This window comes from Tetrao urogallus (assembly GCF_951394365.1).
Source record: "Tetrao urogallus genome assembly, chromosome: Z".
NCBI lineage: Eukaryota > Metazoa > Chordata > Aves > Galliformes > Phasianidae > Tetrao > Tetrao urogallus.
The window spans coordinates 49,857,241-49,929,329 of NC_136816.1; the positions used below are offsets into that span (position 1 = coordinate 49,857,241).

Sequence of the window (72,089 nt, forward strand, 5' to 3'; positions counted from 1 at the left end):
TAGTTAGATCTTGTTCCTGTTTACTCATAACATGACTGTGCTTCATGTTCAGTGAAGTGTTTTAAGCACAGGTTGAGAGCCCCTTTGAATGAGGGCCTGTACCACTAACTAGCTTTTTTTACTTTCTTCCAAAGCAGTGAAGCATAGAAATGTCCTCTGGCCTCCAGAGAATGAGACAAAGAAATGTTCCTCCATTGGCAGATTATGTAAAATATATCTGCCGTAGCATTGCTTTATTCTGCCCAGCTCATTTCTCACCTACTGGCTAAGTATCACCAGTCACCCTCTAACAGTGGATCTTTCCTACCTGTTAACATTCAATCTGAAGTCCCATTTACTTCACTAACATTCTGTTTATATTTACAGTGTTCTTTTAAATACTTTTTCCTTACGGTTGTACAACTTCCTGAACTAAATCAGCACTTCCCGGTCACTTGTTTAATGGAGCACCTATATAGTTACCTTCAGAATGAAGTACAGGTACCTAAATATTTCTTGCCAAATCCTGCTGACAAAATAAGAAATGTCAATTTCCATGAAATGAAAACATTGAACGGGTTTGCACAGTGCCAAAGCAGCAGCAATAATAACCTGTGTCCCAGCGTGACTGATTATTCCTGAATAAAGTGTATGTTGAGTATAAGGCCAATGGGTGATAGGGCTTGCTGTTCTATCTGTTCTCCCTTACTCAGTTCTGGATGTCTCACCCAAAGAGCAAGCTGTTTTCTTCCAAAAGTGATTTTGAGAGGTGAGAAGTTTTTCATGGTGCTGACATGGCATGGTTCCATATATTTCTTCTCCTTTGCTGTGCAGCCATTCAGAGCCAGATGTAGTGGTGGCATCTTTTCCATTGTGTTCTGCTGCTTCTGTTCCTTCCTTGTCATTCAGTGAGAACTGTAACATCTTGTGCTCAATTTGCCGATGAGAATATCATACACGTTCTTAGGTCATTTTGCTTGCATAAATGCACAGTCTTCCTGTTAGCTGAAGGGAATAATTTGCACATATGGTTTTTGTCTTATAAATATTCAAGGTCAGGATTATAAATAGTGAGTGAGGCCATCAGTGTGTGTTTTGAACAAGTCTGCTCATCTAAGTAGTCTGGGTTTTTATGCAGACACCCTGAAAGCTACGAGTTACTGCAGTGTTGTACTAGTGTTCTGTACTGCTTCTTGGTACTTCTTTCCTTAAACTTCCACACTCAGAAAAGAGACACATGAAAATGGAGTGATGGAGAAGAGGAAGTGAGAACTGCCTCCCACTGTGCTAGAAAAAAAATGACATCAGCAGGTGTTCACTTCATCAGAGCTGTTCTATCCTGCACGTGGTCATGATTCTCGATGTGAATTAGGGCAAATCAGAGAAAGGAGTGTATGTATAAGGAAACTACATAGTTGGCAGGTAGGAAAACTGTTACCCAACTATTTCAATACCTGTGATGATGTATTAAATAGCTCAATATGCTTGTGATTAATATATTCTTACAGGAAAACTCACAGAAAACTAGTGTTGCATCACTGAATTGGTTTCATTATGCACTGTGGTAACTTAGGACATTTCTTGGTATGAGGGAGTGGCACCTTTCTCCAGTTCTGGGTACAATAAAGATGTATCATTTGTATGTAACACCATAGTAATACCCATTAACCATTGTGAGGACTGAAATCTAGCCCTTCTGGAGTCTATAAAGTAGGTTGATGTTTTTCATGACTTGCTGGCCATTTTCTTCATAGAGAATTATTCCATTTGCTTTATAGACAAATTTGTATTTATAATCAACTTTTGATCCTGCCTCAGACTTGGAGAGATCATGTCTTTGTAAAAGAAGGGACAGACCTTTCAGATGCTGATCCACCTGGATTTTCTGTGCTATTTGTCAGCTCTGAAAATCAGGTACAAGGTAATGGGAGCCTCCTGGCTGCCAACTGCCCACTGGAAGTGTTTTTTACCAGATGGTTTACTTTCAAAGCCCTTCCTCATGCCAGGAATAGAAGTGCATGAAGACATTGGGAATGGACATGGCCATGTAATTTTCTTACACACCATGAAACTTAAAATCTTGAAATATTTACAGTTCTTAAATTCCAGCTAGTTAACCTGCAGACTTCATAAAACACAGAGTATTGGATTTTGATTGTCTTTCAGTATAAGTACTTTCATATTACAGCATCTCGTTAGGCTTCATTGAGATATGTGAAACTCCTAGGCTTCTTTAGAAACTCAAGAAGATATAGAAGCGAGAATTCTGCTAATATTAATTATTGTATCTCACTTTGTTTTGGTTGAGCTCTTTGTATTTCTGCTACTAGAGAATTTTCTTCTAGGTTCCAACACCAGATATCCAGTCTGTAGACTTCATAAATGTGGTTAAAAGGGCAGCTCAGAGAATGCTGTTTAAACAATGAGTAGAAACATAATGAGAGTGCTTCCTGTTTCTGTAAATGACCTCAAGGGAAAAAATGAAGGTATACATCTGAAAATGTCAGGCATTTCAAGAAAGTACTGGTTGTAGTAATGAAACAATTTTCAATCCAGAAACACAGAAAAAATCATGGTACATTTGAAATCTATTGCACAAATCCAAATTTGACCTTGTCCATTGAAATGTTTTTTTTTTTTTCATTCATTTTTTTTCATTCCTTTTCATTTTTATCTGGGGACTAAACCCCAGATTTTTTGTATGACGGATATCTCATTATTGGCAAGGTTATTTCAATTTTCCCTGATCTGCAAGCAAGCTATTTTCCTTTATTGACGTTTATCCATGTAAGTTGTTTTCTCTTCCTATGATGGGACAGTGTTGGAGCTGGGCAGTGTAGCACGTATCTTGCCTTCAGGCAGGCAGAAGCCCTGTTATATCTTTGTTATAAACAGATCATTCTTTGTATGCCTCATCACTGCTGCTGCCTATATCTGCAGCCCTTCTTTACGACAGCTGTTCAAGCTCTAAAATCATAATTTATCAGCAAAATGGTTGCAAAAATGTTTTGCTGAATCTGGATCCACCTATGCTGTGTTTGTGAAGCTTGAATGGAATTGTGAATTTCTATTGATGGATTCAAATACTCAAAAACTATCAACTTGTAAGTAGGGCCAAAGGGCTTTGTAAGGAAAGAAAATGTTCCTTTCATACCCCATTGAAAGCCAGCTGGTGTTTTGTGTACTTCCTCCTGCTAATGATAAATGTGATACTGCACTTCTGGCATAGAAAAACTACTTGTGTGCGTAAGCTGTATATTGTAGTTGTATGCTGTACATTTTAGCAGCATGCACAGAAATAATGGGCAAATACCCAGAACAGTGTTTTGCTGTTTCATGGGACCAGATATTCACATGTGCACTTTGAAGCATGAGAGATGAAATAATAAGAGATTGGCTCACAATATTACAAAGCATTTACTGCTGGAATCAGACCTGGTTTAAGATATCATCACGCTGAAACAGCTACAGCCAGCAGCAAAGGAATGCAAGATAATGTGAGAAGTGTTGAAGCATAGAAAAAACAGTATCTCTAGTTTCCATGTGTCAAATATAGAGCCAAAAGTTCAAGCAAACTCTAGGTGTACAGAAGAGATGTGCACCTGGGGATCTAGAGAGCAAGTGTGAGTTTTTCTGGTTATTCTAAAAAAAATATATCAAAAGAATAATTCTATATATTGCTAGAATACTGTATTCTACTTAGCAAGGTACTTTAATACTCGCTGATTTTACAGTAATAATGTATGACACGTAAACAAAGAAAAAATTCCTTCCATGATGAACATGTGAAGAAGTATATAGTTAATGCTTCTGATGCATTGGGAATATAGCTGCAGTTTCTTCAATGACTTTGTAAGAACTACTTGCCCATATTTTCAACATAGTTCTGTTTTGTGTTTGATATATATATGATACAAGTTTTCACAGAGATTCCTTGCAAGCACATATGATTTTTTATTCATATTTCATTCTTTCTGAATTCTGCACTATGCTTAGTGGTATTTTTTATATAGAGCAAGCATTTACTGGCTACATTGACCTTCCAAGTAATTAGATGATGCACTGCTTTTTACACTACAATGTTTGCAATTTTAGTTGATTATACCCTTATTTTCAGCTATCAAAAGAGATAACATTCAGGAAACACCTGGTTGTGTAAAAGGTTTTCTTCACAGAATTAAAATTTTTCTTATCATGACAGTGGTACAATAAAAAATATGTCCTCTATCATTTTCTGTATGAGATACTAACTCTCAAGAGCTTCACAAACTATACTTCTGTGAAAGTGATTGCATCTTTGGAACAGTTTCAAAGAGTAATAGAAATAAAGAATAACGCTGAAGTTATTTATGTATGGTTTTAAAGAAGCCCTAGAGACTTTGATGACCTTCATCCATCCACATCTGCACATAAAAGAACAATGAGAAGAACACTGTGGTCAAAGACATTTTCTGCTCTTGACTTACAGATTGTGTATCACCAAATCACTAAATCAAAACTAAACATCCCATCACGCTCATGATGGACTTCTCTATTCTAAATATGTTTTTTATTGCACTACACAGACACCCAGTACTTTTCCAAGATTCATATCACTTACTCTGAGTCGCTAGAAGTGTAGTAATATCTAAACATTACTATATTTAGAGAAAACTCCTGAAATGTATGAAAAATGCCCACATACTGCTTCAGAGCATATTAGTGGAATGCAGCTGATATTTAACTTTTAAACGCTAAACCAGAAATTCAGTTATCTGTTTTTGCATCTTGTATCTGCATCATCTAAACATGGACTTTCATATGTCATTATAATTATGAAAGTTCAATCAGTCTTTTCTTTGAGATCTAATATTGTGGTCAGAAAAGCTTTTTCCATTATATTCCAGATGCTCAACCATGAAGGGTGGTAGCTGCATAGCAACTTTACCATTCCATCCACTTTCTACTCACACTTTTCCTGTATATTGTGAGCAAGATGAATAAATCTTGTCTTAAGCTGTCTGTGAGCTACAAAACACTTCAAAACTTTTCCAGGGCCAATAATGCTTACCCTAGATCCACTGTTCATCCACATGTACTCTATTTCAATCATATAATTGCTAAGCACTAAAATGACAACAAGGTGGGATGGAATTCAGGGACATACAGATCTAATGATTCTTTCTTTAAGAACTGAGTTATGTGGTACAGTGTAGTGGTGCTAAGCAGGAAGGGATAACATTCAAGTGAGGCAAGGTGAAAAGTAAGACCGCTGTTTTTGACTAAGTCTGACCCTTCTTTGTGCATATGCTTGACACCCTGGAATTGTGTGCTATAAACACAATAAATTTTTATTGATCACGAGACAAACCAGAGGATGTGAGCACAGTCATGTGGTAGGTGTTGTGTTTCAGCAGTGATGACAGCAATGTGAAAGACAAGCCATGTTCTGGACAGCCATGCAGATCTTCATGTGCACAGCATGCAGACTGTTGCTCATGGCTGGCAGAAATGCATAGCTAATTATGGTGACTGTTGAAAAACAGCATCTTGTAGCTGAAAATTTGCTCTATCAATAGTGTTATTGTACTCTTTATAGCTGTTGTAGTTTCCATGGAATAAATAGAAGGCATTACTTTCTGAGCAACCTATGTATAGTTCATTTGCCAAGAAAATAAATAACCCCATTGCTATTAGGCTACTGAGTTAAATGGGATCTGCATGTACACTATAGGTGCAAAAAGAAAAAAAGAAAAAAAAAAAAAAAAAGAGGAGTAGATACCTGTAAATTAGGGGGGAGGGAGAAAATACTTTTGATGGGATGGATTGATGGGATTGATTTTCTCCATTGCAAACTCAACTCAACCCAGGCACTCGCTAGCTCATTATTTATGTATGTGCCTTTATAATATATAATAATATATTAATGTATATTAATATAATATAATAATATATAATATAATAATATATAATAATATATAATATAATATATTAATGTATATTAATGTAATTAATAATAATATATTAATGTAACTTCCTTTAAAGTCCACTTCACACTCTGGAGCTCCTTTACTTTTCCTATATGGGAGAACAATAGCAGGAAGGAGAAATATGTGTGGATTGTTTAAACTGAGGAAGGGACAGGTGCAAAATTAGGTGAGTTCTAGTTTAATAGCACAAAATATTTACACAAATTCAATTGGAAACCACTAACGTATCTGCTAGAAAGATATCTGCAAGAACTGATGTCATGCAAGGATAATGATACATGAGCTACTATTCTAACACTTTTACTGCAAGGTACAAGGAAGTAGTTGCAATATCCTGAGAAAAAAAGTAATGGAGATTTGTTAAAGCATGTTAAGTATTTATGAGGTCACATGGATGCTGAGGACAGGGAAAACAGAATTGAGGTCTGAAGAATAGGAGATATCGGGCAACTCTTTTATTTTGCTCCCCTAACACCATATGATTATTTTAACATTTGTAAATGAGTGTGGTTATCCTTAATTATAGAAATATTTTAAGGAAAAAAAAAAAAACAGACAATCCACACTATCCTACATCTAATAAACTGTGCTACCAAGATGGAGGTGTTGCGTGTGTAGCTTGGGTATTCAATACCCAAATACATATTTGAAATATTCATTTGAATAATTTCAACATATGTTTGAATAGAGGCTTACAGGCAAGCTTTTTATTATTAGAGTGACTTTGGGGATTTTACAAAGTGAATATAATTGTGCCATTAAGTCCTGTCTTTACTTTTGAATGACAGGACTTAATTTTCAGCTAAGTTCCAGTGACAAACCACACCTTGCTTGATTAGACATATTTTCTAAACTGCTCTTCAGGAGAAAACTAAGGTTTTGGTATTTTTTTTCCTGACAGATTTTTAGTTTATCATGAAGGAAAAAAAAAAGAATTCCTCAAAATCAGTAAAGGTTTTCTTTGTGGCTGAAGTTTATCACATTTCAATTAATATTTTTTTTTTCTGAATGGTACCTCTGCAAAGATGACTGAACTACATCTTCTATCATACATTTTGGCTATACAAGCACAGTATATAACCATGAGAATATATGCTACCTTCCCAGAATCTTCATCAAGGTAGGAATCCTGGTCAGTAGAAGGAAACAGCATTCTGTGTAAAAAAATCTGTGTCAAACAGAAATTTGATGTAGTGCGTACCGAGAGCCATAAAATCATGTTGTTTTTTCTACGTGGGCTCCTATTCCTTCCTTCACTCCTTTGACATGACCTTCAGGTCATCAAACAGTACCAGACCAAATGGCAACAGAAAATCATTAACATATTATTAATTATTAATGATATTAACATATCATTATAACAGCAGGGTCAAAATTACTGCATGAAAAGATACAGGCAAAAATCAGTGGATCTGTGTAAGTGCTTAGGAGCTAAGAGGCCACTGTCTCTAACCAGGTGTTGTGTGGTCAAAGGTATACAGCCCAGCTGTTGGCTGGTTATTTGTATCCCTTGTGGGCAGATACTAAAACCCACACTGCTAAACATCTTTGTCAATGACCTGGATGAAAGGAAGTTCAGCCTCAGCAAGCCCAAAGATATCAGGCTGACATAGTGGCTGATAGAGCACATGCTGACACGTGCCAGAAATTGTCAAATTGTTGGAGAAATGAGATGACTGGAATCTCATGAAGAATAAAAAGTTCAAAGTCTTGGCGTGGAATAAACTAATGCAGTGTTATGGAGTGACTGGAAATTATCTTTGCAGTGAATATCTTTGTACTACTAAGACTGTATCATTGGGAATATGTAGAGAAGACAGAGCTAGACTCTTCTTGGATGTGCGCTGCGGTTGTACAAGAGGCAGCAGGCACAAACTGGAACATAGGAATAAGAAACAATTTTCACCTGGTGGTCAAACTCTGGAATAGGTTGCTCAGAGAGATATTGGAGTCTCCATCCTTGGGAAATACTCAGAATTCAATTGGTAAATGCTCTGAGCAATTTGACCCATTTTGAAATGCAGTTTAGATAGCCCTTCCAACTTCAGTCATTCAGTGATTCTCTATAAACATCATGCCCTCTTCAGCTGCTAAAATTATTAATGCAATAAATCTATTTTCTTTTGTCAGTGTGCCAAGTTGCAATTTCCATAGTAACATGGAATTCTTCTTTGTCAAGTTTTCCTACCTCTTAGAACAATTAGTATATTTTAAGAAAGAAGACTTAACTAAAGATAGAGAAACTACTGAGAACTACAGGGCTTTTTTTTACTTACCATACTACTCAATCAGATTATCAGGTGGACATTCTGGAAGACTGTGTTCAGCAAGTTGTCTGCACAGTGACTGTAGCTGCCGGTAAAATATATGAAGAGACATTTCATCTTCTGTATGGTGCCTACAGCAGAGAAGTAGCCAAAGAAAAGAAAAATGTTCTTACCTGCTTTGCCAGGATAGAAGACATTAGAACAACCTGACTTCAAATGAGTTATTTCCCATTTTCTATGTAAGAAGGCTGTTAGGTTACATTCATGTGTTTAAAGCCACTAAAAAGAGTGAATAAATAGTTAATTAAGACATCTTTCTGTGAAAAGGAGCAGTTAGGTTTTAAATACCTACTGAAGTCTCTCAACCTGTTGCTCTGACTTTGCCTTGCATTCTGGCTGACTTAGAGAGGTACCCATTTTCAATAAAGCGTCTGCTGTGCTGTAAAACGAAGGCTTCACTATCTGCTATTTGCCTTAATATGTTTTCAGATTGCATCCTACATAGCTACAAAAAGGGAAACATCAGCTATATTTACAGTAATGTCAAGAAAGACATTTTTTTCATTAAGCTTTCATCTTGTTTGCTCCCTGAAAACACTAAAAATGAATAGAAAAGAATTTCCTGGGGAAAACTCTGAAACACTTAGATAAAATAGAAGGAAATGACAGTGAAAGAGAATGACAGTCCTGTGTGTCATGCATGGGGGTGGGAGACTTCAAATTATGAAGCAGGGGGTAAGAAGCAAAGCGTTACTTACTAGTCAGTGGCTAAAAAGTCGTGACATTATTAATCATCTGTATAGAACAAGAAATGTGCACAGCTCTGTGCTGTAAAAGATAAACAAATAAAGAGATCTGTCATGGGTTTACATTTTAAAGGAAGGGGAAAAGTCAAAGGAACACAGCACAACACATAGAACAACCATTTGAGTTTTCAAGCTTTAGAGAACAGCTGAAGTTTTTGTAAGGCCAGGAGTGACTATGGCTGAGAAACTTCCTAAGTAATGTGTCAGAGAAAGAAGTTTCACATCAACTTATTTCTCTCCCACCAAGCCATATTGATTTCAACTACAATTTTTGTCCTCAGAAAGGGTTTTACTTCAGAAAATATTCAGAGATTCTTTTGTAATCTATTCTGAAAAAAAAAAAGTAGATTATTTTATGTTTTCAGATGATATTATATAAATAACATAGATTGTTTTTATTATTTATTCCCAGCATGAGTTACCTTGCATTTCTAGCTCCCTCCAGCTCTCCTTTTTTTTCTAGAGTAAAATATGAATTAGATTTTTCTTTATATTCAAACATTTTGGGGAGATAAACGTGTGTTTCTGCTATTTACCTTTATCCAGGTAAGATGACTGCTCATTAGGAAGCCATTCAATTTGCACAGCTGGCAGAGGGAGATGTAAGTGTATTTGTTTGTTGTGAGGTCTATGAATGGTAATACAGAAGGACAGGAAGAGTACATTTAGAGGCTGAGACAATTACTGTCATAAAGGGGAATCCCACAATCTTGAGTGCAGAAAGAATTTTTCTAAGGCAATTTTCAGTAAATCAAACAGAACTTGTTACTTTACTGCTACCAATCCTTCATTTTTAGAGTGAAAACAGAATTTGGCACTCTTGGATTAAAAATAATACGAAAATATGGCAGTGGAACCATCCATGACGCAAATAAGTGTAAAAACCTCTTGTCATTATTGATGTCATTTCAGAAAATTCAGAAGTTTATAAATTTGGATTTATTTTTTTTTTTCTGGGATCAGGATTCCCAAAATTTGTATTTCCACAAATATTCATTTTCCTTCAAATCAAACTGCCATTCCCATTAGGCTGGATTTCTAAAATTCATGGACGAGGCTTGCTTACATCATTTTTCCATTGATGAATTAAATGAACCAGCCAGGGACATGTCGCCCTCCCAGACAACAAAGCATTTACTAAATTGCAGTGTTAATAAGTCATCTCCATCAACTCTGCTGCTGGGAGCAAATTTGGCGGAGAAATTGCGTTGTTATACTTCTCTGTTCTGTGTATCATCAAGAAGAGTCATTTTTCAGAACAGTGCTGAGTGCATGTTACATATTGCTTCAAGCATGTCAGCATATATTAATATTACACTGACCAGACATATTTCATTTTCATGGGTGTCATGAAAGGAGCCAGGGAGGTAACGGTTGTGCTTTTTGACGCACAAGGTGACCCTCAAGGTTTTGAAATGAAACTAATTTTAAAATGGATTAGAGAACCTGCATTTAATTCCTGTTTTGTATACTGTTTTTCAGAGTAAAGCCTCATGTAGCTTAACTCAAATTCAAAGGGAATTTTATTAAGTCAGAATCAAGATACCTTACTACATAACAATCTGAAGCTGCATGAATATTTCTCTAAATGCACATCTTCAGTTAATTCAGACCCATCCTCCCAGTGTCGATCATGCAACCTGCTGGCTGAATTCCTTTGTGCACTAACTTGTTTTCTTACAATAAGCACAACTATTTGTTAGGCTGGAGGATGCTGCCAGGGCTCATAGCTGATGTATCGGTGGTCTCAGCTGTCAGTATGGCGGACTGACTGGCTGCTAGTATCACAGAAGGTCACTTATAAAATAATTCAGTATCCTTTCATTTCTCAACAAATGAAACAGTAGATACTCCTACCCAAATACAGACCAGGAAGGTTCTAAGGAAAACCTGGGCAGTGCCACTCAAAAAGCTTTCTCTGTGACATTCTGCAAATACTGATGATGGATTCTGATTCAGTTGCAAAGGTGCATATGTGCAAGTGAGAAGCGAACCTAACAAAACTGCAATCAAAACCAGCCATGGCCAGCCAAGGAAGAGCTAGTAGAATAAGCCTGGAAGAAATCCAAAGAGGGAGAGAAAGGACTAATTTTGGACAGAATGCTGGCATAAAACTGGCTTGATTTACAGAACAAAGAAACTGCCTCCTGTTGTTTGTCTCTACTGTATTCAAGGAGACAGAATTCTGCGTACGTTCTTTGTAAATAGAAAGCAACACACCCGCAGACCCTCAGCACTCCAGAAGTAATTTGTTTTACATCAGAAGCCCTGCCTGAATGCAGAATTATATGCTAGGGTACTTGTTATTCCAACCATAGCCACAGTTTTTCTAAAATCTGCTGCCTTCATTAACTTTACTCCTCAGCTTTTGCACAGGTTTAAGCGACTATAGATCTTTGTCAGAAAAAAAAAGATCAGGAATCTAAATGCTACTAGCTTTTTCTCCTTGCATACTACACACTGCTGAAATTAGCAGAAGTCACTGCGTTGTTCTCTCCCTGTCCACTCAGTGTGACGTGGACCACCCCTACTGTAAGATGTGGTTAGCACAAAGACTTCACTTCTAGGGGAAGTTCCCTGGGTGCTGGCCTCTGTGACCTGGGCTGTTTTCAATCAATGTGAAACAGCATATTCCTCTGAGACATGGAGCTTTGGGAGAGAGTGGGTTGTCCAAGCTTACCTCTCAGCCTTTGGGAAATTAATGGAGATCTGCCAGAGGTGAAAGAAGCTCACAGGAACCTGACATAAAAATACCACAGTCACAGTTATGAAAAAAGCTGGGGGATAAGTTATTGTCTAAGGGCTAGTGCTCTTGAATTATTCCTGCTGTAAATTTCTTATCTGTCTCACTTATCGAAGAACTCTATACTCCACGAATTACAACCTAGTTTCAGGGCTTTTGGTTTCCTTGAGCTACTAAGTCTTATCGCAGACTTTGATTTCCAGTTACTCATCTGAACTGTAAGGCAGATCCCTACTACCTGCCACCCTTCTTCCAGGACTGGAAAGTAAACCAGTCCCACAGATACACTCATGATACAACGGCATGACAAGCAAGGAGGGAGAGTAAAATTAATGGAAGTGTGTGATAGTGTGAGCCATCACAGAGCATTCCTGTTTGAATTAGGAACTAAAATAAAGACTTTCCATTTCTTTCCTTGTTATACACCAACCCTCTCCTTTCCCCTTCACATAAGTAAAATCTAAGAGCCTGATGTAGCCCTTGTGAAATGTGTGATTTATATTGGTGCCTTGTTTTTAGATAGCACGACTAATTCTTCTATCTTCCTGTTCTCCAGACACTGTGTTGCTCAGCAGTTCAGGTGATGAGATTAGTGAAGTCTATTGCAGACTGGTGCAGCCATATTTTTTTCTTTTGTAGGATGAAGAATTTCCAAGGGGAGGGAAAGCAAGAGAAAGAAGTGACCTCACATAACCAGTTTGATGCTCTGATTGTGAAGCCCGTTGTAATAGGTTATTGAAGCAAGGTGAATCTAAACAAATTTGGCACTGGCATCCTGAATTCTAATTGAGATTGGATTGCCCGATCTATTTATCAGAGATTTCCAAATCTCTTTCACGTGAATGTAAAATGAGTGCTGTTATAGGATCTGTAACGGAAATTCTCTATTTGCAAGTATAACTGCTTTGTCTTCCCAGGATCTGCCGTGGGTGCTGGTGGTTTTTGCTACTGGGTAGCACAATGAAGTTGAAGTGGGCCGTGAGTCAAGACTTGTATCTTTGCAGTCAAACTGCTCTTTATCTAACTCAGCATCTTTGACTGCCTGCACTGCTGCTCAGGCAGGAGAAGAAGGAAGTTTGCATGTCAGAAAGATTGCTTCCTATTGCAGCATGAATAATCCAACTGGTAGCAACTTGGCTGTGTGCCATTCAAAATTGAACATTGAGTCAAACTGGGTCAGGTTTGTGCTTCACAGGGGTAATGCTGTCTGGTCACTGGCGCAGGAGCATTTTCAGATCAGAGCCTGCTCAGCTGTGGGAGGAGGAAGAGAGAGCAGAGGAAGTTTGGCTGTCAGAAACCTTGTTTTATCTCTTATTGTAAATAGCCAACTGGCAGCTGATCAGCCATTCAAAGTTGAAAGGTCTGGTGACACCTGTTTTAGGTGCATCCCTTCCTCAGTTAATGGGCTGAAACCATAGGCAAAAGGCAGCAGCCTGATCTGATAGCTAAAGCCATTTTCCATTTCAGCTGTGTAGTGGACTATATCGATCTGTAGGATCTGCATCTATTCCTTGCCTATGGGAGGAACAGCTCAGGCTGATATTGTCATCTCCAGTATTCCAGCTGTCAGGCCCAATCCACTGTTCATTCAAGACAGGGAACAGATCTGGACTCCTGTTTGTTCATGCTGAACTGGCTTTATGAAGTCTTCTTTACTCTCATATGTGTTAGAATTTGTTTGTAAACTGAAATTCTGTTCTGAAAAACATTTCCATGGACCCTGGTTTTAAAACACACCCTTTTGAAAACAGCATGGCTAAAGAACAAAACATCTAAACATTTCATTCAGAGGTGGAAAATACAATCACACCCACACTGTGAGTCTTAACACGTGCTTCAGCTGCACAGTTAGGGCAGCATGCAGTTTTGTTCTGTATTTTCATTTGTCTTCATAGTCTGACTTATAACCACCTACTGCTGCTTGCCTGAAGAGAGGGTGTTGGCAGTTGCCTCTGCCTGGAGGAAAGATAAATAAATAAATGAAGGGGAGAAAGGAAAGAGTGCTAAAAGAGACATGGAGCAGATTATGATGGCAGATGAGGTGAGTGATACTATTAGGGAGGGCACTCTTGTAACAAGAAGTATACCCTGACAGATCATTATTTAGATTGCAAACACTCGAAGATATGCACTCTGGATACAAAAAGCAAAATAAAGAAGGTGTGATCAGATGGGTTCTGGCCAAGTGAGGAACATATGCAAACTCCTCCATCAGCATGGAAATGATGGGCATTCATAAGCTCAGTGACCCAAGAGATTTTGGTCAGTGGGAGCTGTGAGATGAACAAAGATAGTCAAAGGCTTGGAGGAAAGAAGTTCTGTTTCTTGGTGCTTGGAGGAAAAATATGAGGTTTTGATATGTAGCTTTAGTTTAATGGTATTGGTAACCTGTACAGAAAAATGAGAAGAGTATAAGGATCAGCTATCCCTGTCAGAGTGATTTGTGAAGGTATTATGAGAAGGGCTTGTACCCTGCAGTAATGGAGGACCTCAAGAAGAAGCAATAGAAGAAGCGGAGGACCAAGAAGAAGTAAATGACCTAAGAGCATCTCAGTTGTGATTGGTTTTTAGTCCCTTGATCAGCTCAAGATGATATTATTCAGTATAGCTGCAAATCCTGAGAGTGTTTTTGCTCTTGGGAAAAGAGTGGTTCCTAAAATAATTCCTGTTATCATGCTATATTATCATGATAATAACATTAATAATATTATCACAATTATAACATGTTATCATGTTATATTCCTGCTGTCATGCAGCAAGCTGAAATGAGACCCGATCTCTTGCATCCATCCAGACTGAGATGTATGTAAGAACAAAAGTTCAAGTTACTGATGGTAATGGTGAGGCACACTACTGGCATGATATAGACTTTTTTTTTCTTTTTTTTTACAGTTTTGCATCCCTTCATCTTGCCAGTGATAACTCACTGTTCCAGCTCTAGGGCCTTCTTGACAAGAGATTCCCACAACTTCCAAGACCTTTTTGCCCTCACTGTAAACTATGTAGAGAAAGCTGTGCTGAAGGGGGAATATAAATCAATGCTTTTTGCTGTATTCCAGTCTTTTAAAAAGATGAGGGCTTACTGCATACATAATACATAGTGACATCTCCTGGGGAGCCTCTACATCAGGCTAAGGAAACTAATGTAAGGAAACAAACGCATAGATCACTCACAGGATCATCTCTCCAGCCTTCCCTTTCCCAACTTCCCTAGGAAAGTAAGACATCTCCTACGTCTGGCCCACAGCCAATCTGAAAATCATAAGCTTGCATATGCCCCTCCCTAAGTGTGATATTACATACAGTGAGCTCTCTACATATTTTTCCACAGGAGGGGCTGGAAGGTGTAATGCTTGAAAAGCTACATATTTGATAAAGTATTTTTGAAGAGTCTACAAGTTTGAACAGGGTAGGATAACTTTCTAACGACTAGGCCTTAGTCTCCATTTAAGCACCATAAAGAAGCTTTGAAACAGAACAAACTTTAACGATTTTTAATAAACAGGCTGGAAGATGTTTACTGTTGGCAAGATGGTCTTTTTTTTATCTCTGTATATTGCCAAAATGCTTATGCTCTCTTCAATAACTTTTTGTATGACTAACGGTAATTCAGATTGAGTTTTGTAGATTGAAAGTTTTAGAAAGATGAAAAAAATAAAATGGGGAAAATATCCTGACATACAAGCAAACACTTCTCTGCCTTTGGCACCATTGCTCTTAACACCTTTGAGCCGCAGAAAAGATAAGGAGCAGATTATTTTTTACAAAGGGAAGTACCTGTGGACTCACAAAACTGCATGCACATTTGCACAATCCAGACTTGCTGAATCTGCCTTATGAAGCTGTTGTTTTATGATGATATGAACTGGAAGAGATCACCTTTCATAATCCTGATTGGCAGGGTTTTATGGTTTCTGTCAATCAAAGGGGATTTTTTTATGCTGGTGCCTTTCAAAAAGTGATATATGGAAACAACTGCATTATAAATGTACTCTGGCCGACACAACTGTTAATTCATGGAATATAAACATGTAAAGATAAAAGAGATGATAACCAGTTCTGTCCACTATGAGTATAATGATATGTTCCTACTGCCTCACACATTCTGTGAGAAAATACCATTTGCTGGATGCCACCATCTGTCAAAAATGCATATAGGTCATACTTTTTCAGGATACTTTGTAACATCTATGCAAAATTAGTTATACTTAGAAACCTGAAAATGCAAAACTTGGAAAAATTAACTTGGAAGTATATAAGTAACTGAGAAAACAAGTCAATTAATCTGCATAACTATTAAACTTCCATGATGACACTACTGGATTAATACAAATGAATAAGTGCTACAGGTATGAGTAGCTGGGTGGCTTCCTGCTACAGAGGGTCTGGATGTGTTAATAAAATATGAGTAGAGGAACCACAGACCCTACTGCTGATGAGCAGATGTCTTCATTAGATGATCATCAGTAAAATGCGTGCATGTATTTACAGTTCTATGCCTTGCAGCTGCTGGTTACAGAAAACTGGGTGGAAAAAGCTGCTTCAGAACTGTTCATCCCCTCCAGAGTGAAATTAAGCACTCTGCTTAACCAGAGAATGATGTAATTAAAATGGACCAACTGCACTTGGTGTGGGTGACACTTGTACAACTTGTACAATTTGAGTTATCAGCAATGCTGGTTGTCCGCAGGATAGTTGCCTCCCACAGTGGTGGTAACAAGCATGTACAACTTTCTCTTACTGTAAGCCAATTCCACAGGAAATATTTCAGAGTAGTACTAGTTTTGCCAGTGTCTGCTCCCAGCTGCTTGCTCATGTGAACTGCTTGTTCTTGACTCTTGCAATCCTTGTAAGACTTGCAATGTAATCCCTGTTTAATAACATTTTGCATTTAAGGGGTAGGTTGTTTTGGTGTTTGTTTTTTTTTCATTTGAGTAAGACCACATTATTTCCCAAGTTTCCAGGCAGTGTCTACATGTAGACTTCCCAAACCTAAATTATCTATGACCTTGCACTTCTTGGTGCTACTCTCACAGGCTTCCAGGTACCATGCACAATCCCGTTTCAATTTTAGTGCAACTTTTTTTCACAACAGACTTCAGCATTTTTACCAGTTTTCATTACAGTATGTGGCTGGCAGGAAAGCTGATTCTTGTATAAATATTTTATATATTTATTAAAAAAAAAAAAAAGCCAACATATTGGTCTATAAACAAATAAAAAAGATTAATAGTTACATATTTCTAGGAAATTTCTATAACTTGCATAAAATGGCAGTGTGTGTGAAAAATTAATTAGCTTGCAGATTTACACTCTGTACTGATATGTGGGGAGGGAGAAAGGGGGAACATTTGTGCTACTTATGTTAAATTCTCTCTATTTGTTCTAGAATAATTTCTGTGATACTTTGTCTATCCTTTTTACACTGTTTTATATAATATGTAATTTATATAGTAGAAACTAATTTATATAGGGTAGAAAAATTTATTAATTTCATACATCATTCTCATTTAGCACACCTTGTCTTTTAATAAGTCAATTAGTGACTCAATCATAAATTATTCTTTAACCATTTTCCACTGAGAAAGATGAGTACTTACGTACTGGAATAAGTACAGCATAAGCAGACAATCTCATGTCCAAAAATATAGGTCTCTTGTACAAAATTGCACACACTACAAGAGATTTTTCCATCCAGGAAGAAATTAACTGAGTGGGAATGGTGCCTGACTCCACTGAAAGTAAATTATTTATTGGAATGGATTGGATATACAGTATTTTTTTCAGATAAAGGGAGCAGAATGGTAAGAAATCACAAAGTTAATTCACAAAGACCATATTCTGTTTTTTTTTTTTTTTTTTTTTCTATGCAAGCTGATCACTAGGTAATTTATGGAAGATGATCAGCTCTCCACCATACCCAGGAATAGCATTGGCGAGGATCTGTATTTGGTGTTTCATGTGTTTCATGATTACAAATGCTGAAATGACTGACAGTCATATGTTTTTGTCTGACCTTTGCATTTTGAACCAGCATGCAAACCCATTTGGCTGTAATAATCTGAAGTAGATCTGCCACACTGCGCCTTCACAGTTACTGCAGAGTTGTAGAGGTTGAAGGGATCTCTGGAAATCACCTACTCCAACCCCTGCTAAAACAGGTTCCCCACAACAGGTCACACAGGAGAGCATCGAGGCGTGTTTTGAATACTCCCAGAGAAGAAGACCCACAATTTCTTTCAGCAGCCCGTTCCAGTGCTCTGTCATGCTCACAGTAAATAAGTACCTCTTCATGTATATATGGAATGTGTTCTCCTGTGTTCCTCTTTGTTGCTACTGCCCCTTGTCCTGCCTCTGGGCGCTACTGAAGAGAGCGAGGCCTCATCTTCTTGACACCTGCCCTTAAAGCATTTGTAAGTATTGATAAGATCCCCTCTCAGCCTTCCTTTCTCCAGGCTGAACACTCCCATGTCTCACAGCCTTTCCTTATAAGGGAGATGTTGAAGGCCCCTAATAATCTTTGCAACCCTCAGCTGGACTCTCTCCAGTAGTTTCCTGCCTTTCTTGAACTGGGGAGCCCAGACCTTAACACAGTACTCCAGATGTGGCCCCACCAGGGCAGCGTAGAGAGGGAGCAGAACCTTAACTTGCTGGCCACACTCTTTTTAATGCATCCCAGTTATGCTATTCAGATATCCGATCTCATTTGCAGCAGTATTGGTTTTTTTCCTTTCCATAGTCCCAACACTTCTGTTGCAACACAGCAATAGTTTGGATATAGTCAGCCCTTCTCTGCACTTCACTACAGTTACAGAAATGCCCCATTAGAAACATCTGAGAGGCTATCATTCTCTTATTTCTGTTTATTTGAATATGTAAATGATCACAATACAGATTTCAACAAAAATGAAGATTGTGAAAAGGACCAAATGAATGCTTTTTCTAAACTTCATTGTTGCAGCTGGCAAAGGGAAACAGTGAGAATCAATTATATTTGTATGGAAATGGAGAAGGTAATTCCCCAGCTAATTAAACATATTTAACATTTAATGGGATGAGTTTCAACAAGGCCAAATGCCGGGTCCTGCACTTCGGCCACAACAACCCCAGGCGACGCTACAGGCTTGGGGCGGTGCGGCTGGAGGACTGCGTAGAGGAAATGGACCTGGGGGTATTGATTGATGCTCGGCTGAACATGAGCCGACAGTGTGCCCAGGTGGCCAAGAAGGCCAATGGCATCCTGGCTTGCATCAGAAACAGTGTTGCAAGCAGGAGCAGAGAGGTGATTGTTCCCCTATATTCAGCACTCGTCAGGCCGCACCTCGAGTACTGTGTCCAGTTTTGGGCCCCTCACTGCAAGAAAGATATTGAGGCCCTGGAGCGTGTTCAAAGAAGGGCAACGAAGCTGGTGAGGGGTCTGGAGCACAGGCCATATGAGGAGAGGCTGAAGGAGCTGGGAATGTTCAGCCTGGAGAAGAGGAGGCTCAGGGGAGACCTCATTGCTCTCTATAACTTCCTGAAGGGAGGTTGTAGTGAGCTGGGGGTCGGCCTCTTCTCTCGTGTCATTAGTGATAGGACCAGGGGGAATGGTTTCAAGCTACGCCAGGGGAAATTCAGGCTGGACATGAGGAAGTATTACTTTTCAGAAAGGGTGGTCAGGCACTGGAATGGACTGCCCAGGGAGGTGGTGGAATCACCGACCCTGGGGGTGTTCAAGGAAAGACTGGATGTTGCGTTGAGGGACATGGTTTAGTAGGAGCTATTGGGAATAGGTGAACGGTTGGACTGGGTGATCTTCTAGGTCTTTTCCAACCTTAGTGATTCTATGATTCTATGATTCTATGATATCTTCCTCCTCAAAGAATCATAGAGTAGCTTGGGTTGGAAGGAACCTTAAAGAACAGCTAGTTCCAACTCCCCTGCCATGAGCCACTAGGTCAGGCTGCCCAGGATCCTATACAACCTAGCCTTGAGTGTTTCCAGAGACCTTAAAAAGCCATCTAGTCCAACTCTTCCACAATAAGGAGGGATATATACAGCTAGATCAGGTTGCCCAGATCCTGATTCATCCTCACCTTGAAAAGTCTCCAGGAACAGGGCACCTGCAACCTCTCTGGGCAACCTGTTCCACTGCCTCACCATCCTTTAAGTAAAAAATGTATTCCTAACATCTAACCAAAATCTCTACATTCACCTTCTGGGCTGTAAGTGCATGCTGCTGTCTCACATCAAGCTTTTCATCCATCAGGACCCCCAGTTCTGCAGTTCTGCAGAGTTCTCTGCAGGACTGCTTTTAATGAGATCTCCCAGTCTGTTCTCATATCTGTCATTACCTCAAGCGAAATGCAACATCTTGCACTTGAACTTGTTGAACCTGGTTAGATTCTTGTCTGCCCAAGTTTCAAGGAACAGAATGTGAGTTTCCCCTAACGAATAGTCATGAGCAAGTCAAAAGCCTATGGGAGATGGAGACTGAGGCAACAAAGGGAGCATTGTGATCAGTGTCTACTACATTTGATCAAGAGGATCCTCTTGATAAGGCCTTTTACCCCCAGCTACCAGAGGTATAATGATAGCAAGCTAGGTGAATTCAACCACTCAAACATCTGCTGGAAAAGTAGCAAGATGAGGCTCCTGGAATGCAATGAGGATAACTGAGTCAAGTAATAGAAAGCACCACCAGGAGAGATGCAATACTGGACCTGTTACCCACCAACACAAATGAACTGATTAGTGACATCAGGATTAAAGGATGCCTGGACTGTAGTGACCATGCTGTGCTTGAGTTAACGCTCCAGAGGGATATGAGGCCAGCAAAGAATGAAATCAGAATGCTATGTTGTAGGAAAGAAAAATTCCAGATCTTCAGGGAGTTAATTAACAAAATACTCTGGAAACGGTCCTCATGGGCAAGAGTGCAGAGCAGAGCTGACAGATCTTTAAAGAGGCTTTCCTCAGGAAGAATTCTCCATCCCCAGGTGTAGCAAGTCAGGAAAGGAAGGCAAGAGAACAGCGTGGCTAAACTGGGACATGTGGGTCAAACTGAAAAACAAGAAAATGCACAGGCAGTGGAAACAGGGCAGGTACCATGGGAAGAATATAAGGAATCTGCTAGGCTGTGTGAGGATGGGATCAAGAAAGCTAAGGCTCAGCATGAACTAAACATGACAAGGGGTGCCAAGAAGAACAAGAAAGGCAGCTACCTCAACCAGAAAAGGAAATACCAGCAGAGTGTACCCCCCTACTGAGTGATACAAGCAGACAGAGTACAAGAAGGTTGAAGAAAACTCAACAACTTTTTCTGCCTTGTTTTTCTCCGATAACTGTTAGCCACACAGCCCTCATATGTTTGGTTTGGTAGGAGGGGATTCAGAAAGCAATGTCCATCCCAGTGAAGATCAGGTTTGTGACCACATGAGGAACCTGAACATCCATAAGTCTATGGGTCCCAATTAGATGCATCCCAGAGTCCTAGGGAAATTGGCTGATGTAGTCTCCAAGCCCCTCTCAATCATATTTGAAAAGTCACAGCAATCAGGTGAACAGCAATCCCTGGTGACTGAAAAAAAGGCAACATACTCATTTTTAAGAAGAGTATAAAGGATGATCCTGACGCCTGACCTGTTAGTCTCACCTCTGTGCCAGGAAAGATAATGGAACAGGTCCTCCTGGAAGCCATTCTAAGGCACATGGAAGACAAGAAAGTGATATAGAAGAACAGCATGGCTTCACCAAGGGCAAATCCTGCTTGACCCACCTAGTGGCCTTTTATGATGATGTAACAGCAATAGTGGGCAATGGAAGAGCCTCCAATGTCATTTATCTGGACTTATGTAAGGCCTTTGACACAGTACCCCACAATATCCTTCTCTCCAAATTGGAGAGATGTGGATTTGATGGGTGGGCTGTTCAATGAATAACTGGTTGCAGGACCGAATCCAGAGAGTGGTGGTCAATGTCTCAATGGCTGGATGTCCTTCAGTAGTCAGTGCTGAACTGATACTCATTAATATCTTCATCAATTACATTGAGTGTGGGGTTGAGTGTGCCCTCAGCAATTTTTCAGCTGACAGCAAGCTGTGCGGTCCAGTCAACACACCAGATGGATAGGATATCATCCAGAGTGACTTAGACAAGGCTTGAGCAGTGGGTCCAGGAGAATCTCATGAGGTTCAACAAAGCCAGGTGCAAGATCTTGCATTTTAGTTGTGGCAACCCCAGATATCAATACAAGCTAGGAAATCTAAGGATAGAGTACAGCCTTGCTGAAGAGGACTTGGGATACTGGTGGATTGCAAACTTGGGGTACTAGTGGATTGCAAACTAGAGCCTCCATTGCGGTCTTGTAGCCCAGAAAGCCAACAGTATCCTAGGCTGAGTCAAAGGAAGTGTGGCCAGCAGGGTGAAGGAAGTGATCCTGTACCTCTACTCTGTTAGTGAGACCTCACTTAGAATACTGCATCCAGATATGGAGTCCTCAGTATAGGAGAGACATGGACCTGTTGGAGTGTGTTCCAGAGAAGGGCCACAAAAATGACTCAAGGGATGAAACACCTCTCCTACGAGGACAGTCTGAAATAGCTGCTGTTCAGCTGGACAATAGAAAGATCCAGGGGACCTGAGAGACACCTTTCAGTATCTAAAGGAACGCTACAGGAAAGAAGGGGACAGACCATTTAGCAGGGCCTATTGTGATAGAACAAGGGGAAATGTTTCAAGCTTAAAGAGGGTAGATTTAAGTTAGATATATGGAAAAAGTATTTTACAGTGAGGGCGCAGGAGAAATGGAACAGGTTGCTGAGAGATGCGGCCAATGCACTTTCCTTGGAGACTTTCATGGCAAGGCTGGATCAAGCTCTGGGCAGCCTGATCTAACTGTGCACATCTGTATTCATTGCATAGGAGTTGTACTAGATGAACTTTGAGGGTCTCCCCAACTCTAAGGAGTCTGTGATTCTCTGATTCCATGATAAGCTCGTTAAGTCTCTCTGGATGGTGTCCCTCCCTTCTATTGTGTCAACAATACCACTCAGCTTGGTGTCATCAGCAGACATGTTGAGGGTACACTCAATTCCACTGTCTAAATCATTGATAAAGAGCACCAGTCCCAGGACAGACATGTGAACATCCTCCACCTGGACAAAGAGCCGTTGAGAACAACAACTTTACCCACCTAATAATCCACCCTTCAAATCCTTTTCTCTCCAATTTAGAGATAAAGATGTGATGTGTGACCAAAAGCCTTGCATGTCTTCAGGTAGATATCAGTTGCCCTTCCTTTGTTGAATTGTGCCATCCCTCCATCATAGAAGACCACCAGATTGATGAGGCACAATCTGCCCTTGGTGAAGCCATGCTGACTGTCTCAAATCTCTTCCTCATCTCACATGTCACCTCCTCATCTATGCCTTAACATCTCTTCCAGGAGGATCCATTCCATGATCTTCCCAAGCATGAGGATGAGGCTTACCAGCCTGTAGTCCCTCAGGTCTTTCTTTCACCCTTTCTTGAATATGGGAATGATGTTTCCCTTTTTCCAGTCACTGGGGACTTTACCTGACAGCCACAATTTTTTAGACATGATGGAGAGCAGCTTGGGAAACACACCAGCCAGTTCCACATCGTGGATACATGTCATCTGGCCCCAAATACTTGTACACATTCAACCTCATGAGGTGGTGTCAGTCTTGCTCTGCTTTTGTACTGCAAGGGATTTTGCTCCTCCCACCCCCTCTCATAAGTTTAGGAACATGAAAGGTTCCTGAAATTCAGGGTCTTTGCCAGGCCCACATTCCTCAGGATCACAAACTTGACCAGGATATGGTTGCTGCAGTCCAGGCTTCCTTTGATCTTAACCTTCTGTATTGTGAGCCCCAGGTCCAGCAACACTTCACCTCTGATGGGTCTGTTCATTATCTGAACCAGAAAGTTGTCATGAATGGACTCCAGGAGTCCCCTGGATTGCTTGTAGCTTGCTGTGTTGCTTTCCCAGCAGATATCTGGGTGGCTGAAATCCCCCATCAGGACGAGAGCCTATGAGCATGAGACTTCTTGCAGCTGAAGCAAGAAGACCTCATCAATAGGCTCCCCTTGATCAGGCAGTCTGTCTTAGACTCTGACCACCAGCTCTCCTTTATTGGTCTGGTCTCTAATTCTAACCTACAGGCTCTCAGCCTGTCCCTGACTGTTTCTCAGAGGGAGCTCCATGCAGGCTATCCACCTCTTAACAGAGGACAGCCTCCCCCCCCCCGCCGTCTCCTGCCTTGCCTATCCTTTCTGAAAAGGTCATAGCCCTCAGTGTTAGTATTCCAGTAATGTGAGTCACCATGTTTCTGTGATAGAAATGAGACCATAGTTTTCCAATTGCATCATGGTTTCTCGCTTTTTTTCTATGCTGATAGAATATAAAATTGGAATAGAGGCACTTCTGCTGAACTTTTAATTACATTACCTTTTTGAAAGAACCTTCCCACAAACCTCCAGAATAATCTGAGGTTTTCCCCAACTGCTTCTTGAAGTGACAGTGTTCCCTGACTCTCCTCTGTTCCCTGACTCTCCTCTGTTCCCTGACTCTCCTCTGCTCCCTAACAGTACATCTCCTTCCCCCATCAATTGTAATTTAAAGCCCTGGTGATGAGCTGTGTCCCATTCCAAATGATTCATGTACACTACTCTACTCATATACAACTAATTTATAAACTACACTGTGGCTGCTACCTGGAATAAAAAAGAAGGCGGGAAGAGGGGTGGCAAAAGAAGAAGAAAACAAAAAATGAAAAAGGGTTTAGTTCTGTTTCACTTAGCCTCAATATATTTCTGGTGTTTGGATGAGTGTTTTGGGCTTTTTTAAAAGGTGTATACTTCAGAGAATTAGAAATCGAACGTTTCTATTTTCTTTATGACTTGAATTATTTTATAGCCAGCAGTCCAATTACTTCCTCTGTGTGTTCAAAAGCAACTTCAAATTATTTCTGTAAAATCTGATCATGCCAATTGCATCAGGATCTTGTTAAAACAAACAAATAAATCCAAGAATTTCCTCATCACTTACAAGTGTTTTCCATTAGAAAAAGAAACTCTGAAACTCTGAGTTCAGATCTTCTGCTTATTTCTGAAATTATGAAGGAATTTCCATTTCCTTAACTTCAATTTTCTAAGATGTGTTTCATTCTAATACAAGATGCAGATTTTTGAAGTATAAATAAGATAAATGCTGATTTTTTTTGCTTGTCTAAGGCTAAATTAACGAATGCCTAAATCGGTTTCAATCATTTTTATGGTCTCCCTGCAGCCTGTAATAATAAAGTTATCTCTCTGTCTTAGGGAACCTGTCAGCTCTTATTTGTCTCCTAATTGCCCCTCTGTCATACATTTAGGTTTCCCTTGAAAATGACCACTCTTCACATGTGACTTTGTCAGATCATCCCCATGTGTTTATTGTGTAAAGTAGCAAAGGTGCCAAGAACTCCAGATCCATTTCAACACAAAGTACAGCAGCATCTCTAATATATTTAAGTTAATACATCGTATATGCTTTTACTACTGAAATTGAATGCCAGAAACTAAGTATTCAGAAAGCTGGTCCATTTTTTGAGTTTGGGTTTCAAATAACAACCCAGAATTTTGTGTGAAATAAATATACACCATACTATACGCAAAATTTGTTAGGAATACAAAATGTTAGCTCTGTTATATCTTGTTCAGCTAAGCAGACACAATTTATTTTCAAAACTGTTAATAATTATTAGAAACTCTTGGTGTAATAAATACAGTACTTATATTACTTCTTAACTGTACACTAATAATAGCAGAGTCCAGCAGCACCATATGAAGAGAGAAATCAGAGAATAGCTATGGGATCAAGGCAGATTTGTAGAGAGGTGAATGCAGTAGAATTAGGCATTTCTTGTAACTTTCCAAGAGTGTGTTTTGTGAGGCACAGCACAGGATAAAATTCTGTTATAGCATTATTATAAAGTGTTTTATCCTTTGATTTACTGAGCACATCGCACCCATCCTTGCTATCACAAATCAGAGGCTGCTTGGCAACCAAGAGAACTCCATGTCACAAGGGGATGGCTGAGTACTGGTGGCCAAACTCAAAACATCACTCATTCCAGATTACTACTTCTCTTTCTTAACAAACATATTATGTTCCTTTATCCTCAGATTTTCTTAATCCAGCTTTTGAATTTCCATCTACTACTCTGTGTCTGACAGTGTCTTCCAGAATTCTCTTTGCTGCTATAAAGAGCAGAAAAATCTCTGACTTAACAAGCCACATGCCTTCATTTGCTCAACCTCATTATGGTGTTGCATTGTTTACTGTTGACTCAGCAAAGTTTCCTGAGCATCTGCTTTTGAAAATATCTCAGCTGTATGAGTTTGTGCTAACTCTCATTTGTTTTGATGCTTTCCAAGAGAATGAACTTAGGCTCTTGTAATAACGCAGGAAAAATTATATGGATGTGATAAGTGTGACGAAGATTGGGCCTCAATTTATTATGGTATCAAAGCTGAAAATTCAAATAGCAGAGAAGAATCAGATATAAGCATTTTTGTCTACAATATTGCAAAAAGAGAGCAGATAGACTCCTTTTAGGAATCAGTAAAGAAAGAAAAAAGATTGTCCCAAGGTCAGGACGCAGAAAATGTCTCTACAGGATTACTAGGTCTCTATTGAAAGCAAAACAAGGAAGCTAATCCCTCAAAATCCAGAGATGGGAAATAGCCTCATTATGAAAGTAAACTTCTATAAAGCATTTTCAAAGCTATTAAAAAGCAAAGGCTGTTACTGTCTGTTCCCAGAATGGTGCCAATGTAAATACTGTGAAAATAACTTATGTTTGACAAGCAAGGTGCTTCACAATGAAGGCTGTTATTTCGCTTATAATTTGTCCCTAGAGGCCTCTTTATAACAAGTGTCTTAAACTCAGCTACACTACGTTCTGCAGCAGGCAGGGCTGCCACCTCCTAATCCCTTTGCATGGCTCACTTGACACTCCTCTCTTGATCTCAGTATTGCTTTTGTTTGCAATTCCTCTGACTGGTGACTTGGGCTTTTAAACAAATTCTTTACTACTCTAACATGGGTTAACCCGAGGCACTTATGAATGAACTTAGGGTGACCATGTGATTGGGCACATTCTCCAAGTCTCACTGTAATGGGAAAAATGCAGGAAAAGTTATGTATATTACAGATTAATCCCAAATAGCATTGCCATTCCGGGTACTCCAATTCCTTTACTTTCTGCATGTATATGGTTAGCACATTATATAAATACGTAACTTAGATAAATTGCATTAAAGAAAAAAAATGTAGGACCTGCAGCCATGTTCCTTATCTCTTGCTTATTCGTGCTATTATAGGAACTGCTATGGCTGCAGAAGTGGAATGGAAGTGTTTCTGCTTGATAGAGATATTTCCAACGGTTTGTGGTACTCAGCTGTTGGCTGTATGCATTCCAAAACAGGAACTTCTGTCTGGTAGAAGCAAGACATTACCAGGAAGGTAAATGTCATTTCTCCCATTTCTAAGAGACAGACTTGTAGATCACACTGCATTTCTTCTACCTGATGACTTTTCCAGTAGTCCAAGAAGGAAAGCAGCTGTACACATTACACTTTAAAAAGGAATTATCTTTCAGTTGAAGCAAGGAACAAGTTGAATGTATATGAAAAAATGTACATGATAAACCATCTGAAAAATACCCTATTTTGAAAGACATCATTCAGTCTAGTCCTGAAATCACCTACATTCCACATCAATTTTATATATCCTCTTTATTTTTAAAAAGTATGTACATCAACTATGGTTAATTATATTTAGAGGAATGAACTGTACTGTAAAACTTCTTACACCAACAGCTTATTCTCCTAGTCATCCAGAATTCTTATTATGTCAGGTTTTAATACTGAAAAATAGAACCACCTCCTACAACCTCAGCCTATATAAACACAGTTTTGTATTCTAAATAAGTACTGTTGCTTTGTTATTGCTGATTAGCTGGTGTGATAATTATTCTTTCTGTAATGTGAGAGGTTTCTTATAATGGCAGAGAGCTGCAGCAACAGGCTTCTTGCGTTAGCAAGCCATGAGTATGTGACTTTGTACTTAATATAACTTACAATGGCTGCTCCAGAAGTAATGCCTCCTATGTTATGTTGGTCCATGACATCAGAGACGTATGTTGGTGGTATGATAATAGAGGTTGAGCCTTCCCACCAACATCCCATTGCATCTTGTTGTCATGTGACAGACGACAGCAGAGAGGCACTCTGAATAGCATCTGACATGGAGGTGTGTATGAACCAAAGGTGTGCCACTGAATTCCTCTATGCAAAAAAAATGGCACCTACATTCACTGATGCTTGCTGAATGTTTGTGGAGAACAAACAGTGGGGGTGAGCACAGAGAGGTGGTGGGTGGTGCACTTCAGCAGTGGTGACAGCAACAGCAGGTCACCTCCACTGGTGCGGATTGTTATGAGCTTGGCATGCAGGCTTTTGTTCATCACTGGTGAAAATGCATAGCCACTGGTGGTGACTATACCAGAAAACAGTGTTTTGTAGCTGAGAATTTTTCTATAGAGCAGTGTTACTGTGCTCTTTGTATCTTTTGGTATTCCCATATAAATAAATAGAAGGCATTACTTTTGGAGTTACCTACATAATAAATATTAAGCATGATAACAAGGTATTCCAAATTAAGATATTGGTAGGGAAATGAAGAAGGTAGCAATATTTGGAAATGAAATACCATATTTAGAGGAGTTTAACCTATTGAGCTATAATTTCCAAAAATGATATAGGAATAATTAAATGACATATTGTATCTTTATTTCCTTATAAGCAACAGAATGGCTTGGGGCCACGTCTTGTATGCTGAAGATGTAGTATTCAAGGTGCTGGCCAAATAATGCTATTGATGGAATGTGCTTAATGGAATGTGCTTCTAGTATATTTGCTATGAAATATAATTATATGAGAATCATAATAAAAAGCTGGGAATGACTCATTAAAACAGCATGAGTGGAATTATTCTGAAAGGGCAGGAGCTTACTGGTCAGCCTGTGTTAATGAGGGAAAAATTCTGACTCAGATAAAAGAAAATAAAAAACCTGTCTTTCTTTGTGAATATTACTTCACCCTTACCAGGCTCTTTTTTGGAATCCCTTCCAAAATAAAATCTGACTGGGCTTTGTATTTTAAAAATCATATCTGCTTGCCAAGGTAAACTGGAAGAGAAATGGCAAAACTACATTATTTTGTCAATGAAATTGCTCTCTTTGTTTTAGGTGTAATTACAGCAATACTTGCAAACACTACGTGCTGCTGCTTATTAAATGTATTGGTGTGAGCAGACATTAGAACAAAATGTCAACACAGTTCATGCCATTTCATTTGAAGAACTGCTGAAAGCTTCCATACTGACTGAAACAGCAAAACACAGGCAATCCTTTTGCCAGAGAAAAAGCTTCTGTGACCATAAAGAATTCCAGCCCTTCCAACGTCTTAGACCTCTACACTTCACTGACTCACAAAATGAAGATGTTAGCATTTCTTCATAACTTTTTTCCCATTCCTCATTGTAAGTCATAGCAGTATATGAAGTGATCTGAGGTGGATGGCATTTTTTGTACACCATAAGCAGTTCTCTTGCTTATGCTGTGAAATACCTAGTATTTTCAAATTTTTTGAGAACTGTGGTTAGAAGTGGTTGAATATATTTAAGAAGATAATAAATGAAACACTACAGTGTTTTCTTTCTGATAAGTAGAAAACTGAGTGTAATATATACCACCCCAGATACCAGATAGAGGGAAATAAACTTCTATACCCATCCTATCGTCTGCTGTATGCCAAATGGATAAGTATAAAAATCTTACAGTTCAAAATCTAATGTGTTTATTGATCTTTGTGGTCTGCTTTGTTCTTTTCATGTATGTTTTTTACTTTAATATATTTTTATTGTTCGGGCTTGTTCATTTGTAAAGATTACTGCAAAATTCCAACCTCTAGTAAATTACAGTTCATGCTCAAAGCTATTTGTGTCTTATTTTCCAGCTGTTTTAAAACAAACACCCATTTAAATGCCTATAAGCATTGTCTGTTTTTCCATTTTTCTTTCCAGTAATTCTTTCAGACTCTTGCTCCTGTGCTTGAAATACAAGTAATCAGAGAGAGAATGCCCCAGACTGGCCTTTTCAAAGGCTCTAAAGCTCAGGTGCTCCTTGTCATTTCCGAGGTCTCTCTCTCCTGGGCTCTCCTGATTGTCAGAATCTCCTACTCTCTTCTCCAGTCCTCCCTCACTTAACATTTCTTCCTTCTCACTGCAGTAGGACTCTCTGAATCCCTTCATCATGCACTGTGGTTTGCCAGACAGATCTTGAGGAACGTACAGCTTGTTGTTGTCATGATGGTACACACCAGGGCTGTACTGCTCTGTCTCATAGCAGTTGTCTTCCTCTTCTTCTTGGCATGAACTTCCCTTGGCACTCTCACCATCCGAATGAAATGAGATCCCCTTCCCTTGGCTTTTCTGGGAAAGATCAAAGGGCTCTTCCTGTTCCAAGCTTCTCAACACATTCGTCTGAGACAGAGCAATTCTCCCTCTTCCAAAACCTTGCAGTGTTTCAAAGGGGGGAGAAAAAGAACAATTTACATACAGCAAATGCTTCTATACAGTTCACGGTTAAAACATAAAGCCTGAGATGGTCTTTGTTTACCTTTGTCTTCCACTCAGTTATCTCCAAGCCCTTTAAAGTTTAAAAAGAAGTATTTACCTCGCAGCCAGGTCAGGGCACACATAACATTTTGCTGTACATGCCAGACACTTGAGAGAGAGCTAGGAATAAAAGTGAAGTGTCTGGCCTCTTGTAAACTATTTTTTGCCAGTGAACCTACCCACTTCCTTCTTCCTATTTTTTTAGCGAAGGCTTTGATCTAAACCATCACATACCATAATCAAAGTTCCAGTTTTTGTGTTTTTTTTTTTTTTCCAGAAGAGTGGAAGAGATTTAAAATGTTTTAATATGGTTGTTCTGCAGACACTTGTGTTCAAAGATATTACTATAAAGAGAAAATACAATCCTGTTCCATCTGCCTAAAACTTCATCTCCCTTTGACTTTTTCACTCTCATCCAAAGTCACTGAAATGTTCTATGTCCTTCAGCTTGAGGAAATCACCATAATCAAATGATGATTTTGAGCTGCACGGTGTAAGTCTGAGTGTGGTCCTTGGTCTGTTCTGTCTTAATATTTGTCAGAGCGTCTCCTCTCTGTTGGAAACCCAGACATTGCCCAGAAGGCAACAGTGGACTCAAAATGTGCTCTGAACATCAGGATTCACAGAGGAAAATTCAGATATTGCAGGCATAGTCCATCTCAATTTAAACAAAGGTGACACTACTGGGATTTCACTCAGCAGCAAAAATCTATGATAAAAGCTATTTTATTTGCTTGCTTTATTTGCTTTTTTTTCCCTCTTAGTAATATGATCCAATGTCTGGGATTTATGCAGCCGTTCAAGATGCAGCTGCTGCTGTGCAACTGTGTTGTGTTCATTAAAATGGCTCATGAGCAGGTGGCAGCCCTTACAAATTGTCTCCTGACTGATAAGCCTCAAGGGCTGAAGAATCTCTGTATGCTGAAAAGCACTTAGGCTGTCTTCAATTACAAGTAATTGTATAACTCGCACAGTGCTATAGGAGACTAAAGGGAAAAAAAAGAGCCATTTATCCCATTACTTGTTACAATCTTTGAACGTTGTATGCCAAATATCATTAGAAGACGTGTTTCCATGTGTGTTAGGCTGCGTTAAAGCCTGACTTTGAGAAATGCTGTGAAATATTACCCATGATAGAATTATTTATCCAGAAACTCTAAACAAACAGAACATCTTTAGTACTGAAATTCTCCAAACAATCCTCCCAAATTCCATCAGTTCTTTAGATAGTCACTTGTGCACATAAGGCTGATTTTAGGAGATGTGCGTGTACGTGGTAGAAAATACTACCAGAGTGGTCAGACTCCATATACTTTGAAATAAGGGAGGATTGTCCTCTCATTCATGTGTCTCTGTAATATGAGTGTGAGCTTATGACTTTTGCTGAGAATCAGATTCATCACTATAGCACAGAACAAATGTATACTGAGTAGAAAGGCTTCTGGATGCAGAGCTACATGGGCTTGCATTCCCATTCTGGCCAGGAATCCAATAAACAGTGAGCAAGACCAGTGAAAATTTCCAAGTTTTTTTGCTTCTGTCATCTTTGAATGGATTTATGGTTCATCTCCATGTTTAAAACCACGTAGATATACCTCAAATATAAAAGAGGACATACAAACTAGATGAGCATGGGGCAAAATGTCTGCTTGCTCATGGCTGCTAAGCCATGGTCTGTCAAATACCCCCAGAACTGTAAAATTTCTTCAGAAATTGTGTAATTGCATCCTCCATTAGGAAGACCAATGCTATTTCATCAATGTTCTGACCAGCTGTGTGTGCTAATGTCTCTTAAAACTGAATGCACACCTGCTCACCATCATTTGTGTGTCAGGGATAGCCGCATACTAGGAACAGCTTTGCGGGGCTGTTGATATTGCATCTCTCCTGCAGTGATGGAGCTTGTGAGCTTAAGTACAAGAACATTTGCTATGACTTGATAAATCTTTTGCTTTAGCACTACTGATTGCATTCTCCATATCGCCTGAAAATGGCAAGTTTAGTGTGCCAAAGTGACTTTCTTATCATTACTGTCTCATTTTCTCTCCAACTACTACTCCATCTCAGTCTGCATCTCTTTGTCATCAGAAATCTTGTTTGAAAGGTTTCAGAGAACAGAGTTGCTGTCTTGGACAGCTCTGATCCGTAGCACAGAAGTAATATAAATAGTTAATAACAAACTCCCAGGCTTACAGGATTCAATCTCTAACAGTTGCATTGGATCTATGATATAAGATTGTAAGTCTGTAGTAAAGACCCATGTAAGATTACTGATATGCATGTCCAAATCTCTCAGAGAATAATTTTGCCCATAAATATTACCTTGAGAATGAAATCCTCTTTCCATGACCCCATGTTTGACTTTCATATGCCTGGTTAGGTTTCCTTTCAAGGTGAATTTGCTGGGACAGTAGAGGCACTTGAAGGGTTTACTGTCTGAGTGCAAGTGCATATGTCCCATTAAATTGTGCATTCGGTTAAACTCCTTTCCACAAAGCTGTCAAACAAACAAACAAACACAAAACAGTAAAGTGAAACTAATTTGTAACTAGATTGTAGGAGACTTTACAAGGTGAATATTTTTAAAAGCAAATAGAGCCTATCTTTCCCAGCATAAGCCTTGGCAACTTCTGGCTGCAGTTTGTTATAGAGTGAAACTCTACAGAGAAGTATATATATGATTGAGAGTGATTTCTCCAGGGCTTCCTGTTTTGCTGCCACTTTTAAAAAGTGGTGACCAAGAGAGATACATGAATACAGATTACTTACAATTGGGGAGTGTTGTAAGAAGTGGGAAGAGTTAAGCATGAAACCCAAAAGGCTCTTGACTTGAACGAAATTATAACTTTCTATCCCAGTGAACTGTTTTGTTTGTAGATTATAAAACTGTCCTTTATTCAAAAATAATGCCAGGCAGAAATGGAGACACATAATTAAATGAGAAGTTTCTGTGAATATCACTTCTCTTTTAGTGTACTGGAAACGACTGCACATTTTGCTTAAAGCCAGGAAAAAAAAGCAATTCCTTCTTTTTTTCTTTGCCTCTTTCTCTCCCTTTTGTCGTTGATTTTCTCATCTTCTGTTTACCAGCTGCTGTATTTTGATGTCTCTGGTGACTAAGCTGGAATTTAAACAGGCATGGGGCCATAAGAATGACTCAGCTTTCCATGAAGCATGTTCCTGTCAACTGAGCCATTGATCCTACAGGTTTCCCTTTGATGAAACAATAAAGAATTTTTTTCATTGTTGTTTTTCTAGATGTGTCCTTTTGTAGTTCCATCCCTTATAAATCAAATGTAGTTTGAAGATATGGGAGTTTGACATCAGTACTATTAGCTTCTTGCCTTACTTGTCTTCTTGTCTTTCCTTGAAAGGATTTATAATTTTATTCACATTCAAGTGGCTATTTCCGTCCTATGTAAAAATCTGTGTTTGCTTCCTACCTCTACCTTTTTTTTTTTTTCGCACTGATTTTAGACAAATAATGTTATTGTCTGAATAATCTTACCACTGTCTTTGTTACTATACGAGACATAGTCACTACAACTGAGTAACAGGAATTTTATCAAGTCATCTGGCAGAAAATGATTAAAAAGCAATTAATGAGGCTCCAACAAACTTTTGGTCCAATTTGACTTTTGATTCCTTGGATGGAATCGAGGTGGTGAAATGATCTTCAATGAAGTAATGGTACAATCTTTGCTCTTGAAACCAAAATGGAAAAGCAGCTTGCTAATATAAAAATTTTGAGAAGTATTGCTTTTTAAAAACAAGCAGAACTGATTGAACGCTTCAAAAAGAAAAATTCTGGAAATACTCCTTTGCTTTTAAAATGATTTTACTTCAAACACATTATTTCTTCCTATGATTTTAATAAAATATTCTGCTAATAAATTTATCAACAAGATGTTCCCGGAGAAAGTGTGGGGAAAAAAAAAAGCTACTGAAAATGAGTTAGGAATTTGTAAAAGATATCTGATGATGGTTGGTCATCCATCCACTCAACTGTCTCTCCTTTGTGTTTGAAGAAAGCTGATGTACCTGATGAATTACATTCAATGAAATGAAAGCACGAAAACACCTGCTGAATGTGCTCTGAGGAAACAGAGGAGAGGCACTGAGCAGCACAGAAAAATGACAAGGAAGAGCAGATATTGACAGCTGCTTCAACAGTCTATGATGTGTCAATATCTCTCTGCCTATAAGAATGTCATCATAATACTCCTCTAACACTTCTTAACAGAAGGCTTCTGGCTGCTCCCATTCTGTCTGACCTATGTTCTCACCAACTTTTGCTTTCTCATAGCTAGGTCTTTTCCATCTGTATCGATATTAGAGGAAGATCTGATTCAACAGGCAATTGGCTAGACTACTTCACGCAAATCTGTGTCTAAATATAGGATACTGAGTATTAAAATTTGTACAGCAGCAGCATTTCTTTCTAGCAAGGCAACTTCCTAAAGGTTATTCCCTTACAGTATTATGTTTTTGGGTCTTTGAATAAAGAAAGTAGGTTTACCATTTCCCAAAGTCCTGCATGATCTTAGGGATGTGTAATTTCTTCCTGTCCTCAGACAAGACCATGAAGAAATGGTATCAGAGCTGAGATTTGTGGCAGGAAAATGAAAGAAGTGCAGATATAAAAATATTTTGGGGGGTGATGGCTCCATGAGGCATGGTATCTGGTAAATTATCCTTTTCAAAAGACACAAGAAAAGTTTCATATAAATGCCCATGATTCAGAGTGTGAAGGGAGCAGTTGAAAGGCTCACATGCTGAAAGACAGCAAGTCAGTGCTAGGTGAGATTTACAGCTAACACACAACAAATGGGTTTGCAGACCAAACTAGGAAGATGCAAATGTTTACTTCCTCTATAGGACAGGGCTGCAAGCACTGATGATCCAAAACCATGGAAAAGAACAAAACGCAGAATCTGAGCATTCAGATGGACGAATATCTCGTGTGAAAGACATTGAGATAACAGGGACAGCATGGTTTCTTGTGGACCTTATTTTAGGCTCTCCAGTTTAGATAAAATAACATTCTCATCCCAAAGAGAAGGAAATCAGCTCTAAGTCTGCTGAACACATTTTGATGCACTGGCTGGGCTTCAGCACAGTGTGTTAGAAATGCTGACTCAGATCAACAATACATTTTTTCTTCCTAAGCCACTGCATGAAATAGCACCTTCTACATTTATCAGTCTGTTCTGTTTTTTCCCAAAGTACTTATATCTCATTTTTTCTTTGGCTTAAACTCCTGGTCTAAAACCACAATTTCATGTGCAATGGGTAAAAGTGGTGTAGACTGACACTTCTGAAAAAGCAGTACCAGATGGACACAGAGACTGTGTCTCATACAAGATTGCTTCCAGTCAGCGGCCCAGTTCATCCAAAATAAATACAGTACTTCATACTTGGAAAGAAGATATTTTGATATACAGTCATAAACCAAAATTGTTTAGGCTTACCTTTAACTGTGTATTTACAGTGGCAATTTCAAAATATCCGCTGCAATGTATATTTGGCTGGCTGCATGTGAGAAAACTTCACCACATTCCTTAATGCTGATAAGGAACATTATTAACTTCTGCACAAGAAGGAACTTCAAATTTCAGAGAATTATCCTTTGACAGACACAGTGAGCCCTGTTACACCATTTGGAGCAAATCCTTCAGAACTCTTCTATGGTTTTGTTTAAAACAAATAAGAAGAAAGCATGGTCTCAGGCCTTCAGAAGCCATGGAGATGCACATTCTTCAGAGAGTAATGAAACACAGATGCAGGCTTCAGCTGGGTGAGAAAACAGAAGGGGCAACTATTTTCTGCTCCCTCTTTTCAGATAGTCTGTGCTTAGCTGTGATTACACGCATAGGAAAGCATCATGTTTTCTTTGCTGTGAGAAAAAGGTAAAGAAAACCACTGCATGTGGTAAAGTAGAAGGGCTACTGCTGTGCTCTCTTTCCCTTGCATTCTTCTTTATTTTTTTTTTCCCTTCATAAGAAGGGTGTTCCTTTCCTCAAAGAGAGAGGGAGAGGGAGAAAGACTGTAAACTGTCCAAAAGGACCGTGAGAAAACAGGAAGCTTTGAAAAGTACAAGAGAAAGCAAGATGAAATCTATTTGCAGGCGGTTCCCTGGGGACATGTGAGCCATTGTTAAGCAGGCTGTTCATACAGCTATATCCTTCCTTCTGCCGAGGAGGAGCTTGGTGCCAAAAGGCTGCTATCTGGTCATTGACTTAACCCTCTGAATACCAGCCAGAAAAACTTGTGAGACCTTCAAAGGCTCTGCCAGTGAGACTAGGAATGTTCCTAGTGCCAAAGAGAAAACATTTGTTCTCACTTTGCTTACTGTTATGATCTCCAGTCCATCTAGGGTCATTGATGTAGATTCATACCCCATTAGCCAAAGTAGATACTGGTTCACTGAGCTTGTAGTTTCTTTTCTCCTAAGAATGTTGGGTGATGATGAAGTAAAAAAAATATATATATTTATTCAACAAACAAATAAATATAAATAAATAAATAAGAAAACCAGTTGTTCCTCAAGAGCTTTTGTTACTGGCTGGAAAGTATACTGCTGGTACTCCAGTTCCTGGCTCACACTGTTGACATTCTAAGTTTTAATAGTCTGTCATTACCAAACCCTATCAGGAACACAAGCTTTCAGCTACTCCGCGCCTGTCTCAGAAGTAGCAAGGATCCACATATTGCATCCAGAACACCTGATCAAACAACCGAGTTTCTCTTCTGAAATTTGAAGAGTAGAAGATGACTTTGTCCAAAAGGCAATGAAGATGCAGGGTTGCAGGTTTGTGTTCAAAGAATAACAGTTTCAAGCGGACTTGACATGGAACTACTCAGGCTTTTCAGCAGCTTGAGTAATTATTTTATCAGTATTTTGATACTGCTATTAATATTGAGAAATTATTTTCTCAATATAGAGTGATAGTATAGAAAATAACATTTTAAAATGTAAATGTTTAAATTACATTTAAAATGTAACAACATGCTGACATTGAAAACCTTTGAAATGAAGTACTTTAGTGTTACCAAAGAAAAAATGAGTTCAAAAATATTAGTTTTGATATTTTCATATTAAAACTATCACTGAAAGCAATAATTTCATATAACTTTTTGAAGTTCTACACTTTTCAAGACAGAATAATTCCATTCATATTTTTTCATTTATATCTGCTTTTGAATGAAAGAGTCCACTGAAGAAAATATTTAATTCCATAAAGTTGTTGGATGAAAGTGTTCTAGAAATTGTTTCCAGATCAATCTTCTGTCACTTAAGTGTAAACTGGATAATATGCTCCTCTCCATATTTACTGCCCCCTTGGAGCAGATCAAGGTGGGAAAAAAAACCCCAACCTTTGCCTTTATAAGATATGATTATAATAATGGACTAGAAAATAAGCAGAAATAGCAGATGTAGAGTCTGATATCAAGTAAAAAGGTAAGCATAAATAACTCATAAGGAAGAAATTATAGGTGGAAACAGTAAAAAAAAAATGAAATCCTCCAAAATTTCTGGGGAAGGGAAGGAAGAGGGAATGGAGAGGGAATGTCAGCCTCCAAAGCGCTGGAGGGAGGCAGTGATCTGCCATTCCCAAATGGTCTCACAGGCCAATTTGCTCAGATACTGATGCCCTGCCTTGAGTTTCAGTCTGGTGACCACATTTGGCCCATTCAAATGCCTTCTGCAATTCTGTATAGCTCTGATTTTCTTTGAGTTCTTCCCTGAACTGTCGCACAGCATAACTGCGTGAAGATCAGGTTGCTGCTTTCCCAAGGTCCTCTGTGGAAGCCCCAAGTTGATCAGTGTGTTTAGCCAGTGCCTGAAGCTGCTAAGAACTGAAGTACTCAGACTTCAGATTGGATGGCTGTTGTGGACAACTGTCAGGTACGTTTGTTGCCCTCAAATTGCGGTGACATTTATATGCTCACTACGTGGGAAACAATATGTCAGGATCAAAGTTACAGATAATGTAGGGGAAGGGAGCAAATCACAGAAATCTAGCTCCATTTTTTTTGTGCTACCTAAGCAGAGCTTTAGATCAAGAATGGAAAGCAGATTGTTTTATGCTAATTTAAATATAACTATAGAATGTGAGCAAGCCATGTTTTTCTAAATTCAGTTGTGTCAGAAGGTGGTAATATCCCAGAAATAGTCAGTGAGATTATGTCTCTGCCACAAAGGAGATACTCACCTTGCACTTAAAGGGTTTGACATCAGAGTGAACAATCATGTGTGCCTTGAGAGTCTGCTTTTGCACAAAGCTCTTGAAGCACAAATGGCACTGATAGGCTCTGATATTGGTATGGATCAGGACGTGTCTCTTCATGTTGGCCAGCAGAGTAAACTCCCGGCCGCAGATTCCACATTTGTGCTCTTTCACACCCTGAAAGAAAAGAAAAAAAAAAAAAAACAACAAAAAAACAGTAGATTGAACAGTTTCTAAATTATTTCATTTTCAGTATGGCAATATATGAATTATTCATTCCACATTAGCAAAGCAGGTAATGCATTATTTTGCCTTTAATATCATTTGTTCAAGGAGTATATACTTATGTTTTATGTTCTTTTTCTTGGCAAATTCTTACAAGAATATGAGAAGCAGAGAAGGAAAACAACATCTAAGTGTAATGAAATAAGGAGTTTTGTCTCCATCTTTAAATTTGCATGTCAGTGAGATGTAGTACCAGGGCTTCTCTGTCCTTCTCTACTGCTTATGTGAAGCACTGGTCAAATTTGCATGTCTATGAACCAAAAGTAAAAGTTAGCCACTTAAGAGATAAAAGAAGTGTTTGGCTATGGTAACTGAACATCATTTGGTACTAACTAAGAACTACTCCTTTTTGCAGAGAGCTATTGAAAGTAAGCTGAAATAAATGAGAAATAATTAAATATCATCAAACAAAGATCTACATATTATATTCAATGAAGAAAAAATATTTTTAACTCTTTATGGAATTTACACTCACCCTAATGGAGCGTCCCTGCTTTAACTTGTGTTTACAGAACATTTCTAACAGCCTCTGAGCCATGCAGTCAATTCATTGAAATGAAATCCAATATTCTTGGTCAGACATACGTGCTCTAACTGCCAGCTCCTGTGATTCATTTAGATATTACAAAGACCAATGAATTTACCATGAAACACCTTAAGAGTTTGAGCATAACTTGTTGCAGGTAGTGAGAATGTATTAGTTCAGTGCCAAGAGCAATTACTCCTCCATAAAACTCATTACAAAAAAGACTTGAAATGTCAGTCACTTTTGTGCCAGTCAGTGGTTTTCACAGAGATAATTGCAAAGCTAAAGCTGTGAATATGCCCAGCAATTCTAAGCATCGAGCTATTTGATTCAAGGATGCGTTTGGGCACTAACTACTGTTAATGATGTTTGCAGCTGAATCCACCTGCAGATGTGGACAATGAAGCAGTAACTCTCTAGAGGATGAAGGGCATTGCATTTCCCATCAGAAAAAAAACAAAAACAAAAACAAAAACAAAAACAGAAACAAAACAAAACAAAACAAAAAAGAGTTTTAAATTAGTAGAATTTTGTATGGTAGATCTGGGGAGCATCCAGAAAGAGTAAAATAGCAACAGCAAATGGAGAAAATAAAAAGCAAATGTGGAAGTAGAGGCTGAGTTTTTTTAAGAGAAAATGTATTTATATGATTAAAACATTTTAGCTTTCTGTATTTTTAATGTTTTTCATAAAAGACCAAAAATTTAAGTGTTAAAGGAAAAGACATTTGGAACTGGGAGTATATTTTTATAAAATACGTGGATTTTTAATTTGTCTTTATTGTATTTTTGTAGAGGTGGGTAACCTAATTTCAGACATTCTTCAATGGAACACTTAAGTATTTCCTATTTTTAAAGGGATTTTTTTGGATGTTTCTCAGAGCTTGCTCCCGATCTGAACTGAGATAGCTGTCATTCCTTACAGCCGTGGTAAGACTCTCACTTGAGACAAATGGGCTGGGATTACGGTCCTCTTTGTCCACTTTCATCAAGTGGCATTCTGGATAATTTATGCACAAATGGGGATTTTTCTTGGGTCTTTTCTTTCCCCCCTTCATGTCTCATTATAATGACTCTTCAAAATTGGATGAGTAATATACTTTCTTCTGCTGCACAAACACATCCTACTGCATATCCTCCTACTTCCCAATTAGGGGAAGCAAAGATACACATATGTTTTTCAGAAGAAAATTTCTGGTGAATTTTTTTGAGGTTAGACAGATCTGCAAAATGCTGTTTTACAGAAGCTCGTTCTGAAGGTAAAACCCAGAAACAGGGAGAGTACAGCTGTGGGAAGTAATGCTGGTGGCTTAATTCAAGTCTTGTCTATAACAGAATGTTTTTGCACATACTTTCTTAAGTCTGACAAAGACATCTATCTTCTACTGATGCCAGTACTACTTGGGACTTTTGTTCTGCATGACATTCTACTGCTGGCAAAGGGCCAGCATGAGGCTTTATAGGATGGAGGTGGGCATATTTTTAGCAGTTTGTAGTCCCTGTGCTTCTGTGTGACACAAGGTGAGAGTTCAACATGTGATGGCTTACCTTGTGAGTTAGAGAGTGTTGTTTGAGATGGTGGGGCTGTACAAACTCCATGCCACACTCAGTGCAGATATATGGACGGATGTCTTTGTGCTTCATCATGTGATTTTGCAACTGACTTGGGTATTGGAAGGTCTTATCACATTCAGTGCAATTGTACTGTATTGGGCCACGGTGGCTTGTTAAGTGTCTCTTCAGCTGGGCCAGCGTGGGGAAGTCCAGACCGCACTCCACGCAAATGTTCTCTCGGCCACTCTCGTGCTTAGCCTCGTGTGCCTTCAGCTCACTGGGATAGGCAAAGCCTCTTCCACAGATCCTGCAGTTGTAAGGCTTGATGTCACTGTGCTGCATCATGTGTCTCTTAAGGTGACTGGTTTGAGTGAAAGACTTGTGGCAGACCTGGCACTTATGTGGTCTCGTGCCCTGGTGTGTTAGCATATGAGTGTGCAAGTGGCTCAGCTGCTTGAAAAGCTTGCCACATCGATTGCAAGCATGAGGCTTAATGCCACTGTGCCCCAAGATGTGGGTGACCAAATTGTACTTGGATGTATAGGACTTCTCACACATCGGGCACTGCCAGCGTTTCTGTTCACCCCCAACATCAACATAGTAGCTGTCATCTATTTGAAGGTTGACATCCACTCTTTCTACTTTCTGTTTATTTTCACCATTTTCTCTTACTTCAGCCCTTCGGAAGGATGGTTCTGGAGGCCTTTTCATTTGAAAAGGGTTCCTGAAATGAAGATTTGGGGGCATGATAAAAGGAAACATTAGGCCAGGATGGACTTTAGGATAATAAGGATAAGGAGTCTGCACAAATGCTGGACTACTGGGCCATGCCAAATTAGGTTTTACTGGTTCTTGCTTAATGGACTTGGTTCCAAAGGGCTCCAGAGATCTGTAGAACTGAAAACCGAAGTTGCAGAGATCAATCATCTGGGAACTGTACTTTGGCTGTGCTGGTTGTTGAAATGCCATAGGAAGACCAGAAGAATCTATGTCATTATGATCTTCAAGTCTGTGCGGTGGGGATGAGGAGCCCTCAAGAGCAATAGAAGGGGGCATCTTTGTTGGCATGCTTTTGCGTTTCCGAGACCCTCCTTCCAGGGACCCCTGGAAACTTTCCATGTCTCCAAGAGGAGGAGGGCCATAGCGGAAATGTGAAAGATGCTGTCTGAACTCTTCACCAAAATGAGTTGTTCTGTGTGGCTTTGTAACAGGACTCAGTGGCTGTAGGCAGTGAGAAAAGGGAGAAGCTTGTGTGTTGTCCACACTACAATTTGCATCTTCGTTCTTCATCATACTTATTTCTTTTTTAATTCCTTAAAACAAATAAACAAACATTTTTATTTCTGTCTTTTCTCCTGGGGTTAACACTTTATTGTCTTATTTATTTGTTTTGAGGTTGTTTTTTTAATTAAACACAATTAAGGATGCCTTGGTAAGGATCATGCAAGTTGAAGAACTTCTAAAGCAGAATTAAATTTGCTAGAGGAGAAAAAAGAATCTTTGGTCTTCTTGTGGTAGGAATTGTGGTTTAAATCAGGTTTGACTCATACAATATCTTTGCAACATAAACATGTTGTACTGTGATTCTCTATTTAGCAGCTGAATCTGCATGGCAGTGCTCATACTTAATTGAATTCAGCCAGGCTATCTGTGGGCAAAGTCCTGTCCTTGGCTGTGCAAGAACAGGCACTAGAAATTGGCGGTGCATCTGAAGGATATGGCAATACAAACAATAATGTGCACATTTATTATGGTTGTGACATGAAAAGTCAAAGCCAAAAACTTAAACTTCTTTGTATCATTAGCATGTGCTGCTGTGAGAGAAAACAATGGCCAAGTGATCTAAGGACACCGTGTACCATCAGGTTTTGCGCTGTATTTCCTGGCTTCCCTCACTCTGTATTGTAACAAGAAGGTGGAGATTGATTCATTTTCTTTGTTTTAATCCTAGTGATATTTACCTGGCAAATTCAGGAGAGGAAAAGCCTCTGACCGCTCTCCAACGTGCATTCAGTTTTATGGACATTATCTATGTTTTTTTTCAGTTTTTCTAAAGTAGAGCACAAATCTCACCGTTTAAAACTAAACATGGAATTCACTTCAATGGTCCCCGAGGTTCTCTGAGTAACTGACACCTGAGAATGCTCAGATCATTTCCAATGTCACGACAATGCAGGTTAATAACTGTCCCCCAGCAAATTTTTGTATTCCGTTAGTTGTATGGAGAGCATCTCTTGGAGTACTTTTCCTAAATTTGGAGTTCATCTGACATGCTAGCTATGCATTTCACTTCACGTTATACAAGGTTGCTACCTTTTGCCCTGGCTTTCTGGGGATGCTTCTATCCAAATGTGTGTATGTATGTATGTCTGTGTTTGTGTACATACATCTGTCCAACCAAGTGGAGGTTAGCTTGGAAAACGGAACGTATTTTCCCTCTGTCATCTGTGACACATTGATGCTATTTACAGCACCATTCTTGGAAATGCTGGGTGGAGAGTATGAAGGTGGTTAGAGTACTAAAGACACCCCTGTTTCATTTTCAGGAAGTTCTGTGCTGAATAAACTAGCTTCTAAAGATAGATAAAAGCGCATCTCAGTGACCTACTTAGGGTGTGGGCAACAGAAGGCATCTTAAAAAGTTGCTGGGAAACAAGTTACTTCTGTTTGGAAGTTAGTTAGATTCTGGAACTACCTATGAATAAATATTGTGGGAATCTGAAGGTTCAGTGACAAAACTTTAAGATGGAAATTTTAAACAAAGGGATCAATTAATGCAAGAGGAGAAATAAAGAAGGGAAAGCTATAGGATCTCTTCAAGGGTGATGGTTAAAACATTTGTGACGGTGCAAAAACAAACAAAAAAGAATCAAGTTAGTCCAGGGTAGATATCTAGTAGTTATACCAGGATGTGGCTTTCAGTCCCTAGCTTGTTGACTGGTAGCATATGTATGGAGACACTGTACATGTATGCACACATATGAGTTTGCATTTGCATATGCATATGCACATTTAGCATATAAAGGTGTGTGTATGTGCACATGTGTATTTCAACGGAGAGGACTGCAAGAGAGTTTGCATTCTCTTACGTTTCCTTGTCAACCCTAAGTAACTAGGCAGAATAAGGAAACGTCAGATCTCAAAGATACTTTTTTATACAAAGGAGGGTTGACCTTTTTCTGAACACTAAAAAATATTCAATTTTTTTCTGAAGAATGGAAAAAGGTTTTTTCAAATTTCATGTTAAGCAATGTTAAACTCATGCAATTAGAATGTAAAATGTACGTGTAGACCTAAGTCTACCCTTCAAAATATGGGCCTGCCCCTCAAATGTCTTTCTCCTTGTGTACCTCATTCTTTTCATACAAAATGAGTATAGCATGCATCAGAAAGCTCTTAGAAATTCAGAACCCAGCTATGTTATTTACTGTCTGTGTCGAATTATTGAAATGCTGCCAAAATGACAGTGAGTTGTGTCTAATTGCTCTCTTGTCTCTTGGCTGCCAGTTCCTCCCTTCTTCCACACCCTGTTTTATGCAAAGTTTCAATCTATCTGGAACACAGAATTATGACAGAAGTGATAGAATTTCTTGAAATTACTGGAAAGAAACAATCTCATTGCACAACTGACCTTTTACAGCTTTCATTGAGAGCATGGTTTTATTCCACTGTCCATGGCAATACACATCATGGGACCCTATGAGGGAAAGTTTAAAAAGTTAGTAAACAGCATACTCAGAGAAGTTCTGTGTAAGCAGAAAATTAACATCCATTAGGGGAAGAAAAGTACAGATTTACAGCCTAAATACATATAGTCTTGCTGTTTTTCTTTTTACTTTCAAACTGCCAAAACCCTGGAATGTACAAATTCATGGAGGCAAGAGTAAATCTGGCCTGTCATCTTTTCTCCTTTTCTACTAGTAGCAAACCCTTCCTTCACCATGATAAGAGCTAAATTCCATAAAAATTATGCATCCTGCAGAAGCTGTAGAAGGGACTGCATATTCAAACACCGTCTGAGGAATAGTTCTGTCATACATAAGGAGTCTTCTTTAAAAATCTTCAGAGAACATAAAGCTTATAATAATGCTGTTCCCTATTATTTTTGTTCTCTCTGACCTTGCAGTAGCTGATCTCATTTTCATATCAACCATAAGTAAAAAGGGAGGAAAAACGTGGAAAATTTTTGAGTTAAATATCTAACTGGGACCTCTTCTCTTTCCTACATAAGCACTTTGAAACTTCTTCCCTTCTTCAACACAGTTATTTAGGATGGAATGCTATGTAGAATACTGGTGTGTGACTCTAAGCATTCAGTTCGTTTTGAATATGGATAAACATTGAAACTTCTATATTTTATCTGCATTGTTCCAGATTTTCAGGTTTGAAAACTTATTCTAGAAAGTTCAGTGACAAAAATTTATAAACTCTCCAGAGTGTAAAAAAAAAAAAAAAAGGGGGGGTTAATTTCTAATTTCTTCAGGACAAACATTCTCGCAGTTTTTCTCTGTATGTAATTAAATGTATTTTGAAATGCACTGTTTTGAGAAATTGAGCCACAAATAAGCTCAATTCCATACCCTTTCAGTAAGGAAAGGCTACAAGCATTTCGGGTAGTCTAATCTGGAAGTACTCCACAACTATCTGTGCAGCAGCTAATAATGCTGTTAGCTTCCCTGAAAGAAGAAGAGTTTAAGATAGAATATAAATAACCATTCACTTTCTCATTGCCAGCCAATGTACTTCTTTCTAAAGACAAAGGATAAAATAAAGTGTGTAAATCAGACTATTCACTCTGCAATCACACACATTGTTATACTCCCCAGATAATAATCCCTGCTGAAGTCAACAGTAAAATTTCTTCAGTCTTCAGTAGAACCAGGATTCTGCTTCCTGTATGAAAGTGCATTCAATCTATAGAACAATAATAAGCCCAGCAATACCAATAAGAGGTTATGAAGTTGCTTAACAGCTTAAATGCTGTTCTGATTTTGTTCTTGGTGCCCACAATTGTAATAAAAGAAATGAGATCAAAACAAGTGAAATTGATGTGTACCCTCTGACAAGGAGAGAGTAGCTACTTAGTGCAAGGTTTGCATTTGTGTTTGCTATCTGCTGTTGAACCTGAATACTGGCAGCTATAAGGAAAGGCTGAAATCTAACATCTGCTCCTGTGTAGGATGTAGTGCAAATCAGTGACAAATGACACATTACCACATTTCTTGGGTCAAAGTTGAGCAGCTGGAGACCTTGAGCCTTAGTGAGCAACCAGCAGTGTTTTTCAATGGATACCTGTTACTACAGAGGTGCTTACAGTTTTCTTAATAGGTTTTGTGGGAGCTCCTTCATTTGAGTCACCCTTCATTTTAGTTTCTGATTTTAAATGTATTCAGTCATACAATTGTTGAACTGAATACCAAAGTTGTTACTTGTTTTTCACTCAGTCGCTATTTAGGCAAAACTTGCATCAGTTGCAGGATCTGACTGAAGGGGTTTTCCTATGCTGAACTCATCTCATTTCAGTACTGACACAGTGTTCCCTACCAAAACTACACTGCTCTGAAGAATTGTCATAGTTTGAAAATCCCTGGATCACCTGCACAACTTTGGATATATCCATTACTTGTATCCAAGTGATTTTCGGACAGTGAATATCTGATGCCTCCTTCAAAGGCAAAATAAACCCTCCATAAGCTATTATTTCTTTCCCTTTTTGTTGTTTTCATATCTTCTTTCATGCTGCTTCCTGTGTATGAGTGATGTCCCATTCCCAAATGTTACCATTTGCCATTTCCTTTTCTTCTGGAAGTTTCATAATTTCAAAAAGTTGGAAAATAATGAAGTGGATTTTTTTTAACCTCTTGCTATCACATATGTCTTATCTGCTTTGCTGGCCATATGGCTTTGCAAAATGGGATTAGATTGTTATAATTTACTGTACCTGTAAAAGCCATGCATTTGCTTGCTTGTTCCTCAGGGAACATTGTGGGTGCTGCAAGTATGCTCAAAACAGATACTGGTTGTGTTGTTTGACAACTGCATATATGTGTAGCTTTTTCAAATTAAGGCATTTTATTTTCTCTTGGGTTTAATGAATGCAATCATTAAGGAGGACAAGAAGTAAAAGATAATGATCAAATCCAAACAAGGACTTCCCTAAGATCAGTGTCAACTCTACTCTTTTATTCCTTAAGAAGCCTTTGCAAAGTGTTTTTAATCTACCTTTTCTAGGCATCAGTCGCCACATTTTCAAGAGCACAAATGCAAGTAGTGGGCTCAATTTACAAATACTGAGTAAACAGTAATACACGACAAAGAGCACAATAACACCATTTGAAAGAGCAGATTCTCATCTACGAAACACTGTTTCTCAACACAGTCATCACCAGTAGGTATGTATTTTCACCAGCAATGAGCAAGAGCCTGTATGCCAAATTCTTACCAGATGTCACCAGCAGAAGTGAGGCTGGTTACATTGCTGCAACGCATCATCACTGCGTCACTGTGCTCACATACACTGTTTGGTCTCCAGAAACATTCAGCAAGCATCAGTAAATGTGAATAGGTGCCATTTTTTATGCATGGAAGAATTTAGTGACACACCTTTACTTTGCGCACACTTCCATGCCAGATGGCACTCTTTCAGAGTGTCCCTTTGCTGCCATCACAGCAACGATGTATGATGGGATGTTGGTGGAAGGGTTCAGCCTCCACTGCCATACCACCAAATGTGCCTCTGATGTCATGGGCCAACATCATAAAACAGAAGGTATTACTTTCAGAGCAGCCCTCATATATTTCTCTTCCCCTTTTGCCACCCTTAATACAATTGGAATTGGGAACAAGTAAGCAATCATTCATGAAGACATCCTGGAATGGTTGAAAATGAGAAGTGGGCCAGATCAGGCTCTCTCTTCCTACAGCAGTATGATAGTACAAAGGAGTTCTATGTCTTTTCACTTCTGCCTGGGAAATTACCTTCATTTGCTGATATCTTCTTCTTCTTTCTAACAGAAATTTTAATCTCAGCAAATGCGTGTAAGACTAGTAAGACTAATAGCATTGCTATTTCTATGGCAAGATTTCCAACAAACTCTGAAACTCATTATTTGTGAACTGCAGTTCAGCAATTTGCAGTTTTTTATTGGCTCTATTGCCCAAAGAGATATAAAGCCATTTATGCCATGACCAAATTTTGATACTTTACCAAATTCAGTGTATACATACAAAAATAAATAGCTGCCATCCTATGGCAATATCTTAACAAACCAATAGTGAAAATCACATACACCTAAGAAACTTGATTTTTTTAAATATTGGACATGTTAACAGCTGAATGAGACACAGTAATCACCAACAATCAATGAACTTCTTAAGATATCTTATATGTATTACGTAATACTTTTTTTTTTTTTTAGCCTGTTTTGTCATATCTTCCTTGCTTCTTGTTTGAGGTTTGAACATTTTTGATATTTTGACTGCTATAGGGACTTAACACTGTATTTGTATCTGCATTTGTGTAGTCTAGGAGACAATATAAATATGAAGAAATGAATCTTCTTTCTCAGAAAGCTGTTCAAGAGCTCCCTGCACTTCACTTTTTTGATTCCCAAGTTTTAACATTTTTACTTACATCATTCTTTTTTATTTCACCTTTGAAATACATGCATTTGGGAAACATCTTGCCTGCACTGCCCCTAGGCTGGCTTTTGGAGTCACTTGGTTATACGCACAAATCCTTCTCTGGTAAGTTTTCAGGGAAGAAGTACAGCTACTTCGGTATTTCTTTTAATAGAGAAAAAACATAAAGCAGTAAGAAAATAAATACATGATCACCTTTTTATACTTTACAAACCATTGTTTTGTTTTGATAGTTGAATGAAAGTGTTAAAGGAGATTCTGAACTTTTCTTTGCTGAGAATCCGAAGCAGTCTTATCACCTTGACTGTCACATCAGATACTTCTGAATGGTTCATTGCATGATTTGCTTTCCAGTGGGAGAACTGATTAGATTCGAATAAAGTTGCTGGGAGCTATAGGGAGGTAGATGTAGATATTTTCCTTTCCTCCAATGTGAGTGGTCTGTTCTCCATTTATCAGAATGTTTTGTTTTCCCTGTCATTGTTTTTAAGTATGCTTTGTCCTTATTTTAGCCAAAATTGGGTGCCATTCTCATTGGTTTTCTGTTCCCTAATAAGACAGTTGGGTGGAGGTTGCATTAACCACTGAAATCTGTAGTATGGCTTTACTGATAATGACCCTAGCAATACCTCATCCTCATGGCCCATCCATCCCTAGTCTTTTCATATATATACTATGTAAAGGGACTTCTGAATACAACCTGTTCTTGCTGCTGTTTTAGCTTTTATTTCTCTTTTCCTCATCCTTCTTTCTCTTTTTTCTTCTGCTTTGTGAGTCTTCTTAGTTCTTCTCTACATTTCCTTCCTTCATCACTTCTCTATTCCATCTGTGTTCACACCCTCTCTGCTTCTCTATTCTATCTGCCAAAAATGATTAGCAACGTGTAGATAATTTGGATAACGAAGTGTATGTTAAGTTCATGGGCTTTCAAACATTATCTGTTAATAAAATCACCCAAAACCACAAGTATGCATGGTGGAAGATCGCAAGCTAAAGAAAATTCTCTGTCCTACACCTGCTTAAGGGGAAAAAGGTCATATGTCCTCAGCTTAATACCTCCATCTCCTTGATTCTCTGCTACCAACAGTGCATTCGAGGCTTTGGAGTGAACAGGGGGGAAAAGAGATATGCTGACAGATCTCCACCTTTACTATCTGCAGCACAGCACTGTCCACCTCTGCCTACGGCAGCTCTGGTCCAACTTCTTGCCTTTCATTTTCCCTCCACAGATCAGTGTAATCTGAAAATGAGATGCTGGTGAGGTGCAAAAGGATATAAAAGCAGCTGTGTTAGCTCTAGCTATTAGGTGACTAAACTAAAGTCTTGTGAAGAATAAATCAGGAAAGGGCATAGTGAAAACTTCCCTTCATGGTCTGTGGGCCACCAGCTGTCTGTGGCTGAAAGGTTTCCCAATCTAAGGTTGGCGACTTCTGATGGTTTTTCTTCTTTCATGAAGGATAGGTTTCAATAAAAGTTAGGAAATATGAAAACATGGTGTGATATAAGCCAACCTTTTTATTACAGGCTGAGGAGCATGCAGAGATAAGGAGCTATGTCCTGGGGAAGTGGGGTATCTTTAAATGGCTTATGCTTCCAGAGAGTCAGAGCAGTGTCAGGGCAGTGAGAGCTGCAGCGTGAGGGAGGAAAGGGAGGAGAGATGTCTGCTTATTCTCTTCTAATCTGTATCTCTCTGAAGTGGTTTTTACTGCTTATCCTTAAAAAACTCTGAAACCCAGAGATACTGTAAGTCATTCCTTTCATGCCCTATTTTCCATCTCCCTGCCTCTTCTCAAATAACAGATTCTGTCCTGCTTCAGTTTCTCTTGAGAAACAGACCTTTTGACACTGCTGAATCATTTTGCTGATAACTTTTGAACTACATAGTTTTATTGGTTGGCATTTTTTTAATGTACAATGCCCTCTTTTTTTTTTCCCACCAAAATTTGGAAATATTCATACTCTGAATAATTTATGAATCTGGGAGGATGCACAGAAGTAAACTATTGCCTCAAGCACTCCAACCAGTATGTGACACTCAACCATTTTTGAATACACTTGTGTTTGTCAAAAAGAAACTATCCTAGGAACTCCAGACTACTTTTGTCTGTTTTGAAAAGAAAAAATGAAGCAGGTTTGAGTGCTGAGAGCATGGGACCAGGACCAGAGGACAGATCTATCTTTATATTGAGGAAGTTCCAGGCCTAGAAAAATACTTTGGCAAATTGCATTCAACCATTCTAAACCCTTCAGCACTGCAGAGAAAGGCCTACCGGGAAGAATAACTGAAAGGAGCCTGTCTGTACCACTCAGGAGAGTGAGATGCCTCGAACTTGCACCTTCTCAATAAAACTGCACGAGTGACACCTGTAGGAGGTTCCAAATCTATTTTTAGAGAGGATAGAGTCTACAGCCCCTAACTATCTCTGCACCCCAGCACTCAGCAGTGCTGTTTTTGGCTGTGTAATAGTCCTGTGACATAGAGCAGTTAGCCTCACAGCCCAGGAGTCTGGTTAGGGTACTCCTCTAAGAGGCTAGGAATGGGAACCTCCCAAAGTGGTGGAGGGAAGTGAATCAAAGTATCTGACTTTATGGCTGTTATATTTTGCACTGATTTGATATCATTCAGTTCCATATAAATATTTTTGCAGGACTGGATCCCTAGGAGCTTTTGGGCATGGGTATACTGAATTTCTACATCCTGTGCAGGCTTCGAGGCTGATGAAATCAGGTTGGGCAGTGTGGTGGCACCAGGAGCACATAAAGGCAGAAGTTCACATGTGTAAAGCTTAGCTGGTACCAGCAGGCTGCTTGGGAATTCTATCCTACCCTCAGTAATTACTAGAAGCCACTACAAGTTGCCCACCTAGTTTAACCACCAAATTAAATAATGCAGTTCATCCTGTGTAACAATCTCTGTTTTGTCCGTGGTCTCATCCACATCACTGCGAAATCATTATGGAAAAACTGGTATCTGAGAACAGGATCTGGGATTTGACTATTATAAAGCAATGTCAGTAAGATACATCTCTTCCTTTTCTTAACTGCATAAACAGCTCTCATTTTGGTAATTGGAAACATGGATCTGCTGCTGCCCTTATAAAGTATGAGGAGCCACTTTGACAGCTCTTCATAGAGGTCCTATCACTACGTCCAATTTCCTGCCTCCTTGCCTATCTGTCATTGCAAATTAGAATTGTGCATTTTTGGCATCACAGGAATAATATGCACGACTTCTTTTTTTCCTCTGGAAAGTTATTAAACTAATGCAGTTTTAGTGTTTGTTTGTTTGTTTTTCTCACCAGTCAGATATTACAAGACAGTGTGGTCAGAATCTTTTCACGTACAAAACAGAGTATTTAAATTCTACAGAGTGAAGTTCAAAAGAAAGGGCTTCTGAGCTTTACTGTAGTACAATTTCAAGAAAAAAAAAATAAAAATAAAAAGGATTTATGCAGAACACTCAGAATTAAAATGACTAAAAAACATGCCCTTCCATAACCTTCATGCTGTTCTGCTTGGGGTATTGTTTTGAAAATAAATCTTTCACTGGCATTCATGACCTTTTAAAAGGAAATAGTTTGAGCTTTCCTTCCTACTGCAGTCCCAGTATCGTTATCATCTCCATGGAGGCCAGAGAGATGGTCTAGTCTCCTTAGTCTCCTCCAAACACTTTGTTAACTTCAAGGGTAGCTGAGGGGCACCTTCAGCCTTGGTTCCTCAAGCCAGCCCACTGCAATGCTCCCATACCATTAGCAGCTACTGTATGAGAAAGAAACAATACCTCCTAAATCTTCTGTGAATAAACAGATACCTTAAGAAATAAAAATAAAATTAAATGCTGGTGACACGTGTTCATCTGCTTGGAGAAAAGCAGAGAAGAGTACAATATAGTAGAGTTTTCAAATAAAGTTTCCAAAACAGATTACATTTTAATGAAAGTCTAGTTTCTGATAATAGTGGAGAATATTGTTATTCATCAACAGGACTAAGAGCTTGCTTTTAATGTTTATTTTTCTTTCAATTTGCTTCATTCCATTCAAAATTCACAGTAAAACTGATGGTTGCTAAAATGGCAAGCACTGTGTGTTATAGTTAGGCATGCACTGTGCTGGAAGAACTGAAAGAAGAGGATTTTGACACATTTAGAAAAAAATATATCTGCTACTGAACACTGTACAATTCCTTAAAAGTAATTTCCAGGTGATGCTTCCCTCGTCATTTAGGATATACAAATAGATGTGGTTTCAGCTGAAGTTTGAACAGACTTTCTGGAAAGGCTACTTTGCTGAGGAAACTGATTAATCCTATTAAACTGTACTACTCGCAATTAAGCTGACTTCATATTGACTTAACAATTACTATCTGAGGAGAAGTGCAAAAGGAAATAATAGAGCAAAAGAATTTGAGATATCTATTTAATTCCTAGGACACTATTGTGTTTATCCAAGTCATAGGATATCCAAATAATAAAAAAACCTAAAAATCATGAGCAACAAGACAGAGTTGAAAATTACTCTTAAGGCAAAGTACTGGAGCACTGGGAGGAAACTACTTCTAATGTGTTTGTGCTGTGCCTAGGAAGTACTGCTTTCCAGACCGCCAGGGCATAAAATCTGTATTAAAGCATTCAAACCATGCAGAACTAAAATACGTATTTCTTTTCCAGAGAAAGATCACCTTCACATATATCTCCTAATTGCAAGCGAGGACTAATTTTTTAGAATCGATTTATTTCATGTTATTTGAAGAACAATGTGCTTAGTTTTTCAGTTCCATTACTGAACAGTGTTTTTGACTATTACATGAAGCGTCTTCAAGGAAGTAATTTATGGTAATCCCCTCTGGCTTTGCCCTTCGCCTTTAATCTTTGCCCTGACTGAACAGCAAGAAGTAAATGTTTTCTCACTCTGATTCTCAAAATGTGTCCTGCATATAGCACTTAACTATATTATTAACTTCTAGAACATATTAAAAATAACTAATTTGTTATTGGTTTGGAGGAGGAGCTAGTCAACACAACTCTCTGATACTTTTGACTGTTCTACAGCATATTAATGTGCTAACTACAGGCATGTAATAGTTGTGGGAATCTTGCTGATTACATATTGTGAATGAAGTGTCACCTAGAAGTGTTTATGTAACAGCCATACTGGTAAACCTTAGGAGCACATTTGATCAACTTGCTCTTCCAGGAGGACCAATATAGTTTTGTGTAATTCCTGTTACAAAGTAATAGTTTCAGACTAATACTAGATGTCATTAAAAGCTCCAGAAATCTACACACTAGCAAATCAATCTACACTGGGCTAGAGCCTCCCAGGTGGTTTCAACAAGCTCTGCTTTTCCCTGATGGAGAAAGCTAATGGATGCTCTTGAAACATCCTTTTCTCTTCACCTTCTGGTGCTGTTTTTATTACACTATTTTTAGGTATCCGTAAGAGAAAGCGGACAAATAGAGAAAGACTCTGTGTCAAAGAGTGTTTTCAAATAAATTTTCTATGGAGCTGAAACACAAGCGGATACTTGGTTTAGAAACCAACTCAAGAGAGAGGACCAAACATGAAATAGGAATTATATTCCACAGTGTACTTTTCCCTGATATCTTTGTAGTGGGTCAATTTAAATTTGGTTTAAATCTAGCAGATTGAGTGTTAGTAGGAACACCAAGTCTTTCCAGTTTCAAAGACCATACAAAACCTTTGAATCTCAAACATTTGTTCCGGATGTATAGTAGCATAAACAACATAGAACCCTTCCTAAAACAAGAAGTCTTTCATCACTGCAAAAAGAGCCTAGAGTTACACTGCAACTCTGAAAATTAAAGCATAAATGGGTTTTTCACAGCTGGGAAACCAGTAAAAAAGGAGACTGGAAATCATCTTGTCACTCCCAGTAAACACAATGTTTGCTGCTCTGTGCGCTCCGTGTCTGGCATGGGAAGCATAAGCTGCTCCCTGAAAAGAAGTATAGCCACCTATCCCATCCTAGAACCACTGCACCGGCTTCTCTTAAATCCTTCACTCTGGGAACACCACCACTTTAATTTCTGCATATACAGAGAAATTTGTTGGTTTGTATTCCTCACCGGGCCTCCGAACAGAGGACTGCATAATTAACGTCTCTTGGCTCAGGTTTGCATTACTTGTAGTACAGCATTGTTTAAGAATAACAACTGGAAATGTATGACCCTGCTCATAGTTGTACTTTTAGCTTCAATTCAGTTCTACCTTTCTCTAACTCATTAGTGAAAAGTGATGTTATCCATGTATGAGTCTTTGTTTGCCTTGAAGGTGTTGTAATTAATGAATCCTCAGATTCAACTGACATTTTCTTTTCTAAGTGTTCACTGCATTCTGACATTTCTATAAGGTGTAAGAAACTAGGAAGTAGGAAGCTTACACATTTACTTTTTGCAAACACTGTAGATTTTCAGGAAACATAATTTCTGTCATAAGATTTTTCTTTTAAATCAAACCAAAATTCATACACATGAATTTACACACCTCCACAAAGCGTAAGAAAAAATGTGTTGGTGTTCTGGCTTTCTTTCATAGTAGAAAAGTGAAGAGAGAGCAAGAACAATAGCTTTTTCATCCTTGGTTCAGATAGTTAATAATGTTTCTTTCTAACATACAAAGCAGGAAATAAAGAGTGAAAGTTAAAAAATGTGAGTGTTCAGATAATTTCTTTCCATAATCTTCAGAGCATGAAAATATTTTCTTTTCATAGCTCACTGCTTAGCTTAACTTCTTCCAGTGTCTTTGAAGGTCTTTACAGCACACTAGGTGTTGTTAGTTCAGAAGGAAAAGTTTGGCTTATCAAGATTGGGATAGCATTAGTATAAAACCACTTATTTTAGAAAAACAACTCACAGAATTATTACATTTAGTAGGTACCTAAACAAAAATTATATAATGATTTTCAACTGGATCATTAGCATTTTAAAAGCCAGGTAAGAAGGATTCTCATTTGCCGGACAGATTTGAAGAAAAAAAGATATCCAGCGTGGAATTCAGTATGTGTTTTAAATAACAAATATTATTTACTTAGTCACCTTAATTGGATGAATATCTGAATATCATGTATAAAACTCCACTGGAATTTTTGCAGTAGTGGAGAGCTACAGTCTCCATTTCAAAATATGAATTTTCAACAATAAAGAGAGTAGCCATGAGCAATCCTTCCCCCCCCCCCACTCAAACTTGTTCATTTCTTTTTAAACTTTTCATATTGTCTGTGTAATTCTTTCTCATGCTAATATTCCTTGCTTTTCAATGGTTTCTGGAGGTGGTAAGGAAAAATAGGGATAACTACTATATTTAAGAGGAAAATGTTTACTGTGTTTTAATATTTCATATATTTGAAAACATCTGTTGTGTTAAAAAATTGGTCCAGCCAGTTATCTATGACAGTCCACATAATACTTGTAAGGTCTCTTCGAAGGAGAAGTTTCTTTTGTTGCATGTTTCTACATGGGGATGTGTGCCAGTGCTTAGAAACTATGTGTAATTTCAGATCAACCATAAAGGGCCATGTTTCCTTACACACCTTTGGCTGACTTGTATTCTTAAATAATCATCATACAAAAAACCTATTGCCATACACAGCTTTCACTGCTTTTGTTTTTCAGGGTAATATTCTGCTGACAAATCTGCATGAGTAGAGGGGTAGAAATTCAGGTAGAAAACTTTCTCTATAATTGCAGTTTTATAGTATCATACATTGGAAACAGAATAAGTGCTATCTGGGGTAATCCTTACTCTCCCACCTCTTGTCCTGGATTACTCATCCCTCTGTGCTTCGTTCATTCTAAATAATGGATGTCTATCTGGCACTATTAGAAACATCAGAAAAAAGACATGCCAATGCATGAATCTGTAGGATGTATTTAGTACTTCTCAGTACACCAATGTCTGCTCTGCATCATCTATTAGAAATGTGTCCTTGTTTGAAGGAATGAGAAAACAAATAGGATTTATCAAAAGCCAACGATTCACATTCTCTCCTGGTAAAAAAATCTATATTGGAGACATAATGAAAATATAACTCAGTGCTAGTATTCTGCATCCAAAACCCATTAAAGATTCTGGTCATAACTACAAAAGGTCAACTAACATTTACTGTAAGACTTCTATCAGTTTCTGTGCTTTTCAAATCAGAACTGCTAACTTGCGATTTCCATAGGCTATACATTGTTTCCAATACTGTTGTTGCCATCGTCAGTGTATGCAGTTTTTATTCATTCTTCAGAAGAACAAGCAAAATTTGTCAACGTTTTATTTCATTATAATTGAGAACACATCAAATTGAAGTAATGGCTTTATAGAAGACTGTAGGAAAATGTTAAACAATCAGAAATACATGTTCTGAACGACTATGTAGGTTATATAGGGAGATATGGCTTCTAGCTGTAGCAGTAGTAAGTTTTTAAAACAAAATAAATATGAACATTTCTCTTTTTATTCTTATTCTTTTTAGCTTCAATGAATTTTGTTCTTTTTAATCACATTGAGGAAAGTAACTGAAAACTTGTTTCACACACATTTAATTTGTGCCAAGCTGGTTGTAGATGGATAGTCAGCCTACCCTCAGAATATACCCTTCTGTGTTTTTAGATATCTCAACAAGGTGGGAAAAGGATATCACACCAGCCCAAAACCACCTCTTCCTGAGCCTTGGAGAAAGATACTGATGGTGTTACAAATCACCGTTATACTAGACAGTGTTGTGGTTATCCTAATGATAATGTATACTCAAGGGAAAGCAGGTAAGCACCAAGTACCTGGAGAAAATATATTATTTGAAGGAAAAGGCAACATCAGAGATGAAATCTAAGAATGTTAAGAGCTCATAGTTGATCTTCATTATTAAATTACTTATCGCTCCTATTAATATGATCTCCTGTTGCACTTGTTACTAAGGAATAGGTTTAGAAATAGCATTAATATGAGTGTGAGCACATACGAATTTTTATGCATTTCAGACAATCTTCTTCTTTCCACAGTATTTCAGAGAAAGAATTTATCATATGCATGGTCAAAATAAAGAATACATTAAAGTTTAGTTTTGTCTTCATAAACAAGATCTGTATCTAAATGCTGCAACCAGCTCTACCTACAAGGTAAACTGAACTTCTGAGCTAATTACATCAGAACTTATAGATGATTGCAATCCAGGCTAACACTTTACAGCATGAGGAAAACAAAACCACAGAGTAATACAGTGACTTCCAAACACAGAGCTTTAATGTCTTTGAATGCTTAGGAGACTCTTCTCCTGAGTGTCCAGATATTTGACATGTAATTGTCAAAACAGCTGATCAAACCCTCTACTTAATATGAATAAATATTTAGACAAACAAAATGCAAATCCAAGTATGCCAAGGGACAGATGTGGCAAGTTTTTTACAGCAATACGTGACATTTTCTTGCTATTAGCAGAGAAGGGACAAATATCGTCATGTACACCTAAAAGCTGGTACCAGACTTGATGGAACTCAACCAAAGGCTGAGCTATGATCTTCTGGAAGGATGCTGCATTCAGTAGCAGGCTGCACTTAAAGTGAAGGCAATCTGCAGCTTACCAAGGAATCAGTCTGAATTTGGGCAGAGCACTCCCTCCTATGGAAACACATGTGCCAGACAGAGGGGTAGGAAAGTCCGTTCTGCTCACTCATTGAGCAAGGGCTGAGAGCCTAGGGCTGTGTCAAGGTGGCAGAGCAATACAAGTGTCCCACAGGAACAGAGTTAGTCTGCCCACCAGTCCCCATGGTGCCTGCCCACCGTTCAGGACTGCTGTCTGGACCCTGGGTCCCTGCAGAGCACCCTACACATTGGAGAGCTTGAATAAAGAGTGGGGCTGAAAATGGCCAAGCTCTCCTACTGTGGAGAAATCAACACGTGTCCTAATTTTTCCCTCTATTGTTGCATCCTTCTGTTATAAAAGTGTAGGGGGAAGATTTTCTCTTCTACTATTTGAAACATACTCTTACATTTAAACACTGATTTCGTGCTCTGCTTTGATGGTTCTGCAACATTTATGACTAACAACAAAAAAATCTATCAATATCTACAATACAAGTGACAAATAGACAGACAGCTTCCAAGTAAATCCTATGCTGGTGATCAGTACTGTTAACGTGCTGTGCAACAGCAACTTACTTTCTTTTTTTTTCTTATTCATCTGAGAACCTGGAACTGCCCTAGCACATTTAAATGTCACTCTTACTTGACTACTCATATACAGAGATGAGTGGAGATAAATGCATAGTATCAGAAACACAGTACCAACTGAAGGAAAAAGAAGACCTAGCAACTCATCTCTCCATGTAGCACAGGTTGGCAGGTTGGCACAGACCTCAGTAGTGGCAGATGATATATGAAATACATCAATTTTCATACAACACAGCTTCTCTCGTTATTTCAGCAGTGGCCCGGTGCAGCTTGCTGAAACATTCAGGATAAAGTGAGTAAAGCCTGTAACAAGATTCTGGTAGAGTCACTATATGCAAAACGCACAGCAGATTGTGTTATGAATATTATCAGTTTCAGCGGAAAACACTTTCTTTTCCATGTTTGTTAAACCGCACGTTGTTATCACCAGTATCTAAAAAAAGAGACTAGAGACATTTATAGAATAAATATACTGCTTGTCAATGTATATGATCATTATCTTCTTATCAGTTAAATGTGTATCTGATAAATGCCTTTTCTTAATGCAAAAGTATATATATATATGTATATATGTATATATATATATGACTTCTAAAAAGTTAACCATAAAAGCATTCTCACTCAACTTACCAGATGTTGAAGCTGGAAGGAATCTTGCCCTACTCTCTACCTGCTCTCGTGTTGGTAATCTCTCTCCCTCTCTTTCTCCCCCCGTGCAGAGCTTGCAGTAAACTTAGAAAACTAGCAGGGACAGTGTTTCAAATGACTTAAGAAAGAGAACAGGAACAATTATTTCGTTCTCTTTTTTTCAGATGAGTACAGTACCTTCAGAAAGAAGGAAGGAAGGGAGGGGAGAGGAAGTCAACAACCCTTTGCTTTCCTGCAAAAAAATAAGGAAACAGCAGATAGCAATCTCGTTTTCTCTCAAACAAAATGTTTGGAAAAATAAATACAACCGAACCAAAAGGAATTCCTCAAGTATTATATCTGCATTATTGGCTTCATAAAACCTACTTTACAGCTTGCTATGTGCAGCTGCATTAAAACAAATGAATTTCCGAAGTAGCATCTAGGAGTAAGACGCCCATATCTCACACAGAACAATCAGTCATAAGTGTGTACAGATAATGCAGACTTTTTCTTCAGAAAAGGAACAGTCATATATGGAATGAACATACATGAGTACACAGTTCTTATTTCCATGGTAATAGATTTCTTAAACTCCCTCTTCAGTGTGATTGTAGGAAAATAGCAGTGGATTATTCACAAAACGCTGTTGAATAAAAAGGGGGACAAGAAGGGCCACAAAAATGATAAGGATCGTATCTCTATATTAGGGTTGCAGTAACACATAATTTATCTCAAAGATTTGCAGTGTGTGGAAGCCATCTGATTTCTCCAAGCAAAAACTACATGCTGTGTTCTAGAATACATTTTGTACTTCGCTTTGTTTCTTTCTTTCCCCATTAAGCAAATTCTGACAAACAGATACTGGCCAGCTGGCTGCAGTTATACTTGGGATAAGTTTAGTCCATTGTGCTCCACAGTGATTTTGTTCACTTGTGTGTTTTCCCCCACCTTTATCTGTTATTTGAAGTCCACCTATAGTGAATACATGTTCCCTTTTTTTCCCAATAATCTGTTTTCATTCTGACATTCTTGCATGTAAAAACTTTGACGCTACCACAGGGTCTGTGTTTTCAGTTTGCTTTGTAACATGGTACCTAAGGCAGTGCTGCTTGTGGACAAGTGACTCAGCGCCGTGCTCTGTGACAGGCAGGAAAAAAAAAGACACTTTGCATTGCTCTTTCCTATGAAATGTGGGTCCAGATTTTGCTGTGGGATTGACAGCTAGATGAATGCTGCTGAGGCAAAATGAGTTACAGCTGTAAATCCATTGTTAGTAGGAGGACAAGTTGGTACCCTACCCCATACAGATAATAAAGATTGCTTCTTTTATTGTTTGATAATGAAAAGCTGCAAACCAACATAGGAAGTACTTTGGCACCTGTGTTCCTTCACACAGTTCTTGACGCTATTCCCAGAAGATGTCTAGCAGCAGTGTAAGTGGAGAATCTTTCATTTTAGTATTCAGCAACTGGAAGATTTGACTGAGTACATCAGCAGCTGACAGAGCAGTACAGGTGCTGCGGGTGATCTCTGGCCTTACAGCATCACCAGCATTTCCTGGTAGCGAGAGGTTAATTGTAAGAGCAAAAGAATGCAATGCACTTAGGGAACGTGCTGTAAATGAAGTACTCTATAATCCTTTGGGAACAGAGTTCTAGTGTATACCAAGCATAGGGAAAGTAGGGAGGCACAGAAAGTAACCAAATTAATGTCTAGTCTAGTAGTTGAAAAAACAAGGTTTTATTTTGAAATAGTTTTATTAACGTTTGTTTTATTCACTTCTTTGCCAGGTATTCAATATTCATGAGACCCAGAAGACTGCTACCACACATAATTTTGTTCTTCTCTATTGGTAGTACATTGCAGAATGCCTATATTCCTCAGCATATGTTCAGAGGCCACAGACGGTACATGACCTCATTGTCACAGATGTCCCTTCTTCACACAGCAGGTTTCTCTTTTAGTTTTGGGGACTGCAAAGCTAAGATGCTGGTCACAAACAACCACATCACTGCTTCACTATCTAATAAAGTGGCTTTGATATTCTGATTGAAAGACACTTTTTGAGCCTGCCGGTACTGCAAGGAGAGCAGGAGATGTAAAGGTCTTTGCTCATCTCACCTCAGGTCCTCCTGTCAGCAGCCTTTCTACCACTCAAAGCTGGAGCCAGTGTCCTTGAATGAATGCTGTTGCCACTGCCTCATCTGATGCTAGAATGAAACTGAAGGGCAGAGGGAAACTGTCTCCTGCTGATAACCAACCCTCTTTGTGGAACTTACTAAGCCAAGTGCTCAGAACACTGTTGCTTCATCAAAGTCCAGGTAGAGTAATCTCCTTCCCGCAGAGCAGCTGTAGTGATTGACTTGCTCTGCCCATCTCTCACCAGTCACCAGAAAAAAACCATGAAGGAGGGAAAGGTATGGACACTGACATTTTCATGCCTGCAGACACCTTGGAAGGTCATTCCCATACAATTTATTACTGCGGAGAAATAAAAGCAAGGCCAAAATCTTTAGTTCCTAAAGTCAAGCAAACCAAGTCACAGTGGATAAATCTATGGCATTTAAACATTTTTTTTTAAAGGGATAAGTACATTTATTTTTAAGAACATGCTTTTGTAGGAAGTTTTATTCTTTATTTCACCTTTCCTCACCATACTTTTACCAAAATGAATCTGCAGACACAAATCCAAAAAAGTGCAACCCCAGTTTCAATGCAGAGAAGGGAACAAGTGTAGTAAGTGTAGTAAACTTCAAGTATAGTAAAGCAGAAAAGCAGACAAGAAAATCATACCTGTGGTCACAGTCAGGCACATTTGATCTTCCATCAGGCTAATTATTAAGGTGATATTAAGGACTTGTTTCTTTTTTCTTTGTAGTTGTTTGTTTGTTTGCTTGCTTGCTTTTAGTTCTATAGGAAATAAATGTTCTTCCCAATGACAGGAGGGAAGCTTTCTTACATGCTCAAAGAAAGAGTGAAATAAAACACATTCAGCATGTTAATAAGCATGAGAAAAGGGTTACAAGTATCAGCCTTTGCACCACCACCCAGCATAGATAAGAGAGTGCAGAGTTAACTGTAGAAACCATAACATTCTGCCTCATCCTGAGAAAATGAGACCAGAGGCAAAAAACAGACATGCTTGCCTGAAACTTTTAGTGCGACATCTTCATACATATGAATTGTCAAGGAAATAATAAGATGAATGTCTTCCTTCTGGGTTATAGTCTACCTGTGGAATTTAAAATAACATACTTAAAGATTGAAAAAAAAAACCACCCAGAGAATACTTCACTGTTTAATATGTCAGTCTGCTATACTTTCCTGGCTTCACTTCTGCAGCGAATGTTTATTGTAGACGGCTCAGGACTGAGCCAGCAGAATGCTAATGCAATCAGCAATGTACGGAGCTGAAACTAAAGGACTTCCCTTCTGCACTGCAGCGCGAGAGTGGGGCTCTAATAATCAACATTCAGCTGCTCTACTACCCTTTGTTATATTGCTTTGCATTACATGCACTGTTAAGGTATGATATATTCCTTTTTTTTTTTAATTATTGCAGTCATACTGGCTTTCATTTAGTTTGTCAGATTAGAAAACGTTAGAATATAAGAAAATTTTATACAGCTATCTGTGTCTCATGATCTTGGTATGATGAGAGTATTCTCACAACTGTGTGCTTGTGCAACTAAATTTAACACTTTCATGTAAATCCTTTTGATATTTTTCTTTCAGGTAGTATATAATCAACATTTTAATGAGCATTTAATATTTGTAGATTATAACCACACTGTGTGTTGCTCTTGAGAGAGAAAGTGGAAATATGTATTAAGAACAAATTTAAGAAGAGGCCTTTCCTGGTAGTAACTACCTTACTGTGATTTGAAGCGGGGCAAACTTGTTTCTGGTAAATGACACAGTCTGAAGTCATCTGAAGAATTGCTCTTCTTGTACCTTGTTTGTAAGCATCACAACTACTCTTATTAAGACATTATAATTAAAAACCATTTTAAAATAAGATAGTATGATAAAGAGGATGTGTTTGCATCTTCTAGCATGCACAAATTTATGTGAGCAGGACTGCAAGCTTTCTTCAGGTCAGAAACAGATGAGAGTTTGGCTTTGGTCTGTTTGTCTGTATTGGGTGTCTCATCAACAGAAGCATAACATGGAAAGATGTCAAAGAATCTACCAAATTTTTCGGTAGTTCCTCAAAGCTGGCCATTTAACCACAGTACAAAGCATTCTATCTTTATAGTGGAAAGTAAATACAGTCCTTCCTGGTGTTATTACTTTTTTAAGAGTGTTCGTGTAGTCTCATGTCCATTAAGTATAATGTAACGCCTGAAACTACCTAATGTGTTTACAAACCTGAAATACAGAAAATATGTTGGCCTTTGGAAACTTCAGAAAATAATGAGAAATAGATGGTTAATATGTTTTTCAAGTGATGCTTCTTGCCTTGTTAGCTCCTGTAATACAACATGACTTCTTCTGGAAGTCTGGTAGTACGTTTCAAAATGAATTTGAGAAAAATTTGAATTTATCTAAGTTTTATAATCACTCTGCAATTTATTCCTTTTTATTTCAGGTATTTCAGTCACCAAACTTGGCTGACGTACACTCTTTATCTAATATGAAGTAAAAGAGTAGTAATGATTTTTGAAATACGCTTCTGTCCCTTAGTTTGTGATATTTTTCCCAACTATTCTGTCTTGGTCAGATTTTGCTAAAGCTGAAGTTCTGTGGGCATTTCAAAAAGGTCATTTCTGGGAGCAAAATAGAAACACTGAAAACCTAACACCACTGCTACCAAGCAGCATATCTGCAATCTATAGCTGCTGGGCTGTGGATCCAGAAAAGCTCTTGGGAAAACTGTATTGCACATCTGCATGAATAATGATAAATTGCTTCTCTAAGTCTTTTACTCTTTCTGTTCCTAAGAGAAAGAAAGAAAAATTACTTCAATCTGTGTTTAGGTTGGGGGTTGTTTTCTTTTCGCTTGCTTCTTTGGGATTTCTTGTATTTCATGGTTTGTTTTGTTCCCTGGCACCAGAGAAGTACTAGGCAGATCAAACACTGTGCTCTGCAATCGTTGTTCATTGAATGCTCCTGCTGACTGCTGTAAGATTTCCTCATAGCTAGAGATAATTGTGTTAGGTCCCACATGCATTAAGGGTTGCTGTCAGAAGTCAATGCAAACAAATTGACTGAATGTGACTGAGCATTGGGACTGACACATGAGCAGTCGCACAAAGTATTTATCAGCTACTAAAAAGTGAATGTTAAAACATCTAACCAAGCATAATTATGGGAAAATAAAAGCAGAGCTCTTAGATCTGTTTCTCTCTGTTCTTCAAAAAGTTTAAAAGAGTTCTGGTTTTAGTTCATTTTTTTTTTTATTTTATTTTAGCTGAGATTGCTATTGTTTTGTAGAAGAGCATTTGTTTATAACTAAAAGCGCAGGAAAAAACCCCGTTTACAGGAAAGACCTCAGACTACACTAGAAATCTTGCCACTGGGATTTCTTCAGCTGTGCATTTCCCTTTTGTTCATCAGGACTGCTCACTTTGGTTCATACGCCAAAAGCAAACCCTGATGCAAAGCCATGGTGGTCATTCTGTACAAACACAGCGCCAGAATATCCCTGCTGAGATGGCTCAGTAAACAGCGTTGCATGGTTCTGGAATATTTCTGGATAAATGATGTGTGTGTGTTTGTAGTGACTGATATCCAATCATTCTGGGGGAGTTTTAATATTTTTTTAAATCAGGTGAGTTTTTTTTTACCATTAGCAACATGTGGTGCCACTGCTAGTAAAAAGGTGGATGGACGAAAAAATGGGGCAGAACTGAGGACTGTCATTACAGAATGAGCATTACATCTGGATTGTTAGGCTTTCAAGATTGTCGTTTCTCTGGATTTTCGTCTCCTGTCAACTATGTAGACTTGAATGCTGAACATTTTCTCTTACTGATAGAGGTAGAGCACCAGAAATGGACTGCAATTAGAAGTGATGATCAGTGATCCTACCCATATTCTTTGCTGCCTTTTGCTGTCAACCTCGAAAAAGAAGTACTTCATAAAAAATGCTGTTAGGTCTGACTTCTTTATGTTGTTACAAAACCTCTAATTTGGTTAGCTCATTCTTACTAATGCGTTAAACCATTTTTCCATTTTCACAGGGATAGATTAGCCCACTGTCACATAACTGGTGGTGCTGCATGGCTTCCTCTTCACTGGATCACTGAGAGACTTTCTCAGCACTGCAAACTCAGTTTCAAATTCTTTGGAATAAAATGTCCTATCGTACTTTCCTTTCTTGTGCTTTGGTTCTGATGGTGCTTGGTTCTGATGGTGCTTCGTTAGTTGTGTGTTGGTTTGTGGAACTGAAGTTTCAGGTAAAGAATCAATCTAGCCCCCACATCCAGTTGTGTAGGCTTCTCCCCAGTCCTGACACACTGCCTGCATTACTTTCTGAGCAGATGCAAGATCCAACCACACAGCAGAACAACGCATCCAGCCCTGGACAGAAACTCAGAATCAGTAGGCGCCAACCCATGGAAAATTACCTGGAGGCTGAACATTCTGTCTAGAGACATTGTTGGCCTTTTCAGTTTGTAATATAGCATCTGACAGTGAGTAGGTTAATAAGCTAGAGAAAGAGAAAAGAAACCCAAATGAGCTCCTGAGTCATCCTTTAGCGTGGGGAAACCATCAGACAAGCCTGTTGTTCCATTCTCAGACATGGTGTTTGTCTTTCTTCTATTTGTCTCAAACCACCTACACTGCAGAGATTGGTAGCTTGCATAATGAGGCAACCTACATTCACCAGGCTGTGAGCATGAGAAGAGGAGAAGGAGAAATGGTGTGTTCTCTGCTTAGCAGCTGTCCCATCCACAGACGTTATATCTGCACAGTGTGTGCCTAAGTGCTTCCAAATCAGATGGTTAACAAACAGCAACAGCATAAGTAACGGGTTTCTTCTGTTCTTTTCTTAATAACTATAATGCCACAGATTGGGTTGTAGGAGTGAATCAGCACTCTCAAGACAATTCTGTAAATAGCTGTCAACAGGGTGCAACTGGTAGCCAAATTATCCTTGCACTCAGTGCAGTATTGCTTTTGTTAATTTTCCACATGTAAAGTTATGTTGTGGATTATTATTTTTACAATGCATGGCAAGATTCATTCCAGCCTGCCCTATATAACTGTGAAGCTGATCTTAATCTCTTATATCAGCATGAATCCTTTGAAGACAACTGAAGTATTTTGGATTTACTGAGTATTTTTGGATTTATTGTGCGACTAGAGAATTGCAAAAGCCATCACCAATTCTTTTTCTTGTAATTATTGTTTCTTTCCACATCTCAAGAAGATAAAACCACAGATTTTAAAAACTTATTTTATATGGCAAAAAGAACATGACAAGAAATTCAGGTTTTCTCTGGTTCCTGACCTGATTGCTTTTCAATAATTGGATCATTTATGAAATTGTTCGTTTTTATTATTTCAATATTTAAGTATACGATGAGCAAAAATGTACGTTTAAATTGCTAAAACATAAATACTTAAAACTTCAGGGTTATTATACAAGCTTTGCCTCCTAAATCATGTGCATTCCAAATCAGCAGCCTGAGCTTTGATTCTGTGCGTGAAAGAGGGATGTGTATGACATATACCTACTTGGCCACTCTGGAAGTCTATTTTTCTCAGTGATTGAGCTTATTGAAAAGCTCTGTGCTCTGCTCAGCAGCTTCTAGCTTGTCTGTATGCTGGGACTCAGAGCAATAAACCAGTCTTCCTGACTGCTAACCCACTCAGAGATCACATTCAGGATGAAACCAAATTAGAGGCAAAATGCCTGATTCTGGAAATGTCTCAGTTTTCTTCACTGTTAAGGAAACAGAATGAAAAAACCTGGAGCTTGAAAGGTTCAAGATGAAGAAGAGGGGAGGTCATGAGGGGAGCACACAGTTCTTGCTGATAACACAGATACAAAGCAATATTGTTCTGAGAGTGTCTGATTCTCTTTCAGAATCTAGGAAACAGCTCTGGCTGAAAAATGTCACAGAGCAATGAGCAACAGCAGGGAACCCTAAATCTGAGTAAAAGGGAACAAAGTCAAAATTAATTTCCCACAATGTCTGGATGGCCACTGGATCAGTGGAGCACAAGAAAAATATCAGAGGATAATCAGAATTTAAATCTGTTACAATCTGAGACATTCTGTGAGGTGGGAGAAGAAACAAAGTGCAGGCAAGGCTTTGTAGAGGAAAGAGGGACTGTCTTTGCAAAAGCATGTGATTTTCAGCTCTTTCCATAGGATGGCATTTTCAGGAACGCATATTGAATGTGATTCAGGATCAAAACAGCTGCACAAAAGCAACAAACCAAACATACTCAAAGAAGAAATGTTTTTTTCCAGTGTTCAGAATCATTGCGCAGAACAGTATGAGAAAAGGAGAACTGCAGTCTTTGAGGGATAGCTGCCCATGATGATTTCTTGTATCCACACAATACAAAGGCTGACCTACTCTCATACTGTCCATGGCCAGCCATGGGAATTAGCACGTGCTCAGACATCATAAGGATGCTATGGTGTGTCTGTGTAAATGAGGGTCCCAGATCAGCAGAAAGGGGCAGTCAGGCACTCCAGGCACTTTCAGAGCAAGTTCGGTTAGCCATTTTTACACCAGTAGAGCCAGGAATACATGATCATTGAATTTCAGTAGTATTTGTTTCAAGTCCATGTACTTTTCATTGTTTCTCATGATTATTCTCTTCGATTAGCCTTTATCTTCATTCATTTCAGAAGTATTAGATTAATTACACTATGCTTATGAATCAGGTTTTGTGTCATGTATTAGTTCTTACAAAATCCAAAGCAAAAATCATCTTTCGGTGTCATATTCATCTGCAAAATATTTCAATAATCTTTAGGTTTTATAAACTTTTATGTTATTGCTTTAAGAGCAGTAAAATTTGGATTTGAAGTACCCATCAATTACTTTCAACATTTTTATTGTGACTAGCAAATAGAACGCTCCTATTACTTCTTTATTGCACTAATAAAAAAAACAATCTACAAAATATGAAGACATTTTTCTTTCCTACTCACTCCCACACAGCTGAAATACAGATTCTCCTTCCATGTTCTTTGCTAGCAGCTGACACTAAAACAAATACATGCAGAGATCAGCCATACAAACATCCTCTCTGTGTGAGTGTTAATAATTTGCTCCCATAATCCACAAAGCAAAGAGTTGTCTTAGACTCAGGTGTGTCCCATCATTTTCACAAGCTTCAAAAAATGCAGTGTCACTACGGGACAAGATTTTAAACACTCTACACTCATAAAAGAGAGAATCATGGACATGTAGAAACATAGCATGGTTTGGATTGGAAGGAATCTCTAGAAGAATCATCTAGTTACAAAGTACTGCCATGAGTAGGGTTTGTGGCTGCTAGATCAAACATGAGATCAGGCCTCTTCCAACCTGGCTTTGAATACTTCCAGGGGTGAAGCGTCTACAACCTCTCTAGGCAATGTGTTCCAGCACCTTATCAGCCTTTCAGTGAAAAATTTCCCTCCAACTTCTAACCTAAATCTCCTCTCCTTTAGTTTAAAACCACTCACCCTTGTCCTATCATTATCTACCTGTGTAAAAAGTTTATTTCCTCCCTGTTCATAGTCTCCTTTTAAATACTGGAAGATCATAATGAGGTCTTCCTGCAGCCCTCTCCTCCACAGGCTAAACAAGCCCAGTTCCTTCAGCCATTCTTCATAGGAGAGCTGCTTCAATCCTCTGATTGTCTTTGTGGCCCTCATCTGGACCCATTTCAAAAGCTCCACATCTTTCCTATGTTGAGAACCCCAGACCTGGACACAGTACTCCAGATAGGGCAGAGTAGAGGGGGAAAATCACCTCCTTCTCTCTGCTGGACATCCTTCTTTTGATGATGTCCAGGATACTATTGGCCTTCTGGGCTGCAAGAGCACACTGCTGGCTCACGTCAAGCTTTTCATCACTGGACCCACTAGTTCTTTTCTGTAGGGCTGCTCTCCATCAGTTCTTCTGAAGACATATCTGGGATTGCCCTGACCCTAGTGCAAGACCTTGCACTTGGCTTTGTTGAACTTCATTAGATTTCAAATTTGTCAAGGTCTCTCTGGATGGTATTCCTTCCTCCTGCCATCTCAGCTGCACCATTCTGCTTGGCGCTGTCTGCAAATCTGCTGAGAGTGCATTCGATCCCATCAACTATGTAAATGATAAAGATGTCAATGAGTACCAGACCAAAGATGGACTCCTGGACAACATCACTTGTCCAGCCTCCATCTGGACATAAAGTCATTGACCACAACCCTTTGGTTGTCAACAATTTCTTGCACTGCGTAATCCACCCTTTGAACCCACATCTCTCCAATTTAGAGAAAAAGATGTGGTGTGGGACCATGCCAAAAGTCTTGCAAAAGTCCAGTTAGATGATATAAGTTGCCTTTGTCCAATAGTACCATCATGCCAGTGCGGAAGACCACCAGATTGGTGAGACATGATCACATCCTTGGACATATCACATCCTATGAGAGAGCGAAGCAGGATCTAAGCATTTCATAAATACATCACCCATTGCTGGTGTGCAGGTCTTACTTTTGTGCTTTCTTTGCCTTTGTTACAGCAGTCTCATGAGTCCCTTTGCTCCCTCTTACTCATGGTAGGGGTTGGAACATCAGTATGGAAAACACCAGATCTTTTCTATGCACACACAAAGTTTCCCAGCATGATTCCCCATGCTTGCAGTCATTCTCCTAGGGCAGTGGACTGTGCACACGTTGCAGGGCAGAGAGAGTCCCACAGGCAGTGCTGAGATAACAAGGACTGAATTACACAGTTCCACTCAGTGCAGTGATTCAGCTATCCCAAGGGGGGAGAGTAGTGGTCTGTTTTTTTTTGGTCACCTGGAAACAACAGCATTGCGATGCAGCACCCGAAGGGAGGAGGTGTGCTTGCTTTTTCCACCCAAGATGAAATAGTCAGCTATATTTTACACTGTTACGAACGGGAAAGAAAAGACAAAGCAATGAAACGTGATGTTATGCCTACCTGACCAAATGCCAGAGTCTGACACAAGGGAAGTAACAGGAACATGGGAGGAGGGAAAGCACAGAGCCACTTCTGCCAAGGCTAGCATCACCTTGGATCAGCCAAAAACTTTCTAGATCACACCTCCATGAGGAGTTATGGTCTTCCCCCCTGTACCACCTGCAGTTGCTAGGTTAGGGTTTTCCATGGGTATCCTCAGCTGTCTAATCCAAGGACAGTCCTGGTGTTCTGCTATCTGCACTGGCACATCTCAGAGAAATGCAGGGCATTCCCCTCTCTGACAGCTCAGCTTTTCTTTGTTTTTATATCCATTGTATTTCTTAATTATTTTGGATTCCTGCTACCTTCTTGTGCTTTCTTACAACCAAAACAGATTTAAATTCCACACTATATTTAGTATGATGCATATGCAGAAAAAGAGGGGGAAAGGGACAAGAATTAGTGGATATTCACCTTAATGTCTGTAGTTTTGTCCAAATGACAGCTAAACAGGATATCTGGAAACGACAGAAGAAAACAACCTGTGGATGCTGGGCTTCAGCCTCTGCAACACTGCTCTCATATCAAAGCCGTATGGCAGGAGCTTTACAGTCTGGAAACTCTGCTTCAAAACCTCTTCACTGAGGTTCACCTGACCAAACTTACAGCTCTCTCCACTCAACCCATTTGGAAAACTCTTTGCTTTTACAATAGCCATAACATTGCAAGTTCACAGCAATAACTCAAATTAATTATTTTAATATATTCATTCTTTTCCATCGTGCCTCTTCTTTATTGTGTTGTTGGCTCAAAGATATTAAAATATGATTTTTATTTGTTATTGCAGAGCAGTAAGCACTCTGCCAACATTAAACAAATAGTTATGATGATTACATTTTGAAAAACACGTCCTTTAATGAACACTCTCATAATCACATATTACAGTTTTTGCCATTTATATGCTTGTTTGCCAAAGTAAAATGAACATATTTTGTCAAGATGTACCAGTGGTGCATTGTGCATTATGGTACATTCCCTAATGAATCAGTAAATTGTGTTAATGTGCTTTAGATAAAACCCCAGCTAAGCAGGCTGCAGAAATGGCCCTAGTACTTACAGTATCAAAAGACACAAATTTAATTCTACTTAAACAGTTCTCCAGCTACAGTTTTCTAGAGGAATGCTTACTTTACTTTGCAGCTGATTACAGTAAAAGATGACACTGAATATTACCCAGTTTCGTTCTCATCAAGTGGTGAATTCTCAAATCCCTATTGAAAAGAAGTGATGATGTTCAGGCACTTGATAGGGGTCTCTGCAACTCCCAAACAAAAAAACTGTTACTTGAAGAGTCATCCGATGGATTCAGTACCCAGACATGAACTGCTGACTTCATGTCCACAGCAAATGGCCCTGCTTAAGGTTTTGCATAGTCTGGTTCCCAAAACAAGTTCCTCTTAACAGCCTTCAAAA

General features: G+C 38.7%; 1 protein-coding gene across 1 annotated transcript; it reads right to left on the reverse strand.

The window, feature by feature from the left end:
• Window positions 1-29,852: 29,852 nt before the first annotated feature.
• Window positions 29,853-42,379, reverse strand: ZNF366 (zinc finger protein 366; the record flags this gene model as incomplete). The annotated part of the gene is made up of 4 exons (XM_079548880.1): window positions 29,853-30,388; window positions 32,814-32,988; window positions 38,708-38,899; window positions 41,081-42,379. 4 exons carry the CDS (start codon window positions 42,377-42,379, stop codon window positions 29,853-29,855), a joined length of 2,202 nt encoding a protein of 733 aa, XP_079405006.1.
• Between the last annotated feature and the right edge of the window lie 29,710 nt (window positions 42,380-72,089).